This window comes from Bolinopsis microptera, chromosome 4 (genome assembly GCF_026151205.1).
Source record: "Bolinopsis microptera isolate Bmic1 chromosome 4, MBARI_Bmic_1.0, whole genome shotgun sequence".
NCBI lineage: Eukaryota > Metazoa > Ctenophora > Tentaculata > Lobata > Bolinopsidae > Bolinopsis > Bolinopsis microptera.
Window position 1 is genome coordinate 2,643,945 of NC_087075.1, and position 62,108 is coordinate 2,706,052.

A 62,108-nucleotide genomic window follows, 5' to 3' on the forward strand; every position below is an offset into this window, starting at 1 on the left:
TCTACAACTAGTACTACAGAACGATTTGTTGAAAAATGAGACTTCATAATCTGATCTAAGGCAGAAACTCGAGTGCCTTTTACGCTGAATTTTGTTGGATTTGTCAAAAATGTAAATAAATTGATCAAGAAGCAAATTGGATACATAGTAGCATTTTTACCACTGTGTACATTGACAAAGGCCAAAGCACGTCAGTTATTATAGAAGAGCAGCTCGAATATATTAAATTACGGAGAAAACAGAATTGCTAAACGTGATTTTAGCTTTCCTTCAACCACAACTATTCAGATGAAACACATACTTAGCTGAATACTAATGAACAGGTTCTAGCTTCTATAAACACTGAATAATTGAAGATACCAAGCCCTACTTTAGACTTCTTGCAACTAGATCCGACTTGTACTGCTAGGGCCTAGGATGTATGATTCTGTCATAAATCTCAACAATTCGGGGACAATTTGTCTGGTTAAGCCACTAAGTAGGTAAAATATAAGTGTCACAACCACTTTCAGGAAATAAGGTGTAACAATAACAGACACTTCTTAATCGATGTTGGTCCGTGAATAAACTCGAGTATTCTAATATTAGGGCTGGTCCGGTCTAACAGCTGTCAACTTCCGACTAATTTCAGGGATATAAATTTCTAACAAACATGTAATTATTAACTTACCTAATTAGCTAATTAGCTACGTCACAACCGTTTCATGTAAGAGCTCGATCTTTTGATAAATAATATAGAGCAAGTATTCAAACGCTACATAACGAGACATAATAAACATAATAAACATAATAAATATGCTAAGAATTCAACTTTCAAGCATGATGATAACAAATGCTACTCATTCCTCTGCTTGCACTGTACTAAACACTACACTGACTAACAACGAACTGTTTGTCAAAGAAATTTAAAATGTCAAATATACTTTAACTTACGATTCAAAAATAAGTGCTCAGCTCAGCGGGCACTGACAAATTTACTCAGAGATTGCTGTGAGAATTCACACTGTCACTTCTCACTAGTCATACTTTGCCTGCAATGCCGAATTAACCGAATGGAAAAGCTGTCGACTGTGTCTGGTAAAATTTGTTTCCAAAACACAGGATTTAAATAATCCGTTGTCTTATCAGTTAATAGACTTTCGAACAAAATAAGAGCAAATCGACGAGAACTGATGTTCCGAACTAAAACTAATTTGAAACTACTGAAGCGTTAACATGTGGTTAAGGAGGTGGTTGAGGATGTGCACTGTGTACTTTGTTGAGAGTGTGCACTGTGTATGATTATGTTTCACAACAAGGCGTGCCCGCTACTAGTTACTACTCTCCAGGATTATTAAGCTCAATAAGCACTTAACTGGGCACGGAAAGCAAAGTGTCAAGTAGGTGAAAACTCCGGGGAGATCTTGTCCGTGATTGGTTGGTGGGTGTCACGTGTGAGCTGTGGGAGAGTTCGGTTGGTTCTTACTTGTCTCTTGTTTGATGTTGGGTGGAAGTTGAGATTCCGCCAGAATATTGACTGATTTCTTGGCAACTACCTGCCAAAATCTCTGCCCTTCGTAACTTAATGAAAACCAACCCAAACGCCAAGAACAGCTACAGAAATCTTTGTAACGAAAATCTTACATATAAGATTTAAAACATTCAAATCCACAAACAAAGTAAAGCCACATAAAACAAAACACAGATCCTTAATCAACCAAAGATTCTTGTGAAATCATTACAAGCTAACACAATTCAGTCAACCACGAAGTGTTGGAATGCGCTGCAATCAAATCGAAATTCCTCCTTCATTTCACCTCCCCTTCAAATCTAGATTCAGTTTAACCAATAAGATTCCATTTCTCAGTCACGTGACTCTCCGTTTAACCAGCACGGAGAGAATATTTAATCCTCACATTGAAGCAAGGTTAGTTGAACTAATGGAAACTTTAGATTTACTTACGACGTGCTATTTATGACACGGACCTGTGTTTAGTAAGCGGGTGACATGTTATATAGCTGCTGATATGAGACAACAGTGTGTTTATTTGTATATATGTTTATAAGATATGTTATGTAGTGGTCTCTACTAACATCAACATTCCAAGTATATGTACCAAGAAGATTTGGAACAAATTTAAATTTTGAAAACGATCGTTGCCAAGAACTAAGCGAAACTTGAAAAAGCTAATCTTGGAATTGCTGCAGGGATATCAAAATTCTTTTAGTAATAAATAAAGGAAAATAAGAAATATAGGAAAGTCAGAAAGCTCGGCAGGTCAATATATATATATATATAGATTAAAATTCAATACAGGTTGAATTTTGACAATTTGACGATTGATTGTGTTTCTTTATGACATGAGTCCGTTGAAAAGTCAATATGTTGAAAATATTTTGTATTCTGCTGAATAAGGTTAACACAAGTTATTTGAAAGGATTCCAGAACCCATCCTAGTTTATTAAATCAATCCTTCCAATGCGAATCAAGCTCGCAATCAAAGCAACAAACTACCAACTTATTCCCGATACTGTGCTTAAGGTTAACCAGACTTTGAAATGACTACTCAACCCCCGCACGTGCATCAGCACCAATCACAGCAAAGCTGGCCAGGTCGCATGGTTTAGATCATCCAACCGGAGTCGAGCATTTTTTGCTTGACCAATCAAAATGGCTCAATTTCAGACTTCTCCCGATGTCTGGTGAAAACAAAAGCCCGTCGAGGAATCGAGACACCCCACTCGGCCCCGGAGCCCATCAGCCTTTGTCCCTCTTCACCATCATTTCCTGTCACCAAATATGTGAGCACGTGGGCTAAATATGTGAGCACGTGGGCTAGATATGCAGTCACGTGGTACCAAACTGTTGCTCTGGTTGGTTACCTTGTGTGGGTAGGTTAGATAACGGGTTCCACTGAACCCTAGTGGAACTAGCTCTTTCTATTGTTGTTATCGGCTCTGTAAATGAGAACCAGACCTACTGACCTCTGGTTTTTTGTTGTAAGTTTTTACTGTACATGCTCACAGAAAGATATTAAAGCATATTATTAGTACGGTATATTAGCGCAGGTTACTGTGGGTGGGGCTCTCTTGTTGGGACCTTTAAACCTCCGAACACCTTTGCTTAAGCTCTTTGATCTACAGGATATCTTACTATATATAAAGCGAGACGATATATATATATATATATATCTGTGCCATTTTACTGACACCACGGCATCAACTTTAACGCGACTTTCCGCAAAAACCGTAAAAGATATACAACTTGAACTTTTTTGGCTGGGTCAAATGCTTTAATGGCCTTCAAATCAGCATGAAAAAATAAAAAATTGGCCAAGGAATAATGATTTTAGAGCCGAAAATTTGGACCCCCAAGTGGTGTCAAAAACGCCAATTAAATAGGTAATAATTATTTTAGTATTTTGAGTCTTGACACCGTTTAGGGTTATATTATACGGGTTCCTGCTAGTTCATATAACGCTTAAAGCTGTGTAATTTAAAGCTCTCAATCCTTGGGATCACTCAGAGTACAAGGTTAGCTAATAATAACCTCTAGTTTACACTAAACATCGCAAAATATTCAGACTAGCAGAATAAAGTTATAAAGTTAAAGTGCTAAAGTAAAGGTTATTATTGCGTGTTGTAAGGTGAGATAATGTGTTTGTGGACTTGAGAGATTAAACTGGGTGTATGATAAACAAATTGTTGTTCAGTACAGCTAAATAAGGGCTTAAGTAATTCCGGCCAAAATTAGCAGTCCTGCCATGAAAGATTAACCTTATAATAAACATTAACCTTACAATATGGCTTTATAAGTTTATACAGAATTCCTACAAAATACAGTCTACACTTTAATCCCCTCTGCACCACGAAACTTAACCCGAACTTTAAGATTTCCCCCGATACTGCACTGAAACCTAAGGCTCAGGGCATTAGCAATAAGACGGGGCTTAAGCGATTTGAGGGAGTCAATAAGGGCACTTTATGTTATGACAACACTAGGAAATTGAGCTGCATTATTAAGGTTGGTGCACGACACCAATTGCGGTGTAATCAAATATTCCGGATGATTTGCAGAACTACCGATTATCTATTTACTGTAATCGTGTAACTATTGAATTGGGTAAGTAGCGGTTAACAATATTTTGATTGTCTACTAATAAACCATGCCTTTCAAGCGCCACTGTTATTTTATCATCCACGATAAAGCAGTGATATTCGGCGGCGGACGATAAATGAGCCTCTTGTAGTTGCAGGCGAGACAAATTATAATTACCACCCGACGAATGGCACTGGTTAGTTTATTAAATACTGAGGGTTATTATTATTATAAATTAGCTTTCAGTAAGCTGGGATCAAAACTTGGTCACGTAAAGGAATTGAATTTTAGAGACGAACAACTTTATGACGATCTAAATCCTAATTTAAGCATATTATGATTGCTGAGTCACAACTCAATTTATTTAATGTTAAGATCTGGCTTAATCTACTTTAACAGACGAAATTATGATAAAATCAACACCACTTTATGGTAGAATAAAGTGAAAATGTTAGTATGTTGGCCGTGGATTATATCCCAAATAAAATACTCGACAATACAACCAGAATACACGAGTATAAGTGGCTTATAATGCCCTATAAGGGCCGCTGCGTTCTTATGTCTGCTCCACGTCTTAGACAATAAAATAAGTTTTCCGCCAAGCGTTTAGTTGTCGAGATTCGTATAACTAACTATAAGGGGTCTTTCTGTGCATATGGGTCTAATCAGAGATTTACCGTCCTCTTCCCTTCCCCCAAAATGTTCGAAAAAATGAATACATCTTAAGTATAATTTCACTTGTTCCTTGTTTTTGTTGAACTGTTTTTGCATATTGATATTATTTACTTCGCATAAGGTAACTTAAACAAGTGCTTTTGGATATTTAACGGTGCAGAAATTAGCATTAGCTATATAGATAAAAGAAATTTAAGGCAACAATCGAGGAAAATGACTAAATTGGAAATACGAAGTCAATTTCTGCAATAGTAAAATTGACTGAGAGCATCATGACATGCTGTGACGTACTTTTCGCCCGGTATCATACATACTTCTCATCTTAGATGCTGTCTCATGAAATTTGGTTGACAACAGGTAGAAAGAGTACCGCAGAGTACTTAACAAAAAGTTAATTGCAAGGTGCTAGGTGAGCCGGAAATCACACGTTGGGCACAAAAATATAATACTTCTTTGCAGCTTACAGAAGATCTGAAATTAGCAATGTACTTGCCATTATCCACCATAATTCTTCGTCGTGGTACCAAATTAAAACTGTTCAACTACAATTTCCTGGCTTATATCAAATTCCGTGATGCTACAAAGTAAAGGAAAAGGAAAGTTATAAAAAGCAACAAGCCAGTGAGATCATCAATCGTCGATAATTCCTGCCATAAAATCTCCAAACTTGAGCATTTTCATCGAAAATAAACCATTAATTTGGTTCAAAACCACTAGCCCCAAAAACACAAAAGCTCATTACCGTAAACCATTATATCACGACCAGATCAAGGAAAGCTGACACCCAAACTAACAGCTGTAACGAGGTATATCTGGTACTTTTACACTAACCAGCAGTAACTAGGTGTTAAGGTGTTGCTAACAATTGATCCTCCCCCTCGTTAAACGAGACCAGTACACGGAGACCTCCCAGTACACTGAGACTGCTTCATGCTCGTCTACACTTAACAAGTCTGATAAAGCTGCCAGATTTACGTTTTTATTGGTTGTTGTCAACAGGTATTCATGTAATCCGGCTGTGATTGTACGCAAACTAATTTAGAAATTATGGAATCCAGGATTATTAGTTGGTGATAAAGTTGAGGGTTTTATAATTTTTAATATTTTTATTTGCTAGCACAATAAGCTAGGATTTGAACGCTTTTGATAGACATTGAATTTGAAGACTTACTCATTAACGACAGTAAAATATGAAGTACTAGTAGGATCTCTCGTTTTCATCGCTCAAAAATGAAGATTCTTCAGCCTAATTTTAATTGTCAACACACTTCGTGTCAATTACATAATCTTATTTCTAAATCAAAACAATGTGTTACGTTGTAATAACTTAATATGCTGCCATACTTCAGCCATCATTGTTTAGAATTGTGGGCTTAATAGTAATACCGAATACTGAATAGTGATCTCAGAATCATCTTTAAAGCTTCGTAACAATATTAATCGAGTTTTAAGTTAAGATACGTCACAAGTAAAATAGTCATTGCGGTGGCGACAAATCACGATGAAACGAATAACTATAAAACTTGAAAACCTTTAAACGATCACACAATGCAAGAGGAATCTAATGACTGGGAATCCCAGACTGGGATATTATCTCTCGGCTCTCTTGGAGCCAGACACATTAAACATCTTAAGCTGCCTCCAAGAGCGTGATTTACAAATATAAGGATACCATATTCGCTGTAAACGTTCACTTCGACTAAAGACTGGTGACTGATAACTTAACTTTTAGCAACATAGAAGAGTATACGGACAAGCAAGTTACAAAGAACTTTGTCATTGATAAACCTCACAATAGCTATAGCCTATAGGTTAACACAAAATACCAATTTTACATTCCACCAAATTATTAACAAAATAAATAATTACTGTAACAACGATTAAAATATAAAAGTAACAAGTTAGTCAGAGAAATTAAATTAGTCTTAAACCTTAATGACCAGAACTGTGCATGCAGTCTGTAGTGGCCCCCCCCCCCCCCACCTGGTAGCAAAGTAAGCACATGTATCTATTTACAAGATATACAGACGGAGATACTATCTCCACATGTATCTATTTACAAGATACACTCGGAGATACTATCTCCACATGTATCTATTAACAAGATACAAACAGAGATACTATCTCCACATGTATCTATTTACAAGATACAAACAGAGATAATATCTCCACCTGTATCTAGCTAGGTGGATGCACACCTCATATAATAGACCTCTAATAAACCTGTCAACTCTCTCTGTCTGACCAGAAACAACTAGCTACAACCCTGGACACACCCCTAATCAACCAACAGACTTCCACCCATGTATTGTGTGCAGCTAGACAACTACAATATAGGTCATGTGACAGTGACAAGATGGTTGATTGGATAGTGATTGGAATGGAGTGGTCTGATTGGATGTTGGGGAAGTGAAAGCTGCTGATTGGTTCATGTGGTCTGAGGATTGTGGGATGACTGGCAGATTGTGTGACAGATTGGATGCTGATTAGGATCCAAGTAAGGAGGATATGGGGCTAATTCTAATATATTCTAACATGGGAGTGAAAAAATCACATGTTTTGCATCTGAAATCCCATCAAGGACCGCAAAGATGATTTTACACAAAAAGGGTGCAGGCCACGCAAATTATTTAATAATTTAGTACTATTCCTCTTTTGCTCTTCAATCTTTGGGAAGAAGAAGGGTGGGCCAAAAGTCAGTGGGCATACGTTGGCCTTAATAGCTCCGCCGTGCTTTATATTTGAGAGCTGTTGCTTTGCAGATGGTATACTGTACTTACTGGTTCGAGGATTCCGTCGTCAAAATTTGAAAATTCGAATATTTTAGACCACGCCCATTCAATATTAAAACACTTATATTGTTTTCTCTGAACATGCTGAATGCCTAATTTTTTCAGAGACGGTAGATTATTAAATGATGCATATGATCTGAAAACATGAGGCAAAACGGATTAGAAATGATGAAGTTATCAAGTATTTTCTGTATCTCGTTAACAAAATTGACTGGGTGATTATGTGACACCGTGACACGACACCTTAATTGGGCACCCTTAACAATTCCCATAATGTTTAACGGGGTGGTTAACGGGGTCACCTAATCACGTGATGAGGTAAACCAATCACCTGATCACACGTAATGAATAAACTCGTTATGCTTCATATCTCGGTCATCTGAGAAGCTACAGTTCTAATTTTTTCAGGACTTAAACGTAATTCGAATGGCCAAACACAATTCAATAAAATTTAGCTCAATCCGACTATCCAAACTATCAAATAAATGCAAAAATGAACCTTCATTTGAAAAAAATGAACTCGAATATTTTTCGATTTGACAAATTCCTCGAACCAGTAGTGGTAGTAAGTCATACCAGAAAGAATTATTTCAATTGGGCACTCAGTGACTGAGCTATTAAGGCCAACGTATGCCCACTGACTTTTGGCCCACCCTGTAGTAATATACAAATATCAATTTTTCCTATGCATTCGGCATGTTATTCCAGAATCCAAAGACAAGTAGAAATTGGAACTAACAGCACTGAATCAGAGCATGAAACATATTGTAATCAGCAAGGGTTCTGCAAGGTTTATTGTTTGAAGAACTGGCTGATCTTTAAAAGAAACCATTTCAAATCCAACAACAGATTTAACCCTCGATAACCTTCTTAAGGAACGGTCAAATTGATTCTAGCGAAATCTTCAGACATTCGAGAAAATACATTTTTCGTGAAATAGCCTAAAATGTAAACCATAAAACAAAGGTTTTCGAACCATCTACGTCAAGAATCAGAACTGCTTTTACGTTTCCCAGCAACGAGAATATAATTAAGAAATATCGGGAAAAAACAGGTGCTCTGAATTATCTCGCGTCAAGGCCCAGTAAACTAGCTAGCACATATGCATGTGATATATTATGAAGGAGTAAAATCTTATCAGAGTGTGCCCGGTAAATGCCCCCAGAAAATGAACAGCCGGTTGTGAACCAGTCAATACAGGTGGCACGCGGCACCAAAGTTCGGATATTATATACAGAGAGGGGGGAGAGACGCTATAATTATTAATGATGCATGTTATTGAAAATAATAGCCCGGTTTTCTAATCAGATGATGAGGTATAGGGAGAGGGAGTTTTGTGTTATTCGACAGAGTGGATTGTACGAAGAATGAACGGTTGTAGAAGTAGTTGGTGATTGGTCACTGCCCCGAGGGGTCAGACAATGGGAGATTCGATATTTGTTTTGAAAACAATGGTAAGCAGAAATCAGTCGGCACACTAAACGGGATTAATGTTCATGTGGTCATCTTTATGCGCACGAATTCTAACTGACAACTTTGATTAAGTCCTGAAGTCTTTATGCCTTGAGGTCTAAATTTTGATGAGCTTCAACGTTAAAAACTTTTTCAATTTCAGTTGCCCGTTCACTATCACTGGTTACCCCAACCATTCGAATGCAAGAGCTGAAACAGTCAAAAATATATGAATGGTCATATTGAAAACAGAACCACGACGTTTCAAATAATAACCGTTAGACTAAGCACTTTAGCCTTAATGACTTAATCTGGTAACCGACAAGCTCCTCACAAATACTGAACGTTGCAACTCAAATGATTAAAAACTGTTTTAAAGTTGCTTGCCAAGTTGAACAAGCTCGAAAGCGTCAAATTTTTTGATGATGTATCTCGAAAGGGAAATTTAAACGGAGTTAAGTATATGCTTGTTAGCCATATCATAACAACTTTATTAAGTTGAGGTAATGTGAAACGGACAAAGTTTAGACAGTGATTGTAGCAATGTGTTTGTTAGAGAGTGATAATGTAAAATCCGGATTGGAATATTATTTATGAGTCGCATAGTTGAAATGTTTTCTTGGGTAAATTTCTATGGTTCCCGTTAGATGCGACAAGGAAAAGGCTCTTATCAGGAAAGGAATTATTCAATGTTTCAATGTGACAACATCGTATTCATGATCTCAAACTATTCGTTATATAGTAGTGTTGAAAGTATTAAAACTCGAAAAAAGTATTAAAACTCAAACAACTGTGATCATGTTCTTAAAACTTTGTCAGGTTTGTGGATGAGACCAGGGATTATGAATTTAACCACAATCACCAAACGAACAACAGTTATTCGCTTCTTAAAACTTGTTTTTGAAATGTAACAAGTTCACGGAGCAGCACACTATATTAGATTTAGATTTTTAATACTTTCAACACTACTATAATATAACAAATAATTTGAGGCTCTAATGATGTAGTTTTACGAAGATTTCAAGTCTTACGTTGTGTGTTTCCTTCGTGTCCAAAAGCATTATATTAGATTTAGAGTATTAGTAAAGACTGCAGTAGTAAAATAAAGTACAGTACAGACCTAGGAGTAGACACATGTAAGTTATTTGCGATACAACGCAGCGAAAACTTATAGTGTTAAAGCTGAACACCATCTTCAAAATTATAAACAATCACGACTGACGACAGGAACTTTCTCGAAGCTACTGAAAATCAGGAAAATAAGACACATACACTCGATTCTCACAAGTCAGCTCTAGCAACAGGAAAACCTAAGTTAGATTCAAAGTAAGAGGAGATTAACCCGGTCAACTCTCATCAATCTACACTTCAATACTCACCCAGTACACCAAGCAGCCGTTGACAGATACAAAACCGTAATTAGACTCCCGGTTTTTGTAACATGCAACAAAAACACTTGTTTTGTACACCTTTAATCAACGTTCAAATAAGATCAAATAAGACCACAGTTCTTCGCGATATCATGCGCGGAGATCCCTCAACAATTAACAAGTAGATATCTGAGTACTTGATTAATTTGAGATGCAATATCCTGATGTAACCACGTGTCCAGTTGTTCTTCAGTGTCAGTCTGGAAAAGTTGCTGTTACGGCCGGCTATTTGGTTCAACTTATAGGGTATTTCACGGTTATCTTGTACCAGGCTGGCAAACCAATTACTCAATTAGTACCACAGCATTAGAGTTTAATTACATTTGGACAGCAGTTTCAGAACTCGTTAGTTGTTAAAGTTGCGATTACTAGTTGACAAACGACAATCAGAAACTGTAAGATTTAAGTAAGAATCTGATGTATGAGGGTGTATACTCGAGTATCAGGGTCATAAGCTCGATAATATTATAATAATATAGCATTTACTTAATCACTAGCTTGAGTCAATATATTGTATGATACGAATGAACCCCGATTTACGAATTTATGTGGCCCTAAAACAGTTGATAATGACCCCATGACTTTTTAAAAGATCTATACTAACTCGATCAAAATTATACCATTTTTGGACCCCAATTATACGAATGATCTCAGGGGACTTCACGACGAGGCGTCCGTCTCTCGTTTATATAAGAGAAGAGAAGAGTGCATACCAATACTCCACTAATCATTATAGAGACCCACTCTTGAAGTTGAACGCCACCCGCCAGTAATCTTCTGCTCAGTAATTAAAGATTTTCACCTCAGTAAGATAAGTTTCCGAGCGGTAGTTTGAAAGTAGGGTCGGTGATGCGCTGCTTAATGAGGGGCGGCAGTGCAAATTTCATTTCCCCACTAATGAGCAATGACATTTCACCGTGATCTTAAAACCAACTGTCGCGCCTGCTCACTTTCTGTGATCTGTCATTAAATTGTAACCAGTCCTTCAGTTGATATCAGGGAACTATAACAGAGATGCAGAAATGCTACTGAGATAATATAACCGATGATCGATATGAAAACTGAAAAATGCTGATCAATTGCTCTCCGTGGCTTGATTTACTCTTTACAATATGTCATCGTACGCAAAATATCTAAAGTTTTAATTTACAAATTGACCTGAGCCCTCGCTTTGGTCCATTAGAGATATTCAGCGAATTGAGCTGAGCATGATAAGAAAATGTAATCTAAGATATGTTGAGTTCCTCATCACCTGATTCGTCGGTTACATATTACAGTTTCTACAGTTGAGCATCTAGGTATGTTGCTTGTGGGGAGTGGGGACTGGTACTGAAGACTCGCTTCATACTAATAATTGATACATACCGTTTATAGTTCACTCACGGTGGCGTAGGGTGAGTGGACTCTAAAAACAATTTTAGACGGTCAATAAAAACATTTTAACTATTTATCATCATCATTTATGTCTGGCGCTTGGTGCCTAAAATCTAAGAAATTATTGTTCAAGAAAAATAAAGTTAACTGTTACAGAATGAACTCCATAGAAAGCAGCGTCAAACCTTGAACAATATTCAGAACAAAGTAAAGCTCTCTAAAACAAACGCACTGCATGGCTAGACCGAACTAATTTTCAGCGACGAGTGAACCTGTGAAGATAAGTCCAATGATAAGTTCCTGTGCGGTTCATTTTACCAGGGATCAAATGAAGCCACAGAGCTGTACAGCCACCTCATTTCAGCTGTATAGAAAACTACATCATGAGTAGAAACCCTTCACCCGGTAACATAGTTGACTGCACAACAGCAATTCTAACTGCACATCCACATTTTTTGTAAACAAACCGATGTGAATCCTATTTGCACAAAGTTTAAGCTGTCTGCACACTAAACGTTTCTCAAGGCATGAACTACATTTAGGCAATACAGTTGATTTCATACTTGAGTTCACCGTCAAGTGCACAGTTAAGGGTTTAGTTTGCGAAGGTTTCATTTGTCATTGTCACAGATGCTTCTTTATCCCCGTGGTGACGTCTACCATATTGTTTACGTCAGTCGTCATTCTTGTTACGTCATTCTTGTTACGTCATACAGCGTAGAGAAAACAGTGTATAAGAAGTGTTTGAATGTGCTGATGAAGCAGAGTTGTAATATCTTAGTAGCTCTATATAGTATATAGTCTAATAAAGTACGCTGAAATTAGGTGTATTGGAAATGTTACCGTGGGTACTTTACATCAAAATTTGCGCTAAAAGTTACTGTTAAAATCGACTTCGAAATCTCAAAACCATTTGCAAATCATCCTCCGTTCATGTTCTCGATTAGGCAATTCAAGCTCTATTAGGCAAATATGATCTAATTGTTCATGCATCACGAACATCATAAACTTCAACTATATAATATGTATCAAATACAAGAGACAATCAAATGAATGGGTTAAGGGGTTCAACGATTCAAACAGAAGTTGACAGATCAATTTGCCAAATGTTGATGGGACAATAATTACAACACACCCTATAAAATCCCTTCCGGCGAGTGAAAATCAAGCAATCAGCTCATGTCGAAAGTTAACTGGGGACCATGTTGCTAGATGGATATTCGCTAATTGAATTATTCCAGCCAATTGATTGGGAAAGTCCTGTTCATTAACTGTAATTCTCATGAGGTATTGATCAACGGTCTTTTAAATTCTTAGTTTACCTCCAGATCCGAAGACGACTGATTTAAACTAAAAAACAAAGCTTATCAATCAAAACTACCACGATTGGATGAGATTTTTCTGACGAAGCAATAGCTTAGAATTAATAACTTCAAGGTACAGAAAAGTTGTGTGCCCTCATTAATTTTCAAACAGTTCAACTATAATTTTCACGGCTGGTAATTCCAACATCCTAGTGCGAGGGCAGTACCCATGGTTACAACTGTCTGATCAGATAATTCACATCTTTACTCTGTCTAGATGAAGATTGGGTGGAATTTAAAGTATGTCTATTGAAAATGCTTTCCGTGATATAGCTTTATTTGGTCGAGAATAACAGTTTTTGAATAATTCACAAATCTTTAAGGTGAAAATGGATTAAACTATCTTTATATTGTAGCTTTCAATTTCCAGGAAGAGTAATTTTATTATTAAGTTGGTTAAGAGAGTACAGTAAGAATTGGAGCGGCTTCTATTCTGATAATTAAACTACAAAAATTTTGCCTCTTCCTTGCAAATTTGCTTCGATGGCTTTAGGTTGAGGGTAATTTATCTGATTTATTTTTGGAAAGCCAATTTTCAAATTTGTTGGACACTTTTATAATGTTATGCATCGAAGAAAGAAAAATAATCACATTTTCCACATTTAATAATTTTAAAAGCTTGTCAAAAGTTATTGATAATTGATCCCAGATACATCTAGGAGTTGTAAAATTACTAATGTTACATTTTTATATGACAGTCAACTAATAAGTCGATTAAAAGATCATTTATGTTCATTATCATTGACAGCCAGTGTGAAATGTATAATTAAAATACGAAGGGAACGACTAGAATCTAGATCTATATTCTTTCTAATATCATTTTACAGTGAACAATGCCAAATACGTTTACTCAGCGTCAATATATATCAACAGAGCTATTATCATTAAAATATCACATTAATTTTAACAACAAGAAGTTCTCGGGTACTGCATCAGTCAATATGCTTTCTTCCATATTTTATTTTGAAAAGCTGGCACATAAATACCCTGTTTTCACTCCGAATCACTATCACCATTCACCGTGGGCCCTTCACATCTGAATTACAATTATTAATTGAATTAATGTCTTTTCTTATATAACCGCGTTAAGAATATTACACAGTCCATGTTTACCATTACTGGTACTACATACACATTACTTTACTTTGGGCCATTACTTTACAAGGAAGCAAGTTTCGGTGATAAGATCAGAAACTTGAGAATCAGTATTTACAATTTAACTTTAGCATAGTAAATCACTGAAATTATTTGTAATCATTTCAGTATGATATAGTAGTTGTACACTTTAACGAGGTCTGATCGTCATCTTCTTACAGCGTTCGATGTCTGTGTGAAGGTAAAATGGTGATATCCTCTGGATCAGGCAGAGATCGAGTGTTATCGGGATTAATTCTGTAGTAGTTGTACAGCAATACTAAGGTAATGGGACTTTTGCGGACACTCTACCGGCCAAACCTTGTTTATTGTTAACAAAGCCGCAGTCAAGGTTCGGTGAACGGTTTTTACTACGCTTTTTACTACCGTTCACCGAACCTTGACTGTGGCTTTGTTAACAATAAACAAGGTTTGTCCGGTAGAGGGTCCACAGAAGTCCCATTACCTTAGTATTGCTGTACAACTACTACAGTTGTACACTTTAACCGCAATTAATATTAATGATGCGAATGGTTCTTATTTAATTGGCCGATATTCACAATGAGGACTTTACTTATTGGCCCTTCCCTGATTTCTCTTTCTACAATTTCCCCTATTTTTAGTTTTAGAACTGCTCGTTGTTCCCCTTAACTGTTTTTATTGTCGAATTGTTTATACTCGATACATGGTTGCACAGTTTACTGCAATTAACATGAACGGTGTTTCCTATTCAATATGGCGATTTTCACGATATAATTTTCCATGAGAACTCTACTGATTCTCTCTTCCCTGATTTCTTTGTCTACCGTTTCCCCCTTTTGTTTGTTTTAGAGCTTCTCGTTGGCGGTACCGTTCTATAATTACCATGGTTAACGAATAGCTACCCATGGTAATTAGCTCCTTGATTATTGATTCCAGTTGCCCTCCGCTGAAAGAACTTAATCCGATACTTGGTTCAGTGCCTCGACTGAGACGAAGATCAGTTCCATCACTTCCAGGAACAAAAGGAAATCGCGGCATGTGCGGAGTGGCGATTTTTCCCATTCTTTGCGACAAATTTTATATGTCGTCTGTTTGGCTTGTCGCGGTATCGCGATTTTTGGCCAAAATAATCGCGATTTTCTTTTATCCCTCATCATTTCTGTTACGACCACCTGGAATTTGTTTCTAAACGCGAACACCTTTTTATTTCTTGTCTCGTCTCTCATGAGCTAATATGTTGATAGTTATTTTGAGCCTGGCACTTCTTTTTGTGTCTATTCTTCAACAGGGATCTGGAGGATACATTGCAAAGGTACAAGCCGCATGGTTCGAGAAGCAGATGGAGGAGTTCAACTTCAAGCAACAGAACGTTGCAAACACGTTGGATTATGACAGCGAAGTGGTTTGGCCGGCGTACTAAACAATTACCGAACTTTTAGCCGATAACTTATTTGGCTTATTCAATTGACTATCTTAATGAGCTCGACTAATTCTAATGTTCATAAATCATAAATTGTTCATTATTGTCATTGACAATCACATGTTTTGTACTATTTGTCTGGATTAGGAAAATTTAAATGCCGAATTATTCCCGAATTATTCCCGAACTGAAAAATGTGCCGAATGCAACGAACTTTTTACAAGCTTTTGCCGATCTGTCCAACTATGGACGATAATACAGATGGTTTTAAAATCAAGGAGTGTGAAGGATAATTGAATAGTCTAATTTCAAACGCTTGTCAAATTGATAATCGATCCTTGAAACCTCTAGAATCTAACGCTTCTAAAATTACAAACATTAACATTTTGATATGACGGTCAACAAATAAAATCGATTAAAAGATCAGTCAAGTCGATTATCATTGTCAGCCAATAAAATGTATAATCAAAAAGCGGGATTTTACTAGATCTAAATTTGCCGAAGTATTATTGCACAGAGAAGTGTGTTCAGTTTCAAATTATTTTAGTATCTTACTCGGCCTCAATTTTTATTTGAAAATTCAATTAATTATCATATATATAAAAAAAGCGTTACAATTCAGCCTGCATGCTCTCTCAGCCATGAAAAATTATAATGAGATTATTTTGACATAATACTTATGGAAAAATGGTGCTGCAATATAAGTTGCATAATGCATACTGTGTGGCCGGATGACAACTAACTAAACTAGAAAAATAAACTTGATTATATAATTGTTAACATTTGGGCCGTCTAAAAATATTTATCACTATTTCAATATTTACCAATATTTCAAAAGAGCTGTTATGAGTTTATCATAAACATACATAACATAAATATTAAATAAAGATATCGTATCAAGAACAAGATAATAGGTTTTTGGGTAAATCATACAAGTACAACATACTCTCTTCCACATTTTGTTCTGAAAAGCTGATTTATCACTATCATTACGATTAGTGTCTTTTCTATAAAACTGCGTTACGAATATTAAACAGTTCATGTTTTCCATTCCTGTTAACAAGTTCCCGTGGTATGATGAGAAACTTGAGAATCAGTGTTTGGGTACTGATTCTCAAGTTGATGTTAAATATCAGGCATCTGGTACTGGGCTCAGTTCGTCAGGTACTTCGTAGATAGCTTCATTAGCAAAAGCTACTCGGGGGATTTGGGGGACTTTGTGGACTTGGGGGACTCTGGGGACTTGGGGAACTTGGGGTACTTGGGGGACTTGCGGGACTTGCGGGACTTGGGGGACTTGCGGGACTTGGGGAACTTGGGGGACTTGGGGGACTTGGGGGACTTGCGGGACTTGGGGGACTTGGGGGACTTGCGGGACTTGGGGGACTTGGGGGACTTGCGGGACTTGGGGAACTTGGGGGACTTGGGGAACTTGGGGGACTTGGGGGACTTGGGGGAGCTTCGTTTCTGTTGAAGAGGTAGGTTGCGTAGTAACGGAGGATTCCGTAGTGACGATGGATTCCGTAGTGACGTTATCCACTGCGTGCTTAGACTCATAGTCGTTTCTCGAGCAAGTGCACTTTGACTTACTAAGGAATTTGTGGGCAGCATAAATGCCGAGAAAAACTGTAGTGACTAAGAAAAATAAGGCTAAACTGATAGTGATAGGGATCCATGCAAGGGGCTGCAGTTGGGTGCTTTCTTCTGTACCTGATAATGGTTCCAGTTATTCAGTGTAATAATGACTAATATACAGTATTTCCCTTCTATAACGCGGTTTTTGGGATACAAAAATTGGCGTAAAAAATTGGCGATGTGTAACTGCAAACTGTAAAAGGGGTCAGGTCACTTATTTTTGTGCTAAAATCAGGCCCGGTGTGTGCTATGAAACATGTGTAATTGTGCACTTAGGAGCTATTATGCATTTTATAAGAGATGATAGAGACATAATTGGAAAATTGACGAATAATGAAGCATCATAATATGCAGAACGAGATAGCAGGATGTAAGTTCGTTTCGAGTGATAAGGATAAGAAATTGAAAATGCTCACTCCAAATAAAACGGCATGAAAAATTTCGCCCAATAAAAAGAACCGCGTTGCACAGGGGGTGGCGTTATCTGTTATAGAAAGGGGATATTATTAATATTGTATTATATATTATTGTATTATATATTATTGTATTATATATTATATTATATTATTAATACTGTACACCGGGCTAGAGACATTTTCTATTTTTAGAACTTAAAAATCGAACGTTAATAAAAATAGAAATTTATGATTCATGCGCTTTTTTAATTTTTACTAAAACCCAAAATTTGGTAGAGTGGACCGTGGCCAGTGTCTCTTTTTCCCAAACAATAACAAAAAGGAATTATATCTTTGTCGGTATTAATTCTCGGTATCATTTTTGAGAAACATGAAATTAATTGAATTGATATCATTTCCTCTGGAATTGTTTGGAAAAGGGAGACACTCGCCTCGGTCCGCTCTACCCAATTTTGGGTTTTAATAAAGAGAAGTTTGGGTGAGGAATTTGATATTTAGCATGATTTTATGGTGATGCACCACCATCGTAACTATTCCCGAAAGTCAAACCCGCCCCAATAAGTATAGCTAAATTAGGATATCGATTACAAAATGTTGCTTGAACTAATTTAGGGATCGTCACCTGTTTGCGGGTCCATATTTAACAGTATTCATACTTGTTATGTGCTACATAAAATTACAAATACCATTTCCGAATCCCGTGATTGTGCCTGAATGTGCTATCGCATATATTCATATTTATCATACCTCATGCATTTAATTTTATCATTCGTTTTGTTGCATTGGATTTTTGTAATATCGAAATTTCAGTACTGTACGATTAATGTATAGTATACATTGTATACTCCCTAGTATACATTGTATACTCCCTCAGTAGTATGTAAGTTCGATTAGTTAGTTTAGTTTTGGTTTTTATACACTATATAGTATCATGAACGAGAGTAGTGTTCCGGGCAAAACAATTGTAAAGGGGGTAATGGTATAAAGGCTGACTGACTGGTTGTAATGAATAATTATATAATATAACTTAGAATTAATTACAAAATTTACTTTAATAAGCATTAAATCTTGCTAAAAACATTCTTTACAACCAAAGGCCGCAAATTTGGCAAATCGTTCAGCTCAATAACAGTGTTAATTTGTCTCCAAATTTTCCGCACATACGGGTAAATGCCTCACAGAATGGCTAGCCTCACAGAATGGCCAAATTTGTAAATGTTTTTGTAACTAATTTTTTATAAAAGACTGGTAGGTTTTGTGGATACCATATGAAACAAAAGTCTTCTGGCAACACTTCCTGTGGTGAAATCATTAACTAGGACCACATTTTCTGGCATAAATATGACTGTTTATGTAGAAATTTTGAGCACTGAAAAATTTGTTTTCAAATTTTTGAACTAAGTTTACATTTTGGTGAGAACTTCTGGCACCAGTATGACAGAAGATGTTCAAAGAATAGTATTCATCAAACAAAACGAACATTGTTCAATATAGGAAGAAAAAAATGCTAAAATGGCTACACGCCTCACAAAATGGCCAAAATATGCCTCACAAAATTTGTTTTCAAATTTTTGAACTAAGTTTGCATTTTGGTGAGAACTTCTGGCACCAGTATGACAGAAGATGTTTAAAGAATAGTATTCATCAAACAAAACGAACATATTTCAATTTAGGAAGAAACAAAATGTTAAAAATTAAATGGCTAAACGCCTCACAAAATGGCCAAAATATGCCTCACAAAATGGCCAAAATTTAAAACTCCTTTTATTCAATGAAACCATAAGTCTAAAGTATTCACAAGCTATTTATCATACAATAACACCCCAGATGGAGTGTTTTTACAGCCGAATGAAGGTTATAAATCATGAAATCAGGGAATATGAACAACGCCACACAAAATGGCCATTTTTGGTGTAGAAATTATGCCCTTTTCATTCAGTTCTAAGAAATTTCACCTATATGGGGGTGTTAACAAGGCATATTAATACCAGCAGCATGCCTGAAAAGCTGAAACAAGAGCCAAAGGTTTTAGAAAAATAAAATTTTCTCGTTTTCTTTTTTTTTTTGCCATTTTGTCAGGCATTTTTTCTTTTTTGTGAAATAATTTTTCACAGCTCAGTTTTTTCGTGAGTTTTAGATTATTACCCCATTCCTTAATAGGTTTTCTAAGAACGTGTGGTGATAGAAATTTAAAAAGTATCTCCATCAACAAAATTATAGAAATTCAGATTTGGCCATTCTGTGAGGCATGTTTTTTTGGAGGAAGATTTTCCGGCCAATTTTTCTCAAAGAAAAAATGGTTATGAGATTAAATGAACCCCCGGGAAGAAAAATATGAGTGTCAACTTAGCTTCTTATGAGATAAAAACTGGAATAAAGTGTGTTTTGTGACTTTGAGAGACCTTCCTTTTTTTTGGCCATTCTGTGAGGTAAATACCCGTACAAAGTTTTTGGCAGGTGCGGAATCGCACTATTTAAAAATATTGCTGCACTCACATGTTGAATCTGGGCCAGTAGATGGGAATGTATGAAGGCCAGTCATCAAGTAGCCCCCAGCCACTCACAGCACGCCCTCAGGTCACGTGACAGCACGTCACAAGGGTCACGTGACAGATCACATGTCATGTAACCACGTGACAAGCTCGTTAATTAAATGTCAAGGTCACGTGACAAGATAATTGACCAATGAGGAGCCAGAACGTTATGACGAATCAATTAATAATCTCGACTAAAGGATCTAAAGTCTGATTAAACGGTTGCCAAGCAGGTTCCTGTTACTTGATCACTGGTCACGTGTTTAGCTTAAGCATCATGTGACATGAATGGTATTTGAACCTCGAGATCACGTGACAGGAGTCACTTGATTACCCGTCAGAACGTCATGATGAATAATTCAATAATCCTGTCTAAAGGATCTAAAGTCTGATTAAACGGCTGCCAAGCAGGCTCCTGTCACTTGATTACTGGTCAAATGATTCTTCACGATTTACCCCGGTCCAGTCACCACTCCAAATAAGCAGAGGGTGACATAACGAAATGTGGTGTAGGGTTACCATCGCTCGACCTCCTGGAAATTACAAGTCTTATCATCAATTTTCTGACATTTAAGCAATAGCTACAGTATCTGAACCACATTTTCACCCTTTAAGATATAACAACTGTTAGGTAGCCTAGTGGTTAGAACATCCGTCTTCTGCACAAAAGGTTCAGGGTTCAAAGTCGAGTCTAGGGAGTAGCTAAGGCTCCATACCATTCACTATTATTAACTATTAAATTTGCTTGTTATAAATTTGATAAATTTCGAGAGACAAATAAAACTACCGTTTAATTGATAATTTGTTGTTGTCAACATTATAATCATAAATTGAAATCATCAAGAGTAAGATTGGGTACATAAATCATTGTATAACAGTTGCACGTTAATGGTGTTCTAGTACAGGTAGTTAGTTCCACCAACTACTTATTCAGATAAAGTTTGAGAATCTTATCGACAATAGTTGTGTTTTCGTTCATCAGTTTGTTTACATCAGATAGACTTGTAGTGGTGATAACTGCATCCAATAGAGATCGTTCTTCCAAACTTAGAATATCTGTTAGGTCTTCTCCGCTGTCAATTAAACGCTGCTTCAAGACAACAAACAATTCGGTTTTCATCATGTATGAGAATAAAATGTCAAAACATTTATTTTGCTCTTTACACAATTTACTTTGTAACAGGACGTCTAGAGATTTAAGTAAACTCGATATCTTTTTACTGTTTGGTTGTTTGATTGGTACTCCTTTCCGCTTGCCTACGTGTTGCCAGTCAGTATCAGATTCTAACTCTTTAGCACTATATTCTTTGTTGGACTCATCATCGCTACTTGTTACACCACTAAATTCATCATCACCACTACCTGGTACATCAGAGTTAGAACCACCTTGCTGAGATTCTTCAGAAACTATTGTATCAGCATCTGAACATACAGAATCAGGACCCTCCATTTTAACATCAGTCACATCTGAGTTAGCTTTTGACAGCGGCAGTAGAATTGCAGAACTTTCATCTGACTCTCGGTTCTCTCGATGATACCTACTAATATGTGAGGACAGACTATATTTATTGGCAAAAGACTTGTCACAGAATGAGCAGGTTACAGAATTCATAACTGCAGTACAAACGTTTTATAATGCTATGCAACAACCATTATATAGCAATAATCGCATAAAATCGCAAATAATCGCAAAATAATCGCATATAATCGCATATAATAGCATATAATGGCATAAAATTGCAAATAATCGCATATAATTGCAAAATAATTCCACAAAATAGCATATAATAGCATATAATCGCATATAATCGCATATAATAGCATATAATAGCATATAATCACATTTAATCACATATATAATCACGTATATTATCTCTTAAAATCACATTTTATTATTTATACTCGCAAATAATTGCATATAATTGCAAATAATCGCATATAGTAGCAGGGTGAATATGATCCAACTTACGCATTCAACCTATTAAAGATTCGCATATAATCGCATATAATCGCATATAATCACATATAATCGCATATAATAGCATATAATAGCATATAATAGCATATAATAGCATATAATAGCATATAATAGCATATAATCGCATATAATCGCATGCAATAGCATTCAATCACATATATAATCCATTGGGTGGGCGACAGTTGACCCCCCGACAATTAACCCCCGACAATTGACACCTCGACAATTGACCACCTGACAATATAATTTAATACAGCATCACTTCATACCATACTCCTCACGGTGCTCTTGATCTATGAAGAATGCACCTTTGTTGTGGTGTGCCGCACTCCACATGAATAGATTCCCGGAAAATTCAGATGCTCTCCCCATAGCTAGTGGCACAGACGGGAATCGAACCCGGGACCCTGTGAATGCGAGGCATTTCACAAGTAGGCAGACTAACGTCTAACGAACTGTGCCACATAGCCATTTATAACTATAATGTATTATTTTAAACTGACAAGCTTGTAAATGAAATGTCAAGGTTACGTGACAAGTTAATTGACCAATAAGAAGCAAGTACGTCATAATAGCATCCGTCACGTGATATTCGTTACGATCTTGTTAAACATGTTCATATTTTCATTTTAACAGCGGTCCATCTGGAGCCTCAGGTTAGTGAGTTAACGGCAACTTTCCTATGCAGGACAATGTGGGTTCAAATCCCGCCTAGCTTACTTCTCCAGATGGATCGCTCTTTTAAAACATTTAATTTTATCTATTTAAACGTAACAACCATTGGTATTCATTTAAATGCGATTATAAGATATTATATGCTATTATATGCGATTATATGCTGGCGATTGAACTGTAATTCTTGAGTCTACCGAATGCGATTATATGTTATTATTATATGCTATTATATGCAATTATATGCAATTATATGCTATTATATGCGATTATATGCTATTATATGCTATTATATGCTATTATATGCTATTATATGCTATTATATGCTATTATATGATATTATATGCTATTATTTGCGATTATTTTCAGTATTCATTCAGTATTCATTCAGTATTCATTCAGTATTCATTCAGTATTCATTCAGTATTCATTCAGTATTCATTCAGTATTCATTCAGTATTCATTCAGTATTCATTCAGTATTCATTCAGTATTCATTCAGTATTCATTCAGTATTCATTCAGTATTTATTCAGTATTCATTTAGTATTCATTCAGTATTCATTCAGTATTCGGCATTTATTCAGTATTTAGCGGATTTGTTTATGTGGAGTGTGGCACATCACAAAAAATACCTCCTTCCTAGATCAAGAGTATCGTGAGATTTGTCCATGTGGAGTGTGGCACATCACATCAAAAGTGAAACATGTTTAACAAGATCGTAACGAATATCACGTGACGGATGCTATTATGACGTACTTGCTTCTTATTGGTCAATTAACTTGTCACGTAACCTTGACATTTCATTTACAAGCTTGTCAGTTTAAAATAATACATTATAGTTATAAATGGCTATGTGGCACAGTTCGTTAGACGTTAGTCTGCCTACTTGTGAAATGCCTCGCATTCACAGGGTCCCGGGTTCGATTCCCGTCTGTGCCACTAGCTATGGGGAGAGCATCTGAATTTTCCGGGAATCTATTCATGTGGAGTGCGGCACACCACAACAAAGGTGCATTCTTCCTAGATCAAGAGCACCGTGAGGAGTATGGTATGAAGTGATGCTGTATTAAATTATATTGTCAGGTGGTCAATTGTCGAGGTGTCAATTGTCGGGGGTTAATTGTCGGGGGGGTCAACTGTCGCCCACCCAATGGATTATATATGTGATTGAATGCTATTGCATGCGATTATATGCGATTATATGCTATTATATGCTATTATATGCTATTATATGCTATTATATCCTATTATATGCTATTATATGCGATTATATGTGATTATATGCGATTATATGCGATTATATGCGATTACATGCTATTATATGCTTTGAGAAAAGATCTAAAAAGGTACGTTTTGTGACAACAGAAATCCAAGGTGATGTTTCACAACTACCAAATTGCAGGAAAAATCACCTGATACCTAAACCTGGTCAGTTGCATGCACCAGTAATCGACCGGGATTCCCGGTACCGGGTATCCCGGTACCGGGATTGGCAATTTCGAGCTATCCCGGTCCCGGTCAAATGCTGGTTTCTGTGCAATAAAATCGACAAGAGTATTAGCAGTTATCATTTGAAAGCAAAAATTAATGGTGCGCTGACTACTGGTTATGAATGATAACCCAGAAAGTGATAAATCTCGAAGATGATCTCCGTCTGACTAGTTGACTTAGAATTTACCATGATCTCCTTGTCCTGTCTGGTGTGGTCCTTTAATGTCCCCACTAGGAAGTATTCCTACATGTTGGGTGCAGTCTTTGGTAGACTCAAGAGTTACAGTTCCATCTCCAGGATGATGCTTGGCAATCAGCATGAAAATAAATCTTTGAAAAGATCTTTAATAGGTTGAATGCATAAGTTGGATCATATTCACCCTGCTACTATATGCGATTATTTGCAATTATATGCAATTATTTGCGAGTATAAATAATAAAATGTGATTTTAAGAGATAATATGCGTGATTATATATGTGATTAAATGTGATTATATGCTATTATATGCTATTATATGCGATTATATGCTATTTTATGCAATTATTTTGCAATTATATGCGATTATTTGCAATTTTATGCTATTATATGCTATTATATGCTATTATATGCTATTATATGCGATTATATGCGATTATTTTGCGATTATTTGCGATTTTATGCGATTATTGCTATATAATGGTTGTTGCATAGCATTATAAAACGTTTGTACTGCAGTTATGAATTCTGTAACCTGCTCATTCTGTGACAAGTCTTTTGCCAATAAATATAGTCTGTCCTCACACATTAGTAGGTATCATCGAGAGAACCGAGAGTTAGATCAAAGTTCTGCAATTCTACAGCCACTGTCAAAAGCTAACTCAGATGCGACTGATGTCAAAATGGAGGGTCCTGATTTTGTATGTTCAGATGCTGATACAATAGTTTCTGAAGAATCTCAGCAAGGTGGTTCTAACTCTGATGTATCAGGTAGTGGTGATGATGAATTTAGTGGTGTAACAAGTAGCGATGATGAGTCCAACAAAGAATATAGTGCTAAAGAGTTAGAATCTGATACTGACTGGAAACACGTAGGCAAGCGGAAAGGAGTACCAATCAAACAACCAAACAAGAAAAAGATATCGAAATTACTTAAATCTATAGACGTCATGTTACAAAGTAAATTGTGTAAAGAGCAAGATAAATGTTTTGACATGTTATTCTCATACATGATGAAAACCGAATTGTTTGTGGACTTGAAGCAGCGTTTCATTGACAACGGAAAAGACATAACAGGTATTTTAAGTTTGGAAGAACGAGCTCTATTGGATGCAGTTATCAACACTACAAGTCTATCTGATGTAAACAAACTGATGAACGAAAACACAACTATTGTCGATAAGATTCTCAAACTTTATCTGAATAAGTAGTTGGTGGAACTAGCTACCTGTACTAGAACCCCATTAACGTACAACTGTTATAGATTGATTTATGTACCCAATCTTACTCTTGATGATTTCAATTTATGATTATGGTGATAACAAACAAATTATCATAAAACGGTAGTTTTATTCGTCTCTTGAAATTCACCAAATTTATAACACGCAAATTTAGTAGTTAATAATAGTCAATGGTATGGAGCCTTTGCTACTCCCTAGACTGCAGGGTGACAATGGGATTCGCCCTGAACCTTTTGTGCAGAAGGCGGTTGCTCTAACCACTAGGCTACCTAACAGTTGTTATATCTTAAAGGGTGAAAATGTGGTTCAGATACTGTAGCTATTGCTTAAATGTCAGAAAATTGATGATAAGACTTGCAATTCCCAGGAGGAGTGGGGGGGGGGGGGAGTGATGGTAACCCTACACCACATTTCGTTATGACACCCTCTGCTTATTTGGAGTGGTGACTGGACCGGGGTAATTCGTTAAGAATCATTTGACCGGTAATCAAGTGACAGGAGCCTGCTTGGCAACCGTTTAATCAGACTTTAGATCCTTTAGACAGAATTATTGATTTATTCATCATGACGTTCTGACGGATAATCAAGTGACTCCTGTCACGTGATCTCGAGGTTCAAATAACGTTCATGTCACATGATGCTTAAGCTAAACACGTGACCAGTGATCAAGTAACAGGAACCTGCTTGGCGACCGTTTAATCAGACTTTAGATTCTTTAGTCGGGATTATTGATTGATTCATCATGACGTTCTGACTCCTTATTGGTCAATTATCTTGTCATGTGACCTTGACATTTAATTAACGAGCTTGTCACGTGGTTACATGACATGTGATCTGTCACGTGACCCTTGTGACGTGCTGTCACGTGACCTGAGGGCGTGCTGTGAGTGGCTGGGGGCTACTTGATGACTGGCCTTCATACATTCCCATCTACTTGGGCCACCGATCACCATGTCTCATTTGTTTCACTTCACCGTTCATATATAAGTATAAATAGGTGTGAAGTTATTTAATACAACAAGATACAAGGCTATGTCACTCCCAGTATTGGGATGGCCTGAGGTACTTATCTCCTTTTCATTAACCGGAACCCTAAGCCACTGTTTGCCAAGGCACTATACCACATAGCATACTAGCTGTAGGGGCGTTAGTCCTACGAGCCAGGGAGCGTGTATCACCAGCCGAAACTGTACCAAATCACAGCTTGGTAACTGGCCGACTTGCATCCTAACGGATTTGAACCCGGGCCTTCTGCTTGGGAAGTTGGGAGGCGATCGTGTTACCACTACACCACCCGGCTGACAAAATTATTTAATAGGCTGACAGTTATTTAATAGGCTCGCGTAATGACACGGGCAAATAGCAAATAGGAAATATAGATCGAATAGATGTGACAGTAATAAGTATTAACCGTTATATTTGTTGCAGTCCGGGAACGAGGACCACGTTCCATTGGCTCTGCAGGTGATTTCCTCTTCTCCACTGTTTTCAAACCCCACACCACATCTTATCCTGATAACAGAGCCAGATGGCTGTCGTTCATAAGATACTGAGTCAGTGACCACGGTTAATTCTTTGCAGTATTTTACTGAAAGTATACCAATGTGATTAAATATATATTGTACATGAAGTGGTTATAACTTATAACATTATATTACCTTGTATGATTACTGTTATATTAAAAGTAAAGCCCGTATTTCATTTTGTTTTTATTATGAATGATTATATAATTATAATACAGTAAGTTGTAGTAAATAATAAATTGTAACAAAATATCCAATCTTCATTTACCTTGGGCAGATATAAGCCTGTACTGCTCCGACGCTGAGTCGGATTCACCAAATTTTATCTTCTTTATTTCCCGTCCCCATCTCTGACTGTTTTCACAAGAAGAGGTATTGTAATGTAGAACTGTGACCCCGTTACACTCTATCTTTAGTCCTATTTCTGTCTTGCCAATACTCCAGACATTGGTCGTTTCACTTGGTGGTTCACGAGGGAAAGAAGCGTACATTTCGTTGCAGTAAGTCATATAGTAACTTATAGGGATCTTAAACCAAATATCAAGCAGGTCTGACGATACATATCCTTCAGGACCAGTATCCCAGAAAAGATATAAAGATATCATTCTTGCGCTTCCCCTGGCGAAACTTGTCTTTATCTGAAGCTTGTTTTCCTGGAGATTGGCGACTGTGTCGACTTCTCTCGCCACTGCTTTCCAATCTGCGTCACCTGGATAATTAGAAAAAAAAAATTTTCGCTGCAACGGGCAGCTCCTCATTTGACACTCAAAACTGATTTCTCGAGTATTCGGCTTAGTGGACCGGGGGGGGGGGCTGCATAGACCACTCAGCTCAGAATTCTTAGTTACCGTGGTAATTGGACTCTTACCTGCAGATGAAGAGGATAACCATGATAATAGTAGGATAGGAACCATCCAACAGACTGAGGAACTCATTCTGCAGTTGTGCGGCGTTGAAAACTTTAGTTTAAGTTGAAATAGTAAGTAGAAGTTACAGGAATAGTCAACAGAGAGTGAAGAAATTGGTAAAAAACATTGAGCAAATCCAATGAAACTATTAAAAATTACATTCAGATCGGTGATAACAATTCGCCATCTTAAAATGATAAATTAATAATTATAACCCTTAAGAAATTCATATCCTCAAAGATTGGTAAAAATTGGAAGAAATTCGTTGAGAGGTATTTGACAAGCAAAAAATGGTCTCAAAATGACTCGCTCTGCTGATATGAAACAATAAACATATTTCTTTGTTATGTTTTAACTTTTCTGAAACATATGTCTTTGTTCTGTTTTCAACTTTTCTGGAATCATTGTATTTATACTTATAGTTATAGCTTATTTGAGCAAATAAGGAAAAAAGGCTGGTTTGAAATACAAAGTAATCGCGTCTTCTCGCGCAAAGTGGCCTGGCTCAATAGCTTCGACTGTAAACAAAATAATTATCTTAAAGATCTTTCTCTCTTTTTTTTTTCTTTTTATAGCAAATCATATTAATACTAAATCTAAATCGTATGATATTTTTATTATCTTAACAGTAACTGTTGTAACTTAAGATTTAAATTTGTATTCCTTGTATTCCTTGTATTCCTTGTAATTGTATTCCTTGTATTCCTTATATTCCTTGTATTCTTTTTATTCCTTTTATTCCTTGTATTCCTAGCCTGAATAGGTTAAAGCACATTCCCGTGATTCTCAATTTATAGCGCTATCTTTTTCTTGGTTTCAGTTTTAAACATTTAAATTATTAACATATTACATATATTGGATCAGACAGATATGGCTAAGGAAAAATCGCTGTGAAAGTATTGCTAGGATTCCATCGAAAAACCACGTGGCAAAGTATTCTACATTAAATTTAATGAAGCAAAATGACACGAGAACTAAAGATAGATAAGAATATAGTGCCCCCAATTCTCTCGAAGTGACTTGAGCGTAACAAAAGCGTGGCAATCTGTAAAACTTGATTTTAATTGATAATGCAAGCATCGATCACGCTGGCGACGGTCCACTCTACCCAATTTTGGGTTTGGTGAAAAAAATATATATGTAGAATATTATAGATGCTTCACGAATCACGATTGATTGACGATGCCAATCTGTTCCAGCTCGTAGCTCCGTTACGACATGACTTCAAAGCGAATATGATAATTTATCGAAGCGGCGACGTCCTTTAAACTTTACGACAATCTGTCATAAAAGTAAAACAGTGGTTCCAGAAAATGTTTGATGTTTAACATAGAATTAGAATATTTTGGACTAAGAATAAACCCGCTGAACGACTTCTGATGAAAATAATAGTAAAGGGGTTATAAATGCTGGCAGTCAACAGTCGTGCTTGCCAGCACTGTGGTAGTAAATTTGCCCAAAATATATCGAATAGATGTGACAGTAATAAGTATTAACCGTTATATTTGTTGCAGTCCGGGAACGAGGACCACGTTCCATTGGCTCTGCAGGTGATTTCCTCTTCTCCACTGTTTTCAAACCCCACACCACATCTTATCCTGATAACAGAGCCAGATGGCTGTCGTTCATAAGATACTATAGATTCAGTGACCACGGTTAATTCTTTGCAGTATTTTACTGAAAGTATACCAATGTGGTTATATAAGAAGTTTAAGTGGATTATAACGTTATAATTATATTACATAATTAGAGATAATAGATTTGACCAAAACCCATAATCATGGGTAGAGTGAACCGCTGCCAGTGTCTCTCTTTTCCAAACAAAAGGAAATGATATTAATTTGAGGAACCGTCGCAAATGCAAATTGATACCGAGAATGAAATCGGTCGCTCGCTTTTCCATTCAATAAGCTTTAATTTTATTACAATTCGTAAGCCGTGAATTAATGGGAAAAGCGAGCGACCGATTTCATTCTCGGTATCAATTTGCATTTTCGGACGGTTCCTCAAATTAATATCATTTCCTTTTGTTTGGAAAAGAGAGACACTGGCAGCGGTTCACTCTACCCATGATTATGGGTTTTGGTGAAATATCATCTCTTTTTGATTATAATGTCAGGATAATTTACACAGTCGAAACTTCATTAATAAGGAGGTAATTTCAACGATTTCAAAATTTTACCTTTGAAAACGTTTCCTTGTGTTTAGGTAGGCATATCTGTCGATAACAGACTGAATATGGCACTTTTTACTCATTCAAGTTGGCATTAAATTTATATATAATGCCATTTAAATATCGTGGGAAAGCAGAATATATTTGAAATCACGAATGAGCAAAATTCTCAACTTTCGCACGTGCAAACTTTGAGCGGACGTTGCGTGCGCATACAATATTGAATCACCGTACATTTTTGCATAGTAGTATTTTATATATAGTTTGATAAGCATGCAAAGTTTCAGAAGATTTCAAAAGGACTTGTATCACAACGCGCGGGACTCCAAAGTTGATAAAAATCGTGAAAATAACAATTTTCAGTGATTTTAGCAATTTTAGATCAATTTGGGCGTGTCCCCACGTATGCAAATTTTCGATTTTCAACTTTAAAACTAGCCTAATACACAATATAGACCTTCATGAAGCAAAATTGAGCTCCACAACCCAACAAATGGCCCAACACCAGAGAATACTAATTCACAACTTTTGTGTTTTTATAAAATTATTCTTCAAAAAATCACTAACTTCAATAGCAAATATCTTTATGAAGGAGCAAGGTAGGAAAACTTTCCGGTAGATTTTCAGAATGCTTGAACAATTATCTAAGGAAAAATGTCCTCAGATTTTGAATAAAATTCTTCCTTAATGGTGTAAAATCGATTTGAAAAGTTGTTCTTTTTTCAAAAATCAAGTTATAAAAACACCTAATTTGATGACGTCATCAAGTGTTGATGATGACGTTAAATTATTTTTAATATATTGTAAACTGAAGTGTAAACGATTATCTTTAAAATCTGTGGTTTTAGATGACTGTATCGTTTATACTTTTGAATCTACGGACACTTAAATGTAAGCTACAATTGACTGCCAAAGCGTCTATACATACTTAGGTTCTTTTGCGATAGTCAAAACGCGACAACTAGCGCTGGATGGCGACAACTAGCGCTATCCAGCGCTAGTTGTCGCCATCCAGCGCTAGTTGTCGCTATCCAGCGCTGGATAACGCTGGCCAGCGCAAAATATATATGTTCGATAATTGTCGCTATCCAACGCTAGTTGTCGCTATCCAGCGCTAGTTGTCGCTGGCTATGCGCCACTGTCGCACGCGATAGTTTGCGATGGCCAGCGCAACTGGCCATTGCAGAAAACAGTTCGATAACTAGCGCTGGATAGCGACAACTAGCGCTGGATAGCGACAACTAGCGCTGGATAGCGACAACTAGCGCTGCCGCTGGATAGCGACAACTAGCGCTGGCCAGCGCTGGCCATCGATATCCAGCGCAAAATTTTTGCGCTATTACTCGTCAGCTAGCGCTAACCAGCGCTGGCCAGCGCTAGCCAGCGCTAACCAGCGCTAGCCAGCGCTAACCAGCGCAGCAGCGCTAACCAGCGCTAGCCAGCGCTAGCCAGCGCTAACCAGCGCAGCAGCGCTAACCAGCGCTAGCCAGCGCTAACCAGCGCTATCCAGCGCTAGCCAGCGCTGGCCAGCGCTAGCTGACGAGTAATATCGCAACTATATTGCGCTGGCCAGCGCTGTGACGCTGGCTGACGAGTAATACTAACAACTAATATCGAGCGTGCCAAATCACTCTACAGTCGATTTTCGAGATTGTTCTAAAAGGGCCCCCGATGGTTGTGTCCAACTTTAATCGATGTATTTTCGGACGCTAATTCCGAATCAACCCCCATGGGCCCATGACAATATGACATAGGGTTAAAATGCTCTCCTGACGAGATATTGGCGAAAAACTGTACATGTATCGATCACGTGATATGACCGTATAAGGAAGTTAGTCTAATTTCTCGTTATTGTTAGGGTTTCAGCATATTATGTTTTTGTTAAGGATTGGGTTAGGGTTAGGGTTGGGATCAGATTAGAGGGTTGGGGTTACCTGAGGACCCCAGGCTATTATGTTCATCGAATAAAGATTTGGCGGAATGACAGGCTGAGCGCGGCCCAGTAAGGTTGGGGTTTCGAAAAGTCGCGTCGTTCAGAACCAGCTAGAGTCAGAGAATGGGTTAAAAAGGCACGTGACAGTCAAGTGTAAAGTGATTAATCATCATCCGAGTAATATCGCAAGTATATGATTTTGATACATTGCGCTGGCTAGCGCTGGTTACCGCTGGCTAGCGCTGGCTAACGCTGGCTAGCGCTGGATAGCGACAACTAGCGCTGGCTAGCGCTGGCCAGCGCTGGATAGCGACAACTAGCGCTGGCTAGCGCTGGCCAGCGCTAGCTGACGAGTAATAGCGCAAAAATTTTGCGCTGGATATCGATGGCCAGCGCTGGCCATCGCTAGTTGTCGCTATCCAGCGCTAGTTGTCGCTATCCAGCGCTAGTTGTCGCTATCCAGCGCTAGTTATCGAACTGTTTTCTGCGATGGCCAGTTGCGCTGGCCATCGCAAACTATCGCGTGCGACAGTGTCGCATAGCCAGCGACAACTAGCGCTGGATAGCGACAACTAGCGCTGGATGGCGACAACTAGCGCTGGATAGCGACAATTATCGAACATATATTAGTGCTTTTCATGCAACAAGTAAAACAAATCCTTTATGTCATGTTTCCAGGGTTTGGACTGGAATTGCCCGCTTAAAGAACCTCCATCACGTTACATTACATAATTTTCTGAAACATATATTACATTTACAATAAATTATGCAATATCACAACATTATAATCAACAAAATAAATTTAATCGCAGAATCTCAAATGCAAATAATCGTAAATTAAACACAAAAAACAAATTAAACATGCAATAAATGAATATACGAATGCGCATCTTTTGTCAACTTACTCCTTCATAAAATTAATTTTTGACAAACAATTTTTTTCAGACGGTAAAATAATGGTTACTAATTTATAAGTCACAAATAATAAATCAATACAAATTAATCACAAATACTAGAATAATTAATAGATATTAGGTAACTTATATAACTGAAAAACGATATATGTCGATACAAATTACAAAATAATATTAGGTGATTGAAACATTTCAATAAATTCATCATAAATATCACTACCAGCGCCAGCGTTATCCAGCGCTGGATAGCGACAACTAGCGCTGGATGGCGACAACTAGCGCTGGATAGCGCTAGTTGTCGCCATCCAGCGCTAGTTGTCGCGTTTTGACTATCGCAAAAGAAACCATACTTAATATATACATACATATACTTCACGACAATCTTTTGTAAAACAGGGGTTCCAGAAAACCCACTTCCCGATATAATACTCCTGAAACTTGAAATTTTTTCCCGATCCATGACTCAAAGTGCCGAAGGCACAAAAGAGTCAAGGACAAGGGTTAGCGAACGAGGTTTTTTGTTGTTGTATATGGTAGCTTGCGACCGTGCGAGCGAGCGAGCGTGCGTGCGTGCGTACGTGCCAGCCCACGTTTCTACCTGCGCAAAGTTATTTTGCTTGATAATCTGAATTATATAATTGTTGGCGCGCGGCGCTGAACCAACCAAGTACATTATTAATTTCATCATGTATGTGTCCCACTAGGCACTAATTGATAGCATATTATTATTATTATTTTGAGTTAGTAGTACTACTACTATCTTGCACAGATCCGTGTCAGGTTGCATAAACAATAAACATATGGTTACATAGAAATATACACGATTTTCGAATTCAATATAGAATTATATTAACTGGGCGGCGCTTGGCAGTCGGTATGTCACTTCGCCATATTTGCATGTTTATATAAATGCAGTAAAGACTGGGCCTTCCCCAGGTTGTATGGAATATGATAAATACGCCATCACGGATCGGGAAATTGAGCGGCCATCCACAAAAGAAAAGCGGCCGCATTTCTTGTTTTACAGTCGATTTGGTCAACGTCTAGACGCCCTGCAAAGTTTCAGATCTCTAACTCATTTTTAACATGGTTTTTAAGGCACCTGAATGTGGCGATTTTGGGTTTTTTTACCTCATTTCGTATAACATGCTGGCCCGTATTTTGCGCAAATTTCTAATTCTTAAAAACCTCCACATAACTATTTCTTATTCATCATCATGTCATCTTTAACATTGAATTAGAATATTTTGAACTTAAATATACCTGCTGAACTACTTTCGATGAGTCTTAATGCATGAAAAACAATAAAGGGGATACAATAGTATAGGGGGTAATGGCAACGGTAATGCTTGCCAGCATTGTGATCTATTAAAATCAAAGCCCGTATCACATTTTTGGTTGTTGTTGTTATATAAATATAATTCAGTAAATAGTAATTAATATTAAATTGTAACAACATATCTAATTTTCATTCACCTTCTGCCTCTGGAGGGTGGGCAGATATAAGCCTGTACTGCTCCGACGCTGAGTCAGATTCACCAAATTTTAACTTCTTTATTTCCCGTCCCCATCTTTGACTGTCTACACAAGAAGAGGTATCGAAATGTAGAACTGTGACCCCGTTACACTCTATCTTTAGCCCTATTTCTGTCTTGCCAATACTCCAGATATTGGTTGTTTCACTTGGTGGTTCACGAGGGAAAGGAACGTACATTTCGTTGGAGTAAGTCATACAGTAACTTATAGGGATCTTAAACCAAATATCAAGCAAGCCTAGTAATAAATATTCTTCAGGGCGTCTATCCCCGAGAAGATATATAGATATCGTTTTTGTGCGACCCCTGACGGAACTTGTCTTTATCTGAAGCTTGTTTTCCTGGGCTTCTATCCCCGAGAAGATATATAGATATCGTTTTTGTGCGACCCCTGACGGAACTTGTCTTTATCTGAAGCTTGTTTTCCTGGAGGTTGGCGACTAGGTGTCGACTTCTCTTGCTACTGCTTTCCAATCTGCGTCACCTGAATAATTTAACACTTATTTTACTTCGCACATTCCAACAGCCATATTAGTTACACGCGGGTGTAACCAGCCAGTTACAGGAAGCCGAAGGATTCAATTTCATTTATAATTAGTCCAGTACTTTCTTCGCCCGAGACTTCGCTGCAATGGGCAGCTACTCATTTAACACTCAAACCCGATTTTTCGAGCATTCGGCTTAGTGGACGGGGGGGGGGGCTGCATAGACCACTTGCAGCTCAGAATTCTTAGTTACCGTGGTAATTGTACTCTTACCTGCAGATGAAGAGGATAACCATGATAATAGTAGGATAGGAACCATCCAACAGACTGAGGAACTCATTCTGCAGTTGTGCGGCGTTGAAAACTTTAGTTTAAGTTGAAATAATAAATTGAAGTAACAAGAATAGTCAACAGAGAGTGAAGAAATTGGTAAGAAACATTGAGCAAATCCAATGAAACTATTAAAAATTACATTCAGATCGGTGATAACAATTCGCCATTTTAAAATGATAAATTGATAATTCTAAGAAAGGGGTATCATATCCTCAAAAATTGGTAAAAATTGAAAAAGTTCGTTGAAAGGTATTTCACAAGCAAAAAATAGTCCCAAAATGACTCGCTCTGCTGATATGAAACAATAAACATATTTCTTTGTTTTTTTTTCCAACTTTTCTGAAACATATGTCTTTGTTCTGTTTTCAACTTTTCTGGAATCATTGTATCTATAGCTTATTTGAGCAAATAAGGAAAAAAGGGTGGTTTGAAGTACAAAGTCATCGCGTTCGTGTTTTACAGTTTACTGCAATTTATATATTATAATAAGTGTTAAGAACTTAAGTATTTTATTTTTAAACAACTGGAAAATTGTTACTTAAATGTATTTTCATAGTCAACACCGCTTCAATGAGTGAGTTTAAAAAACGTGCTACGTTCGCCAGTACACAGCATGCTCGCGCGTACGAGCGGAGGGTAGAATCCTCGAAATAACCCAGCCAGTCCAGGCAACTGTATTCAAAAACTTGGCGGTGTCTACTTGTCATATCAGCACATGTTGACTGGCCTGTCAAGTCCTGAACGTACAGTTTGGAGAAATGCCACTTATCATTATGATGTCCAATGCAGGGTATTATTACATGCAACCTGGGTTGTAGTTGTACTTTGTCCTTTAGAAGCACAAGTCGATCGTTCCTCATGTATGTGGGTCGTTTTTTCCTGGATATATATTTGGAGTTTTTAAAGTATCACGTCACAATTTGTTTGACGCAATACCCATTCTGAAATAGCTTGTTTTAGGTTTAGAGCAGTGTTGAAAGTATTAAACCTGCGCTAGATTTGTTAAATATTCGGTATTACTCGGGTTCATGTGCATTGATGAAGGGTAAGTTTTGCCGGAGGTTCTGGGTGCCAACAGCACGGTTTTCCATTGCCTAACTGAAATTAGCTGGTTCTTATTTGACAATTGTGTATTTTGGACGTGTAGGCTGTTCCAGCTTGACACGCCTGACATTTCTTAACTTTGTAAATGTGCGCACGTTTGAAATATTTTAGGGTTGAATTTTGAGCGGTTTGTACCATGAAATGGAGGTTTCCAGGTCAACGCTGCCCTGCAGGTCTCTTATACACCGTCCCTGAGCAGGGATACAAACTATAAGGTTCCAGCGGTCTTATTCCAGCTAAGCAAGTAAGTAATTCTTATACCTGTCAACAGACAGTACTGTTGTTTACAGTTCTATCTCCTACCTTCTTGCCTTTTTGCCTTTTAGCCTTCCAGATGTCGAGACCGGTCTAATTTGTCCTCAGTTTATTTGATGTCGAGCTTTTTGCTGGATTAAAGCCAAATTGAAAACCTGTTGTTCTCACTTCCAACTGACAAACTCATTGCAGATGGTTGATCGATCCAAACTACTAGTACTGTGCATTTTTTAAATCATTTACGTTTACGCTGATATGCTTTCTAAAGAAAAACTGTTTTCTAAAGAAATACTGCTACTGCTGTTGTGTCGTCTGATATTTTTATTAAATTGTTGACGATGCAACAGTAGAGAAGATAGTGACGAAGATATTAGTCTGGTAATTTAAACAGTTACTCAAATGAATTGCTCTCAACATACCCATTAAATGCTCTATTTTAGTTACTTTATTTCAAATTCCCAAAAGTTTGTCCTTCTCTAAATAATTTAACTTTAAGGTGTCGTTGACAACATTGAACTTTGCATTACTATATAGTTTTGTATTCTGGCTGTACCTGCACGACTTGGTTAGATTCTAGCGCTGTCTTATAAATCGAGTAGGCGGTGAGACATTATAATATTTTAACTATTCCGGCTGGTCCTCTCACCCATTCAATTCTCATTACATGTTTTTTACATCTCCAGACATATAAGACATATTCATTATCCAATCTCTAGGGCGTCGCTGTCAATACACCAAACGGACCTGGCAGATGGACTGGTGGAGGGCACGTTTGGAGCTGAAAGGACGATTCCCCAAGTGATATCACCACCTGTAGAGTGTTGAGCTGACTTGCTGTTGGTGTTTTAAAGTTGAGTCGCCAACCCCTATACCTTTACCTTTGTGATAGGGATTTATAGAAGGCACATTTCAATCTATCTACCACCCGACTGATTTACCATCATGATATCGTGTTTGTATAGTATTTTTAGTATAAGTTTCAGGTTGAGTCTCAGGTTGAGTCTCAGGTTGAGTCTCAGGTTGAGTCTCAGGTTGAGTCTCAGGTTGAGTCTCAGGTTGAGTCTCAGGTTGAGTCTCAGGTTGAGTCTCAGGTTGAGTCTCAGGTTGAGTCTCAGGTTTAGGCTCAGGTTGAGTCTCAGGTTGAGTCTCAGGTTGAGTCTCAGGTTGAGTCTCAGGTTGAGTCTCAGGTTGAGGCTCAGGCTGAGGCTCAGGTTGAGTCTCTGGTTGAGTATCAGGTTGAGTCTCAGGTTGAGTCTCAGGTTGAGTCTCAGGTTGAGTTTCAGGTTGAGTCTCTGGTTGAGTCTCTGGTTGAGTCTCAGGTTGAGTCTCAGGTTGAGTCTCTAGCTGATTTGAGATTCTATACATCCTGTATCACAGCTTTTTACGTATTATTATTCTTACTGTTGGCTCTTCGCCTGGATGACACATCGGCTCCCTTCATCAGACCATTATTCGCATGATTACACTAAATCTGCACAGCTGCACGACACAAAAGTACACACAATAAACTAAAAGTTCTCCTCACTTCTCCGCTCAGGTTCTGCGTCACCGCCGCAACACGTACTCATATCCCTGTTACAACCCTCCTACGGCTTCCTTCTTTTCGATTCTAGTTTTGGTGGGTGGTATGTTATAAGCACGGTTTCTGTTCTACATTGCTGTCATACTTAGTCGTGTTTAGCGTTAAATACCGGACTGGTTGATCATTTACCAGGATTTATAAAGATAGCTGTTTTTATTGGCACTGTTTGTGCTCCCTGTATTGCTCAAGTTCAGACTGAATACAAGCGCAAATAGTTCTCCAGGCTGGGTACACTACTAGCAAATAGTTCTCCAGGCTGGGTACACTACTAGCAAATAGTTCTCCAGGCTGGGTACACTACTAGCAAATAGTTCTCCAGGCTGGGTACACTACTAGCAAATAGTTCTACAGGCTGGGTACAATAGCAAAAAACCTTGTCAAACGTCACGTGTTGCAGTAAAAGAGTAAAACTTTCAACAGAAATAGAGAGAGAAGGGAGCATGTTTTGACTTTGTAAAGTGCAGTTTCGAGGTATTTCTTAATTAGGTCCAACTACCACGCCCCCTTCGTGGCACCTTGCAACTGGGCCAGTCACACTTTGTACTCTACATGCACTTCTAGGTTTGTCCTTGAGTTTACCAATTGATTGTTGTTAGTTATACTGTTATAGTATTTTCTGTGTAGTCAAGTTTTGCGGATTAAGTTTTTACCTATTATACATTATACAAGCCTGATCGAGGATTGGAATATACGGTTAAGTTGCTTGTTAACTATTATGAAGTACGCGTTTATTGCTTTCGTTAGTTTGCTTGCTGCTTCACCAAGAAGCCTTTAATTCTTAACTGTACAACTTTTTCTATTCCTTCTCTTCTATAGTTCTTATAGTATACCGCTTGTCAATCAATTAAGTTTCTTGTCATAATATAGAGACCTCACCTATCTAAAGTTTAATAAATAATTTAACTTGCCCAGAAGATATGAATTATATTATTAATTCTGGTCTGTCAATCAGTCCATAGTCGCCAGGAATAAGCCCTACCATAAATTTAAAGTTTGATAACATTAACAAAACTTCGCTAAGCACTACTTAATACGCAGAGAAAACCAATTATAACACTTAACTTTTACATATTCGTAAGCTGTCATTAAAGTTAAAGTTTAAATTTTAAAGGACACATTACATATATATCTGGCAGCCATTATTTCCGGCCAACCTTTTTCATATAGGTATTATTATTTATTGAGACTGATATCAACTATCCAGACCTGTGTTATAAAAGAAACGCAGACTTGCGTTTTAAAAGATTTAGACATTTCACAATGCTTAACGGTTAATTATAGTGTTATGTAACAGTTAAGTTTCGGAAATCGGAATATCTCCTTTATTTGACTCAGAATCTTCAGAATGTAACAGTTTCAATCAGAACTTTCACTCAAAATCAGTCGAAATCTTCCTATTAGATTACTAAAAAGTAACTTACTTCGTAGTAATAAGTTACTTCGTAGTAATAAGTTACTTCGTAGTAATAACTTACTTCGTAGTAAAAACTTACTTCGTAGTAAAAACTTACTTCGTAGTAATAACTTACTTCGTAGTAACAACTTACTTCGTAGTAATAACTTACTTCGTAGTAACAACTTACTTCGTACTTTATTAATGATTATGAGAAGCTGTAAAATAGTGTTATAAACATGTTGCCGCGAATGTTATTTGATTGTAATAAGTAAAACACGAATAGTTTAAGTCACATTGAGTAAGTCATAGCTTTGAATCTTTGATGTTCATCTCAAAAATTTATCAAGTTCGTAATTTGATCAAATAACGAACTTTATAAATTCTTGAGATGAACATCAAAGCTATTATAATTTAATGCGACTTCAACTATATGCATAGTTTATTTCTTTACTAGACTATTTTGTTAAAACTCTCCTTTAAAGTTAACCTATTTTTATTGCAGTTTTTAAACGCATTTTCTCATGTTCTTCTCGTCGATGAACCATGTCCTTCTTATTTGTTGTCATTCGAAGTTGATATCAATATGTATTTGGTTAATGGTTAATTCGATTTAACAATTTGCATTTATTGCAACAATAACACGCTCGTTCTATTCTAACAATGACACATTTTTGATAAATATTGCAATTCTAATTGTTCCATACTTAGATACCGTCCCTAACTATTTACATTTCGGACGGTTTTTTGTTTGTATTTTTTTCAGGGAAACTGCTGCAGTTGGTACCTGGTCACACGTTTGCAACTTCCTACTTTCGCTTTACTATTTATTACTGTTTAACATGTTAAATTATTTCACTTTCTACTGGGCATAGACCATATGGGCTGGTCGAAACTAATACAATCTGACCACGCTGAGAACTCAGTTCAGGCCATATTCAGGTTTTATTAGCGATATAGCGACTGTAAAACTGGTGTTTCACCCCACTGTTCAGCTCAACTAATCTAATTTCATTCCGTTTTCCAGCAGTTTAACAGATATTTCAACTCTGCTGTTGTAACTGTTTTAATGCTGAGATGGCTAGCTGAAATAAATTTTATCGTTTCTTTTTTAATCATTTTGCTGGTTTCTTTAAAAACATAAACATCTTTATTTTAGTTGGCTTATTTTTGACCCAATTGAACAAAAAATGCTTTATTTCTTCAATCTTATTAGAATTCAACACATTACGATAAATTTATATTTTCTTCTAACACATACGTTATTTAATGACAGAAGCAAATATAGTAATCTTTTGAGATGCGTCATGGCATTATGTAAAACATCTTGGCTCAAACTGCGATGAAAGATAGCATCACAATTATATTACTCAATTAATAATTGAAGTTTTGTAATGTTTCTTAACAAGTCATATATTGTTTCAAATTATATCACTCTGCCATGCCTCGATTGTTCATACACACACCCTGATGTTACGTAATATTAGATGTATGTTTCATAAATACACGAGTCAGCAAACAATTAACATTCACCTGTAATTACAACGTCCTGTATACATGCAGAATGCAGATACACAATTTTGCATTATAAATTAGCTATGTTGCTTCAATTCTTTTCAACTGCACTCAGCTTTGTGAAAAGAATTGAAAGGTGATGAACTGTTATAATTCGGCTTCAAAGCTTGCCTCAATTTCCGGAGAAACATATACCGGGAATAACCGATATCTTGTTTTACAATTCGTCAACAAATACACGTACTCTATATCTGTCTGACTGTCTCGTGTTGGCTTACTGAGGTCCAACAGTGTTTGTAGCAGGTATTTGGCCTTGTTGACGATTACTGTGTGCCAACCTATTTTGGAATAGCACATGTGAATAGACTATACCGGTATACGTCTATTTTAGATATGTGTTTTTGATATGTTTTGGTTTCTTTATTAATTGGTCGCTTGTAGAATGTAGCTGTTAATTTGTTAATTTGTTCGTACCTGCAAGCCAATTTATTCGATATACCATTGAGTTTCATAGTTTTAACGTATTTTTAAATAATTGAAACTGTAGAGATACTATCATTTAAATTGATTGGAATACATCCAGGAAACCAGAATGTTTGCTCATTTATAGAAACTCTAAAACCAAAAGTAAATCTTCTTATTCTATGCTCAGTCGTTAATGACGTCTACAGAAGGTATTACTCGTTTAATTATTCTAGTTGTCATCGGTTCACCCGATACCAGTTGTTCGACTGATGAGCGCATATCATGGGTATGATATAATATATCCCTCAATTACACTGACCTGCAGTTTTGTCTACTAAATTAAAGTGCAATTCGCCAATCACTCTCTCGAAGCGTTTTCTCGTTTTCTTGACGCCCTACAACTTTACAAGCACCATTCTGATTCGTGCTCACCCAATCCGCCTAGTAATCGGGCTGATAATCGCGGGAGTCGGGACAATTAATTTTCCGACGTTCCACTTTCGTATCCGTCTCTTTATGTGCATACTGCATACTGTGTTTCTTCTAAATTTATAACCATGTCATTCGACATTCCTTAGTTTCGCACGTTTTAATAATCGAGCAAAATAACCACGTTCAATACATTGCAATAACTCTTTCGGTCCATCAATCAACAACCTAATTGGTCTATTTTTAATAATTTAATTTAATTTTTTTTTATTAATTTAATTTCGGTAACTCTTTCTGACTCCTTATCTCCTTTAGTAATGATCTCGCCATGTGCCTCGTGCGGTAAAGCAGTCTACCCTACAGAGAAACTAAACTGTCTGGACAGGACATGGCACCGAACCTGCTTCAAGTGTCAGGAATGTGGAATGACCCTTAACATCAAGAACCATAAGGGGTATGAGAAGAAGCCGTATTGTAAAGCTCATTATCCCACGGTTAGTGCTATTGCAATAATTAACTTCACACATCACTTCCGGTGTTTTAACTGAAGTTGATTCCTCCGTCTGGCACAGGCTCATTCTGATTCACTAGCATTTAGTAAAATATTACATTTCTTGTAGAACTAGGTACAAAATTAATCGAACCTAGATAATTTCCCAGAGTCTTAGGAAAACACTTTTTTCCTAGGTGAAATACACCCAAGTGGCAGAGACTCCAGAAAACAAACGACTCAAAGGAAACTCCGACGCGAACAGTAAAGCAAAATACCAGGCAGAATTCCAAAAACAAAAAGGAACTAAAATCTCAATCTCCGACGACGCTGCTGGAGAGCAACTCAAACAAGTTCAAGCCTTTCAGAGCCATTCTCAATATCAGAAAGAATTTAAAGAGTCAATCGTGGGTTCCAAGACATCTGTAGCACACGATATGGACAGCATGAGATTAAAGCAAGTACAGGAGCAATCCAGCAAATCGGCTTATCAGAAGGAATTTAACGAACAAATAAAAGGATCTGCAACCGCAACTACAAACGATATTAAAGGAGCCTATCTGAAGGACCAACAGAGCATGAACAAGTATCAGGAAGAGTATAAGAAGAACATAAGAGGAACTAAAACCTCGGTAGCTGATGATCTCATGGCCAGTCACTTGAAAGACGCACAGACCAAGATATCAAGCATTGGGTACAAGCAAAAGACTGTCTCCGGGTCATCCAGACCAACTTCAATGATATCAGAAAGTGGTTCCATTGTTATTGAGGACGAGCAGGTTGTTGTGAAGGGTTCCTCTGAAAATGACTCAGGTATGTGGAACTTGGAAACATACGAATTGTTAAATCAAAAGTAGGGATTTCTAGATAGTAAGAGGAAACTCTAGACTATCTCAAATATTTCTCACTTATCAACTTTCAGGGTTCGAAGAGCCAACCAGCCTGTCTGTCCCACCAGAATCTAACTCAATCTCTACCGACCCGGATCTGACACCAGTAGTAAATCATGAGTGTGAAGATGATGTATTTACCACATCAGTTACTGAAACTGAGGTTCCTCAACCTGTGAAAACAGTCAATGGAACAGAGAACAGAGACCTTGAATCGAGTGAATTGTCAGAGTATGAAGTGGAGAGGTCGGGAAGTTTCACCTCTAATTGTAGTGCAACATCCTTTCTTCAGAGATCACCATCTGGACAGGAGTTCAACACCACAAGTACGTTCCTTAGAGAATTTTGTAGTACACTTCAGTACATCTGCACTGTAAACATAGTAATATACTATTTAATACTATATACTACCGTCAAGATCCACAAATTGGTCATTATGCATTATGATATTTGAAGCTTCGGTATTTTATCTAGATTTGAACAATAAAACATTTTCGATCGAGTGCAAATCAGTGGGCCTGAAAAACCGCGTATTTCTTCGACGATTTTCTATCTGAAACTCTTATCTATTCCACGTTAAACTTTTTATATGTTCTGCACTTTTTTGTATAGGATTGGGGAACAAACTAGAAATTCTAGACAAAGACCAACCCTCACAACCGACAGAAGTTATTCACCACCAGACTATAAGTTTGACTAAGTCTGAAGAAAGCTGCACCAAATTACGGGCCGTAACTGGGTTGAGCGATGAAAGTACAGACACATTTGAAACTGCTAGGTCAACTATCTCTGATAGCAAAGATAGTGATGTCTTGGGGGAGAAAAAGAGGTCATGTGACATCGTCAGTGATGAAGAAGGTCATAATATTGAAAAACAGCAAATGAGCGAAATTAGTCCATCCATGGAAGTTAGCTACCTTGAGTTTGATAGAATCTTTCCAAATGGAGACTCCCAAGATCAAATAGACCCACTAATAAAGAGTAGTGGTATTAATAATAGCCCCGTCCCCACAATGCCACCAAGAGTTAAACCAGAGGTTCCTAACTCAGAACCTGCTGCCACGAAACAAGGGAGGCGGTCCAAACTGCCATTCCTAGCGTCTTTGTGTCCGTGTTGTACCATATTATAGGGTGAGTGATCAGGTGATATTGTAAAGTGTAGTTGTGAAGTGTCGGCTTGAAGTACTAAATCTAACGCAGTATAAACTCCTTTTCGCATGGAACTGTTGTTGAAAGGTTTGGAAGTGAGAGTGTTGGCCCGAATTTCTCGTGAAGCACCTCAAGGTTTACACTTATCTTTGGTCATCAAACTGCCTGAAAACTAAAGGTCTTGTCTAGAATTTCCAATCTTCTCCCTCCTTATTTTTATCACTCGAAAATGAAAGCTCGCATTGCTTTTTGACTTGAAGAACCATGAAACTGGGAATCTACGAAAGCAATAACGAATGCTCACACTCACATTGTCAACAATTACTCAATTAACTATTGTACTTGTAGAAACTTTATGAACTAACAAATTAAACTTCCAGGTACGGCGTCTCCCGTATCCGTGTCAGTCAGTAGAATGAAGAAAATTCAAAAAATGTCCGAGAGTATAAACGTGTTCAGAACAACTCTAACCCAAGGAGCGCTACGCAGGCTTATCAAAGACGACTGAAACTTCGAAAATCATTAAAATACAGAGTTCAGAAATAAAAGCAGTTGATTGTTAACTTGGGAGTTAACGAGTTGACGTAGTCAGAGTGGCGACAAAGAGAGACACATACAGTGAGTGTTTACGCGGAGCATCTATATTAAATTGTAAATACGTTAAATTATTATTATTAGATATCGTCCTACAGTTTTTATGATACGAACTTTAAAATCTGAGATTTTAAAAATATTCTTATTTTGTGTAGTTCAAAAACAAAAATCATGAGCACCATGTAGATTTAATATGGATGCATGTAAACACATAGAGATAAAAAGACAGGATTCCGAGTAAATGAACTTGAGCAGTGGGAAATGTTTAGTAGCCTGAGTTGTATTCTTGAGTTGAAGCTCAGGAAAAGTGGACCGTACTCGTGGTTTTGGATCTCAAGATGGGTATTGCTGATTGTAGTTAATTTTCCTTTCGCCAACATACAAGTGTTTTAATTTATTTTGTATTTAATTCGGTGCTGCTTCTGGTTTCTCAGATGAAATTCCCATCAATTAAAAATGAAATTCATCATCTAAAACACAAATAAAGTTAAAAGTTCAAGATACATGTTATTTTCTACAATTCTCAAATATTTAAATATGCAATTGCAACTCTCTAAACATAGGGTCTCTAAAAAGTACAAAAGATGTGTGTCCATACCGACTCAAATAAAAAACAATCAAATCCGCTTGCTGAAAATGCATCGAAAAAGCGCTTGATTGTCTCGCGATAAAAGTAATAACCGTATCAGGCTATCTTCTGAATCGGTAAAGCAGGCTTCCTTGAACCATATTATATCGTAACTTACTGAGATATAAGTTAACTGAAATAAAACATAACTCTTAGTTATAAATTTACCCATTGTCAATCTGGGTCGTCCAAAATTAATCAAAATCCTTAAAAAAGGTAAATGCTTTTTAAAACACTTGAATACCTTGTGTAATGTGTGCATAGCAGTGTATGCCGATACCAGTGACACAATTTTAATAACACCTGAGTAAAAATGACAAATATCTCTGACGTTAAAGTTAAGCTGTCACGACAGGAAGCTTTCTTTGAAAATACCAATTAGTTGTATACAGATCTCACCCCACGTGACAGCTTACTCTTCAATGGAATATTCATTTTCTTGTCAATGGAACGAAGTTAATGTCTTCTTGTCACAGTCTCCAAGTAATGTGGAATTCAACATATTATTCAACAATCAACACCAACGTATCTCTTTTCATTAAATCTGCCAACTTAAGCTCATATCCTAACCTAAATCTGCGAAACAAGGCTCTCTTTCTTATTACATACGTATGTCAGTAATGTCGTAATATTGCGTGACAGAAAGATCATTGTGTGTTACACTTGTCCTTGTTACTGTTCACGTCCTTATCCTTCCGGCTCCTCCTTCTGAAAGGAGCCAGGAGAGTAGGGTTAACCTCTCTGTCTCCCTCCCCACCCTCAGTCCTCACTACAGTCCTCACCACGTCAAACCCATGCGGAGTGAGTTTAGCGCCTCCCCGTTCTAAGGAGAAATTCTTGCGGTTGTTGTCCTCTGGAGGTGGGCCGCAGTCTACAGCTCGTTCGTTGTAGGGGGAGTTGAGTTCAGGGGGTAGGGCATTGAATCTTTCCTCTTCAGATGGGTTTAAGTTTAACTTGGGTGCGGAAGTGGGGTGGTTAACATGGGTTCCTAAGGAGTCTATTTGGGACATGGATGATGCGTGCGTCGCTGGCTTAAAATCACGGGGTGATTTTCGCACACCGTTTTTTATCAAATTGATTTCGCTGTCGGAATTGCGGTGAGAATTAACAACACCGTTTGTGCGAGGTCGCATTGGCGTCGTCATCATGGATTGAGGTTCAAAGTTACTAGGCCTATGCTCCGAAGTGGACGTTATCTGCGAGGTCGGGGGAGCAGTAGCTACCGTTACCCTCCTTGTGGGTGTGGCAGGTATCTCATCTAGTCTGTCCCTCGATCGGGTATGAGATGGAGCAGGTCGCCTCCCCAGGAACCCACTATTCTTTGCGGGGGTGATATCTGTTTGTGATCTCTTCTTGGTAGAGATTGGAACCGGCAACTCTGTCAGATCATGGTTTGAAACTATTGAGGTAGTGCTGCGTTGGTTAGCTTCAGAGAATAAAATGCGGTTAGCGACATCGCTTTTGAGATCAGTATCTCTGAGTCGGTATCTGGGAGAGAAGCTGCCAGAGTCTGGGCTCTGTGAAGGATTCGAGCTGCTGTCGGATTTCATAGGAGTTTCCTGTACGATGTAGTTTACGCGGTCCAGTTCTGTTGGTCTCTGTCTTGGTTCCGGAGTCGTATTAAACATCTGAAAAAATGGTCTTTAGTGAAATTGGGCACGACGATGTTGCAAATAAGAGTGACCCAATCACGCTAATGATAGGAATGATAATTATATTGTTTTCCCAAGACTTTGGTAGCGTTTTATACTGGATCAATTCGACGTACCATGTGGACCGGGCGACGCGCGCATGCATGCATTAATGCGCGGGTGATGGCGCGTTGACAGTAAGCTCAATTGCTTTCGCGCGTTCCATATCAAATAAAAGAAGACCCTAGTCAAGATATTAGTGGCCAAACGGCCAAATTGAGTGTACTAGGCAAGTACTCTAGGTACCTTAGATCATAAGTATCAAACGAACTAAATTCAATTTAAAACGCCCGGAGATTTCAACAAGTAAACCAACTTTCTTTTCAGTAAAAATATTACCTCATCAGTATTCCTGCACTCTAGTTCACGCCTGAAAATAAAGACACAGTTTACAGGCATGCTGATCTGTTATTAACCTATATATGGCTAAGTAAAACGGTTAAATCGTTAGGCGATGCTTTTATACCCTAAAGATCAGAGTGCATATATTGTTGTAGAAGTGCCTCTTAGATATTGCATAACAACTCACCGTAATTCAACGATCTTCTCCCGCTGAAATTCTTTCTTTTTCCTTAATTTCAGCAGCTCTTCCTTTTCTTTCATCAGTCGTGAGACAAATTCTTCCTTCATGTACTCAGTATCTAAAAATTTGGATGACAAATTTATTTCCAAATCAATGAAGTTACATAGGTAGTACTTTACAGACAATGTAATGATTCATAAAACTTAAAGTTCACATTTAGACTCGCTACAAATGCTGAAACGGTTTCTCAGGTAAACCAGACAGAGTTAGTAGTTAAACTAGACTCAGTTTGTGTACAGGTTTATTATTCACCGTGGTCAGAAGAGGGTGGTATGTTGCCGAGCGTGTACTGTTTTCCACTTGTACGGGTTATGGGGGTACGTGCTGTGTCCATGATACTGGGTGTTCTTAACGGGGCTCCTGAAAAAGGAGGAGATCGTGTTACTACAAGTTCATTACATTTACAGGTGATTACCTGTAGCTCGTAACACTTATTTTGATTACATTTCGTTACGTTTTGAATCTACCGTTAGTTTTCTAGTGTTCTTAAAATATGAAAAAGTAAATTGATCATGAATAAATAAATTTTGATGCATTCAGAAGGATATGAAAAGAATGAGTTCTATGGTTTTAGGCCCCACTTCCTTTAGCAAATAGTGGAGTAAGCTCCTCATCATATTTTAATAAGAAACCATATTCTCATTTCCTTAGATAAATAATGGAAGGAATTAGATGCCATTGCCCATTACGCCGAGTAAATAATGCGTATGGCGAGACATACAAAGCACGATTTAAAGCAGACTCAGAAGTCAGAACCACTACTTTAATTAATTAATTTGGAGAATATGGCAGCTAAAGGGGCACGCCCCAATTTAAGTTTATTTAAAATGACACTAACCATTTCTTGCGAATGATACTTCCTCTTGATTGTGTAGACTGTGACCACTCCCCTCGGATCTCAAACTGTGGCGTTGTCACGTGGTTAGCAGACATATCAGATCAGTTTAATAAAACTCTAACCTTTAAAATATGCTTCATAGTTGGGCGCGTTAAAATGGTAGGTATTTATTGCGCAACATTGCCATCTCTCTGTCGGTCATCGGGATGTTTATTACTTTGAGATTTTATAAAAGTGTAGGTATTGGATTCCTAACTGACAACTTTTGGATGTAAATGGGACTGATACCAATTATTCAATTACCTCATATTAGGAGAGCTAGTAGTGGCTGTAGATGTGACAGTACGTGACGTCATCACAAGACTGCGTGACGTCATTGCGTCATCATGTGATGTCATGAGAACACCTCGTGACGTCATCACATCACCTCGTGTCGTCATCACATCACCTCGTGTCTTCATCACATCACCTCGTGTCGTCATCACATCACTACGTGACGTCATCGCATCATCTCGTGTCGTCATCACATCACCTCGTGTCGTCATCGCATCACCTTGTGTCGTCATCACATCACCACGTGACGTCATTGCATCACCTCGTGACGTCATCACACCACCTCGTGTCGTCATCATATCACCACGTGACGTCATCGCATCACCTCGTGTCGTCATCATATCACCACGTGACGTCATCACATCACCTCGTGTCGTCATCATATCACCACGTGACGTCATCGCATCACTTCGTGACGTCATCAGATCTGAACGTGACAAGCTCGATTCCCCACGTGATTTTACTCCATTTTTCAGGGGGGTCAATCTCAATTCTCCTTTTTTGTTCATCTTTCGTCTCATCTCAGGAGTCTAGAAGCAAATAATGTTAGTTCAAGCATTTATAATTAATTTATAATTAATTTATAATTAATGCATCAATTATATTCAACAAGCATTTATAATTAATGCATCAATTATATTCAACAAGCATTTATAATTAATTTATAATTAATGCATCAATTATATTCAACAAGCATTTATAATTAATGCATCAATTATATTCAACAAGCATTTATAATTAATGCATCAATTATATTCAACAAATGTTAGTTCAAGCATTTATAATTAATGCATCAATTATATTCAACAAATGTTAGTTCAAGCATTTATAATTAATGCATAATTAATGCATCAATTATTTTCAACAAATGTTAGTTCAAGCATTTATAATTAATGCATAATTAATGCATCAATTATATTCAACAAATGTTAGTTCAAGCATTTATAATTAATGCATAATTAATGCATCAATTATATTCAACAAATGTTAGTTCAAGCATTTATAATTAACGCATCAATTATTATATATATATATGTTAGTTCAAGCATTTATAATTAATGCATAATTAATGCATCAATTATATTCAACAAATGTTAGTTCAAGCATTTATAATTAATGCATCAATTATATTCAACAAATGTTAGTTCAAGCATTTATAATTAATGCATCAATTATATTCAACAAATGTTAGTTCAAGCATTTATAATTAATGCATCAATTATATTCAACAAATGTTAGTTCAAGCATTTATAATTAATGCATCAATTATATTCAACAAATGTTAGTTCAAGCATTTATAATTAATGCATCAATTATATTCAACAAATGTTAGTTCAAGCATTTATAATTAATGCATCAATTATATTCAACAAATGTTAGTTCAAGCATTTATAATTAATGCATCAATTATATTCAACAAATGTTAGTTCAAGCATTTATAATTAATGCATCAATTATATTCAACAAATGTTAGTTCAAGCATTTATAATTAATGCATCAATTATATTCAACAAATGTTAGTTCAAGCATTTATAATTAATGCATCAATTATATTCAACAAATGTTAGTTCAAGCTTTTATAATTAATGTAATTAATGCATCAATTATATTCAACAAGCATTTATAATTAATGCACCAATTATATTCAACAAATGTTAGTTCAAGCATTTATAATTAATGCATCAATTATTATATATTCAAGCATTTATAATTAATGCATCAATTATTATATATTCAAGCATTTATAATTAATGCATCAATTATATTCAACAAATGAGTCTTACATTTTACTCTTGTTCATTTTACACATTTGCTCACATCACTCACAGTCAGCCGCTCTGACATGGTTAACCACCTTCCTTGTGTTGTTGGTTAATCATATGAGCGGGATATAAATACCTCATTTCATTTCATTTCATTTCATAAATAGACATATATTTCTGCTATTGTTGCTACCTGACAGGTTGGTCTAGATGATTTACCTACTTCTAAATATTATACATAAATATTCAGCTACAGTCTGCTTTATAACCCTTGTATTGCACGACGCAAATATAACCATTTGAGAGATCACAGCGATATACACCAAACCGAGGAAGGCAGGACAGGGTCAGTTATTCAACCGACAGAAACTACTTAAAAGTGAGATCACGGACCATCAGACCATGATAGCGTGTTGAATTTCACCCAAAGTACCAGAGTCCAGATTGACCAATTTTGGATAATGGGCGGGAAATGGGACATGGCTCTGCGTAAAAATAGGTATTATAACCCGATAAAGCTTCAGTGACATTAGACCTACGCTGTACGTACGTACGTACAAAATAAGGCTCCAGTTTAAACCACACCCTTTCTGCATGTCATGCTGTCATTGCGACAAGGAGCACATAGTTCCACCCAACTTCAGGGTAGCGAGAGCATGCAGGGCGGGTAGCTAATATGTACTAGATATAATATTATGAACTGTGTAAATAAAGTCGACTTTAACCTCACAACCTTGTTCCTCTGAGACATTACTTGTTTAATAATAGTACGCACCATCCTGATTTATGATTTACTGGACCGAGAATACTTATCACATGAACATGAACATTGATTAAATTCCTCTGGCAAGATTCCCAGTTAGTTTAATAATACTATATGCTAGAAGTCTCGTGAATGTTTTCTAAATTTTAACTCCTATTTTTGAAATAAAACTCTTCTGTTATAGCGATATTTAGGTACAAACACCTGCACCACCGCTGTAATATAAAATCAGGAATATCTTTAGCGGCAATGTTTGGTAGTAGTGCCGTTGACTGACAAAGTGCTTAAAGACCACTCAAAAAATCCGAGGTTTTCAAGCACTTTTGACACATTTATGACAACTTGTGGCATTTAAGGGTGTTCAAAAAGGGGGATTCTGGGAGCCGGCGATTGATTCTGATGGTTTTTAGGGATAATTCTTTACCCAAAAAATAAATTTGTTGGAAGGATTCATAATTTCAAAAATGTGTCTTTATAAGCACATTTTCCAGAAAACGGCAGAGTGTTGTCCGTTAGTAAATTATAGCAACTGTAGCTGACACATTTTTTCAAGATATTAAACCTCTAGAGAACTATTTGTTGCTACTAAGAGAAACCCTACTACAACTAACTAGAACTTAATATCTGAAAACGTTTTTAAAGCGCCATAATATCAGCACTAGAAGTATACCAGCAGCACTAGTAAAAGTAAGATACTAGTTTTACAGCACACAGACTTTTTGACTAAACCTGCCCTAAACCGGCCTTAAAGCGGCCAAAGTATCATCACTTCAATTTGCTAATTAACACTTCTAACAAAACTGACTAACACGTTTTAATAATAACAGTCAATATTTTGTGCTGTACTAAAGCTTCAAAAAGCTCTATAAAAGTTATGAAGAACACGTCAGTAATTTCATGGACACTGGCTAAAAACAAAGTTAGTGTTGACATCCACTCATTTGGGCTTGTAAATCCGTCACTAAGAAATTGACATTGTACTCTAACAATACTAACAGCGACACTAAATAAATAGCAAGAAAAGTTTAAACAAGATCATAATTATTAGAATTAGGGTCAAATTTACACAGCGATATTATATAATATAATAAGAATACAAAATAAAAAGACAAACTGACCCCTGCTTCAATCTTCAGCTTGAGAGCTTGCACTGTCTGCGCACTGCTCTGACCTCTCGGAGGGGGAGAAGGTAGTATCTCCATCTTATCTCCACTCTCTTCATACCTGTAATTAGCTAATTAAGTTACTAATTAAATTAGTTACTAGTTTGCTGACTGATCGTGACTGGGGTGTGGTATATAGAGATTTAGTGGACCAAGTACCATGTGGCGACGAGAGAAAGTAGGTTTACTTCTTGGTCGAGACTAATTTTTGTTTTATTAAATAATTGATTTATTAGTATTACAGAGCATTCTGCTGTATATTTTAAAATAAATGTAACATATTATTATTATCTACAAGACATCATTTGCATTCTCTTGTAGAGTAAATATGCCAGTATTTGCAGAGTATTCTGCCATTGAGCAGAATTTGTCTGTGGGTAGTTAAAGTTAAGACTAATTTCTGGATGTTAATTATAAAATAAGCTGTTTCTTGAGGATAATATCAACAACAAAGCATTGAAAGTACAAATAATTTCAACGCCCTAATTCTGGAAGTTCATTACCCGCGAAGATAACGTAAAAGTTTATAAATTAATTAACTATTTGCCACAATTAGTAACTTGTAGAGTTAGCAAACTAACTGAATTACACTAAATACAGCCTCCCCCACGTTAGCATACTGCTCTGATGACGTCACCCAACTGATGACGTCACTAACTGATGACGTCACACCCACCGTTTAAAAGTATGAGAACATGAATTGGCCCTACAACAGTGACCTCTGGAAGCAGAGTGGTTACAGTTAGCTTGTTGTAGACAACACCCTTCATCTCCCTTCCTGTCCTGAAATAATAACACAGTTTAAGTCACGTGGTAATTAACTATTTCCACTTTTTCGGCGATGAAATTTATTTTAGTAGTCTCTCCAACTCCCCTCCAAATATGTTCATTTATTGGGGTGGTCAGAAGATGTGATGAGACGAAACTCAGCATAGGTACCACAACTTTCGTCTTGGTAGATTCCAAACACAAGGAAATTTTCCTTCTGGTTGGTAATATACTCAATGATGGAAGTATAGTGTATTGGCTATGCCCCGCTTACTAGTTTAGCTCTTTCTAGTCCCCTGCTACACGGCATGTAAACAGGGATTGGCAAGTTAGAGGCGGTCCGTGTAGGCCTTACACTGTGCTTCCAGCAATACTCATAGGTAGGTCACATAGGTAGGTCACATTCGTTATCAGTCGTTACGTCCACCTCCAACCCCCACCATTGATAAACAGTTATTTACATAATAGTATCACTTATGTATCATAATTAAGTTACTTATGATTAGATTAGATTTTTGGATAACTTCCTTCAAAGTCCCACTGTGTGGCCCAACATAATATTATAAATTTAGTGAAACTGTAGAAATTAAAGTAACAAAAGATGACGTAAATAATCAAATAAGGTAATTTAATTGAGTGCGATGTGCTCGTCATGATTTGTGATGTAACACATTTACACATTAGACTGTGTAGTATTGTGCAGTACTAGGACTGTACTAAGAGGAGTACAAGTTGGTCTGTTGCGGTTCTATTGTAAGAACACGCCTACATTATATAGTGTGGGCAGTAATGGTAGTGGGATCCAGATATACAATAGATACGTAATAGATTCGTTAAAATCCCAGGCACCTTAACAAATACCTTATAAAATCGATAGTCCTAAATATAAATTAAATTCATAGATGATACGTACGAACTCTACGAACTCCTCAGTGACAACGAACTCTACGAACTCATCAACCCAAAATTACGAACTCTTGAGGAGTTCGTTTTGTACAACTTACGTAAAATGAAATTAAACAGAAATTGTATTTACAATTCAGCCAATTCAACACATAACATACGATTGTAAAACAACTAAATATATTGGTACTCGAAACTTCTACCACGCGTCGCGTGTACACTGTACATTTCACAGTACTGGTCGATCGACTGGAACATTCTGGCGCCAATAGTTTGCGCGCGCACGTTCCCTGGACACGTTGCAGAAAACTTCAACTTGTACTTCTGGCGTTGCGTTTCGTTTTCTTCTGCTGTAAACAGCTGAGATCACACCGAATGTACATTGTACATTCAGTGTTCATGTACGATGTATACATTTTATTTTGCCATGTACAGCAGACTGAACTATTTGAAATTGAAGTGCACTGTGTATAGACTTATAGGTATAGTTGATGATTCAAATGTCATTGTAGGTACAACTTTCAGCAGTAAAGTAGACAGTGTACAGTACTACAGTAAAGTTGATATAATAATGTACAGTTTATAGTTATCTGTATGCATAGTTTGGTACGTGATAATGCCTGCCAAGATCGTACAGTTGGATTTCTAATTTCTTACTTTGCTAATTCTTTGCACTTTGCTGCGTCCTTCGTTGTTAGTTAGTTAGCTCTACAATTGCGTACACACTTTCCATAAGATCATGCGAGAAATCCTGAGCTGATTACTTTTAAAAAAAACATTTTCCTTTTTTTTTTTTGAAAAATTGACTAACGAACTCCAAATTTTGAACGAACTCCACGAACTCTACGCCAAAAATCAACGAACTCCGCATCTATGATTAAATTTACAAATTTAAAGCAGTCATTTTGTTTATTTTCGATTAAATATATGCTAAATTAAAATTTCGTTTTCCCCATGTTCACTAAAGTTTAATTATCTGCAACCAAAATCAAAACTAAATCCAAACCTTTTTCTTTTTAGATTTTTTGCGACGTCTCCTGAAATTTTCCGGACTGAATCTAAAAACACGTCGTTTGTGCTGTGCAAGTGATTTAAGAGAAGGCTTCTTCACTCCCCGGTACTTCTCCGCCACGTGACTCTTTTGTGTTGATATCTTATTGAACAAGTGCACTAGAACTTTCACCCTGCCTCGGCCCTGCTTTAACTTTACACAATTAGCACACAGTAACACCCGTCGATCGTGCAATGTTTCCGCGAAATCAAACGACTCAGCAGACGTTTGCTGGACGGACAGTCGCTTTAGAATTACATTCTCCAGAGTGGATCTCAGCACCACAGCAGGTTTGTCGAATGAGCCAGGGGATGGTACAGGACTGGGTGTTCCCATTTTCTGCTTTCTTTCTAGTAAATCTCGGAGAAAAGTCTTGTGATCTTCGAACCAGAATTCCCGGTCTGTTTCAATGTGGAACTGCATGAGGTTTTTGAGGAGGTTTATGTCTTGTAGTAGCTGAGTTTGAGCTGATATGAACAACATTGAGCCGGAGAAGTAGATTTTGTCTCCTTTATTCATCATGTCCGCTTTGTCTCCTTTATTCATCATGTCCGCTAAAATCACTCTAATGAAAATGTGTACTTGAGTTGCGTTATTAGATACTAATTGTCTCCTTTATTCATCATGTCCGCTAAAATCACTCTAATGAAAATGTGTACTTGAGTTGCGTTATTAGATACTAATTGTCTCCTTTATTCATCATGTCCGCTAAAATCACTCTAATGAAAATGTGTACTTGAGTTGCGTTATTACTCTGAACTCGTGACTGCGTTCAACGATACTATTTGCTGCTCCCAAAAACAACAAGATACAACAACGACAATAAAATTGTCTATAATACTATTATAATTAAAAAGGCGAAACAAAAAAAATGGAACTAGAAAGATATTCATCATTTGCTCACGAAAATCAGTCCAGTTGAGATTATCAATAATAATAGGACAATACTAAAAAAGATCGATCAATAAAAGTAACGTAAGATTGTGAGTCATAATCATAAAGACTTCCACACTATTGAGGAGTATGATGAACAAGCATTAAACTATGTGCATTGTGCAGTGGCCAGTGTACGAAAGTAAGCAGAAAGTGACTAGAAACAAATTACATGCTCACGATGAAGCACAAATAAAAGTGCCACCAAGAGAAAGATGAGTCCTACATAACGCAATATTAGTTAACTGTACTGCGTCATTAAGTTCTTTAAGTAATTCTTTAACGTAAATACTGAGCTCTCACAGATTAGCGTCAATTATAAATCACAAGTTAGTAACTATTTAGTAACTAGTAACTAGTAACTAGTTAGTAACTACCGTTATCTAATCACTAACTAGCGTTATCAGTTACTAAACCATCACTTCAGCCGCGACTAGTTATTATTAAGAATCAATACTTCCCGCAATCAGACAACGAATAGTTATATCATTAAACGAGTCAGCTATATTATCATCTTACTACTCTTTACTAGAGTACTCCCAGACAGTCATAAAAACTTAAAGACTCAACTAAAAAAAGGCAAAAAGCAAGGTTTTAACAGCTGGTGAAGGTAAAATTCTACAAAGCTTTGAAACTCAAAACCAATTGTCTCACGTGGGGTTGACGAACGAAATACAATACACAAATTTGTAACTTTTCTGTGGGACTTTTCAGGGGCATGTAATAGCATTACGTATCAAATCGTGTTATATTGTACGTATCAAATCACTAAAACTGACTGGCTAGCGAGACCGAGGAAGTTGGTATGAAACTTATTAACGTCAATACAGATAATCAATTCTCAAGAGAGATAAGGCTGCCAAGAAGTTAACAACTGTACGGCTTTTTGGATTACATGGAAATGCAAAAGACATTTACATTGCCTTAACAGCTTACAAATTAATGATTTTTGGAGTCTGGAGAAACGCGAAATTGGGATAAACGATCCCCAAAGTTCATTAATCAACGTACAAATATTTATCAAATTTTAGCTTGTAAAATTCCAAGCTGAGGTTAGTGGACAATTTCCTGTAATAATAGTAATATTTATAAAGCAACAAAAACATTAAATAATGGGCTCCTCGCACGAGTAGTCAAAAGCATACACTCTATGATAGTTATTTGTAGTCACAATTATTAACAGTATAGAAGTCACTAAAAGTCAGTAGCAGTGCCCAAGTCAGAGAAGGAACGTCTTACAACTACAGAAACTTGACTGCTATCACTCTGAATTCATTTCCCTATATACCCTAGACTTATACGCATTCCGACAGGGTCATCAAATTCTACTGAATATGTCAGAGATTATGGAATTAGTGTCTCCACTGAACCATACCATATAAGCCGAGATTATGGCGGACAGAAACGCAAAGCATCGGAAATAATCAACAACTGTCACAAGTTAAATTGGATGGGGGAGATGTCACGATCCAGTAAATCAGTTGATCACCATATAAAGATAAAATTTAAGATCAGTTGCCAGTTATTTTGGGATTTGCTCAGGTTATGATGTCGTAGATCTGTGATTCTTTGAAACAAGTTTGTTGCAGAGGTTGAGGGGGAAGAGGAGGTTGTCAAAAACGTATTATTTTGTCGTAATTAAATTGTCTTGTCTAAGTATTTATCTTTTTGGTATTTATAGAATTCAATTTTCAAACTCCACATATATAACCATGATACCAGTAACCAGCAGTCAACAAAAATAGCACTGAGGTTAGGATACTCCTGCTTCTATTTTTGTTAAATCTCTATTGAAACTCTGCCCAAAAATGTCTTGAAGTTTAGTCAAGTCATCAAATGCCAAGACCACGTATAGTTGCACAGTTTTACAGTTTTACAGTTATATAGTTTTACAGCTGAGAAAAAAGTGGAAATAATATAATCGTAATACCTTTGCCAGCATCGAAGCAGTCCCGCACCTTCAACGTCAGCTCCGCAAGAAAAACACCATCTTGTTCATTGCTTGTTTCCTATGAAAATTGTTAGTCATATAAGTGTACACGTAACACAATTTTATATGTAGCTAGGCAAAATCATAATCAGGTACTTCGGCTTAAATAAATCCGAAAATAATCACGAGAATCCAGATAATAGTTTTATAGCGATAAAATTATTTCTGACAAAAAACATTATCAGTGACAGGGATTAAACAAATAACAAGAGTCAATACCCAATGTTTATTTTACAAAGTGTAACAAGTTGTTGATATTAAATCACCATAATACTGCTATAATAACAAAGGTAACACTTGGAGTAATGACCTCATTATTTAATTAAGCTATATCATTGTGTTTCTTTCAGGTGGTATCCCAGACTTACAATTTATTTTGGGTCACATACATTTAGTATTTTCAATTTTTTCGTGTTTCTCAATATGATTGATTGATTGATATAAATAAATAGATAAATAAAGTCGAGTTTTATACAGCAATTTATCTTTGTTTGAGTTATTTAAGGAACTATGGAAGATGCTGCGAAGGATGAAGTAAATCATATCATAAGGCTGTTAGTAATACACCCTACTAGGCTAGGTAGGGCCTGTCGTGATATCATGGATCGCTTAGGTTCCACCAGGATCTGGTAGTCCTCATAATTCTGTATTTCCCTAGCCTTAGGCTAGGGAAATACAGACATACATATCAAACATAATTGTGAATACTGCCCTAAATAAAATGTAAACATGAAACGGTAAACTATCAACTTGTCGTCAATTTATCTATATTAAATAATATGATGTCATGAATAACGTATTTGAATTAATTTAATTTACATAACATACAAATGCACAACTTAGCATTACACTGCTTGATGATATTACAAAAATCATGAACATATTATTCACTTTAATTATATTAAAACTAGTACCTAATATGATTAAAAACAAACGAGGATAAAACAGCAATGACCTGAACACCGATGACCGAGGAGGACTTTAAATTTAGGCTGTCAAACAGAGAAGCAATATTGTATCATAATATTCCCAATTTCGAATAAGGCTGTCACAGTTCTTTCTTATTATGAGAGGCTGAGCACTGTAATTATAGAATAGTATCGAATGCAGATTAGTCATCAGAACATTCATGTAAATGGCAAAGAGTGCCCATGATCTAATCAGTTAATCAGTCGAAAAGACAGTGGTATCACTAACTGTGATCTATGATACTATTGATCTCACTAAGTCCCGATTTTCTTGAATTGTGCAACTAAAGCAAAATATGGGTTGGTATGTTACCAACTGTTAAGAATGATCAACATTCAGAATTAATTATCAATTTGTCTTTTTAGCCAAAGCTTTTTTCAGACCATTACAAATGTATACTTAAATAATTTAAGGAGAGTTCTCTTCAAATTATAAGACAATAGGGATAAAAATTAGGACCTACAAAAATCAAAACAAAATGCAGCCACCTAATTTGATGCTTTAAAGCTTTCTGTTCTCCTACGATTGACTAGAGAGGAACCATCTTTGGCAAGTATTAGGAACTTAGACCATTATAAATACCTTGCTGTAAGTTTGCAAGGCATGTGGACTAAGTGGGTTGAGAGTACTCGACTTGAAAGTGGGTGTTGAGAATCCTCAACTAAACTAAAGATAATAACGTCCATAAGATGAGACAGCAGAGTGAGTAGTAGAGGCTGAAGGAAAAGAAATGTCACAAGGAGATGGGCAGGGAGAGTATTATAATAATCATCTTTATGATAGTTCACCAATGGCAATTTGTGCTAGAGAGCGGCAGTGATGCTGTCATCACCATCATCTCTTAAGATAGACCAACATGGTTGGTCACTAGAGGAATGCTCTTGTAAGGCATGCAAGGCAGGGGTGCAGGAAGCAGGGGGCCCCCCATAAAATCTGGGCAAGGGGCCAAAAGGGCCAACTTTTTTATTTAGGTTTCTAAAATGTTCAAATACTTTTTCAAATATTATTTCATACAGATAATGGATAGCCTAATATCATTTCTTTTTGTTTGGAAAAGGGAGACACTGGCCACAGTACACTTTACCCAACTTTTGGTTTTGTACAATCCTCATATTTTAGTAATAACAGTTTTTTGTTCTACTATGATCAAATTATCAGCATTCAGCATTCAGCATTCAGCATTCAGCATTCAGCATTCAGTATTCAGTATTCAGTATTCAATAAATTTGATTAATTATCCTACGAAAAAATGTGTATTGACTTGTTAATTTAAATCAAAAGTACTATAATAAAAAGCTATGATGTACAGCGTTGACATGTGAACTCTACCCTATATTTAGCCCACTTCTAGGTCAATTAAATTCTACTGATAGATCACATCACTAATTATACATCACTAATTGGTGACATGATCTGATCACCATGGGACCCCTAATAATAGGGGGGCCTGGAAGTCGTGCAGCCCACATATTGGCTTGCCCATGGTCACGTGATATCGATCCTGCATGTCTATAAATAAAGTGAAGTAAAGTAAAGTAAAAATTATGACATAACATCTTACTATATATAAAGCGGGACGATATATATATGGATCCGTACCATTTAACTGACACCACGGCATCAACTTTAACGCAACTTTCCGCAAAAACCGTAAAAGATATACAACTGAAACTTTTTTGACTGGGTCAAATGCTTTAATGGCCTTCAAATCAGTATGAACAAATACAAAATTGGCCAAGGAATAGGAGTTTTAGAGCCCAAAATTTGGACCCTCAAGTGGTGTCAAAACGCGAATTAAATAGGTAATTTAATTATTTTAGGCTCTTGAGTCTTGACACCATTTTATTTTTAGGGTATACGGGTTCCTGCTAGTCATCACTAATGTCTACAAAGTATCAGCACACTACATGGAAAATATACTGTAACTATTTCTCCATCAAATACCCACACACAGACCAGTAAGTCAGTGACTTCTTAGTCTGTTCGAGTTCTGATATTGTCATGTGAAGTTATTTCTTCTGACCTCGTATTCCGTTCTTTTTCTCTCGTCATTTTAAACCATAACAATTTTGATGAGGGTCAAAGAATCAAAGAATTTCTGCCTGTTTTAATTTCAGCTGGTATTGTCTTGATATATCTAGATTTTGTATTCAAATACAACAGTCCTCGACATTTCACTTTGTGCCCCAATATACCT

At 36.9% G+C, this 62,108-nt stretch overlaps 3 protein-coding genes across 3 annotated transcripts; 1 reads left to right on the forward strand and 2 right to left on the reverse strand.

Annotated features, from left to right (window-relative positions):
* Positions 1-27,271: 27,271 nt before the first annotated feature.
* Positions 27,272-27,897, reverse strand: LOC134814351 (uncharacterized). Its single transcript, XM_063822450.1, has 2 exons — positions 27,657-27,897; positions 27,272-27,453 (listed from the first exon to the last, which is right to left on the reverse strand). The coding sequence occupies exons 1-2, from the start codon at positions 27,895-27,897 to the stop codon at positions 27,272-27,274; spliced, it is 423 nt and encodes a 140-aa protein (XP_063678520.1).
* Positions 27,898-42,728: 14,831 nt separating this feature from the next.
* LOC134813699 (protein-methionine sulfoxide oxidase mical3a-like) lies at positions 42,729-45,910 on the forward strand. Its single transcript, XM_063821548.1, has 4 exons — positions 42,729-42,906; positions 43,100-43,715; positions 43,825-44,118; positions 45,322-45,910. Exons 1-4 carry the CDS (start codon positions 42,730-42,732, stop codon positions 45,447-45,449), a joined length of 1,215 nt encoding a protein of 404 aa, XP_063677618.1. The 5' UTR covers position 42,729; the 3' UTR covers positions 45,450-45,910.
* On the reverse strand, positions 45,570-58,989 carry LOC134813698 (uncharacterized). Its single transcript, XM_063821547.1, has 9 exons — positions 58,883-58,989; positions 53,974-54,080; positions 53,253-53,358; positions 49,579-50,138; positions 49,276-49,340; positions 48,690-48,797; positions 48,384-48,495; positions 48,194-48,224; positions 45,570-47,791 (listed from the first exon to the last, which is right to left on the reverse strand). The coding sequence occupies exons 1-9, from the start codon at positions 58,892-58,894 to the stop codon at positions 46,811-46,813; spliced, it is 2,082 nt and encodes a 693-aa protein (XP_063677617.1). The 5' UTR covers positions 58,895-58,989; the 3' UTR covers positions 45,570-46,810.
* Positions 58,990-62,108: the final 3,119 nt, after the last annotated feature.

What these genes read in the sequence shown, in the direction of transcription:
- LOC134814351 (XM_063822450.1), bottom strand. Translation starts at nt 27,897, where the DNA reads ATGACTTACTGCAACGAAATGTACGCTTCTTTCCCTCGTGAACCACCA. An exon ending in CAGGCTTATATCTGCCCAAG is followed by an intron (nt 27,454 to 27,656) that starts GTAAATGAAGAT and finishes GTATACTTTCAG; the next exon opens with TAAAATACTGCAAAGAATTA.
- LOC134813699 (XM_063821548.1), top strand. Translation starts at nt 42,730, where the DNA reads ATGATCTCGCCATGTGCCTCGTGCGGTAAAGCAGTCTACCCTACAGAG. An exon ending in GTAAAGCTCATTATCCCACG is followed by an intron (nt 42,907 to 43,099) that starts GTTAGTGCTATT and finishes CTTTTTTCCTAG; the next exon opens with GTGAAATACACCCAAGTGGC. An exon ending in ACAGGAGTTCAACACCACAA is followed by an intron (nt 44,119 to 45,321) that starts GTACGTTCCTTA and finishes TTAAACTTCCAG; the next exon opens with GTACGGCGTCTCCCGTATCC.
- LOC134813698 (XM_063821547.1), bottom strand. An exon ending in AGTATCATTCGCAAGAAATG is followed by an intron (nt 48,798 to 49,275) that starts GTTAGTGTCATT and finishes CTCCTTTTTCAG; the next exon opens with GAGCCCCGTTAAGAACACCC. An exon ending in AGTGCAGGAATACTGATGAG is followed by an intron (nt 47,792 to 48,193) that starts GTAATATTTTTA and finishes CCATTTTTTCAG; the next exon opens with ATGTTTAATACGACTCCGGA.